The sequence below is a fragment of the Balaenoptera acutorostrata genome, chromosome 3 (genome assembly GCF_949987535.1).
Source record: "Balaenoptera acutorostrata chromosome 3, mBalAcu1.1, whole genome shotgun sequence".
Classification (NCBI taxonomy): Eukaryota; Metazoa; Chordata; class Mammalia; order Artiodactyla; family Balaenopteridae; genus Balaenoptera; species Balaenoptera acutorostrata.
The window spans coordinates 163,686,304-163,758,392 of record NC_080066.1 but is presented as its reverse complement, the minus strand read 5'-3'; the positions used below and the strand labels follow the sequence as shown (position 1 = coordinate 163,758,392).

General features: G+C 35.0%; 1 pseudogene; it reads left to right on the top strand.

Annotated features, from left to right (window-relative positions):
* Nucleotides 1-49,871: 49,871 nt before the first annotated feature.
* LOC102998847 (fascin-like) lies at nt 49,872-53,834 on the top strand (annotated as a pseudogene).
* Nucleotides 53,835-72,089: the final 18,255 nt, after the last annotated feature.

Sequence of the window (72,089 nt, the reverse complement as noted above, 5' to 3'; positions counted from 1 at the left end):
AGCTCCAGGCATGCTTAGCTGTTCACTTATTATATATGTTGGGGTGTAGCATTATATGAAATGTTCTATTCATCTTCTTTGGCACTTGGTTTCTTCATTATTATATTATATATAATAATAATCCATATTTATATCATTATAGCCCATAAAGTTCTCTTTTAATTCTAACATACTATAATTATGAGTAAGGCATTTGATATGACTGGCATCTGACAACTGTCAATGGTCAAAAGTCACTGAGACACCTTCCAAAACATGACAACAGTGCAAGAAGGAGGGTCCATCCAGTCTTTGCTGAGTCGTTGCAGCTGTCTTCCTTTCGTGCTAATTAACTTTCAAAACCAGAAAGCAGCAGGCCCAAGCGAATGGCTGCTGGAAAGATTTGCCAGACCAGTTGAATTTTTTCTTTCTGAATCCCAGTTTAGAATTCTTTCTTCTTGATTTTTCTGTTTCTGAAAGGTAAATGAGATGTCATGTTTTATTGTGTACGGGGGGAAAAAAATCAGTGATTCTGCATCTTGCTGAACTGGTAATCTTTCATAATTTGCTACATGCTAACTTCCTATTGTTTCTCACGTTTGAAATGTTTTTGGATATTGGATTGTAGGAAATGCCATGTAATTATAATGCAGAGAAAATACCGTGCCTTTGCAGTTACCAGTAATGCAAATAAATGTCATCTTGTGAGATGGTCTTGGATAGTCTCTGTCAGCACTTTCGTTAAAAATCCCAATTTTTAGTCATTTATAATACCAGCAAACAGGACTTCAGAGGAAGTAATACCATCTGTTGTTATTAGGAGTGACATTGCCCAAGGTTAGGCTAGACATGTAAAACCCTTTCATCTTCAGTATTTCTTTGCTTCTTTCTGTTTACTAGGAACTTGTCTAGTTGAGTTGATGAAAATTATGCAAAGATCAATTTGGATTAAATCCAAACCCTAGTGAAAAAGCTGTGAATCAACTGAGAGAAGTACTGATTTATCTACTCTTGCTCTCTTTTGTCTGTGGTGTGATAACATCATGTATATACATAAGAATTTATCATTATAATTCCAAACCCTGTAAGTCTTATCTGTCCTCAGAAAAACTTAGATAGTTGGAGTCTCTTTATTCATGTTCTGAAATATGTAACCCCTAAGAAGACAGTAAGCAATTCAGAATCTAGGACAAAGTTTCAAAGAAACTGAAGGTAGAAAAAACACCCATGCTACGGGAGTAGCATGATATATCAGCAACCACAACATTGGATCAATGCATTAAGAAGAAAAAAAAATAAAATAATAAGGCACAGATATCATGCTAGCTTGAAATATCATTTTATAATCTTGGAAGACAGGGCTATTGGAAAAAAGTAGCTAAATCTACTAATCAGCATAAAAATGTAAACTATGGTATTTATAAACATAAAAACATCAGTATTATTTTTTTTTACTATTTTTTATTGGAGTATGGTTGCTTTACAATGTTGTGTTAGCCTCCACTGCACAACAAAATGAATCAGCCATACACATACAGACATCCCTCCCTTTTGGACTTCCCTCCCATTTAGGTTACCACAGTGCATCAGGTAGAGTTCCCTGTGCTATACAGTATGTTCCCATCAGTTGTCTATCTTATACATAGTATCAATAATGTGTTCCATCTAAGTATCTAAGAACAAGTTTTAAAGTTCATTAATTTTCATATTTCTCTTCCAAATTTGGGAAAGTTACTAACTATGATGATTTTTGTAACTACAATAAACAAATATTTAAATGACTTTTAAAAATAGTTTCCTCAGTTGGAAATTTACAGGGGTAAACTATGTCTGAAACAGTGACAATGTAGATTCTTTTCATCATGTGCCTTCTTTCCTTCTCCCTTGACTTTTCATTTTTATTTCCTCTTTTGTGGTCCTGGCTTCAACTCTCATTAATCCTCCCACACATTTTGTCATCTTTTTATGTGACTATTCTTCAAGCATGTCAGCAGCATCTAGAGAAAACAACTAACATCCAGTCTAAAGGTGTTACTAATTCCTGTTCTGATAAACAAAAGGTGACTTCTTTTTAGAAAGTCCAGAATTGTTTTTAGAACCATAGCATACAATTTAGCAAATGAGCTGTGTTATAATAATATCATAGACATCTTGTGCCTTAAAATTTACAAAGTACTCTTTTACACATAAAAATCATCTGATTTTTGTCACATCCCATTAAAAAAGGTTGAAATAAAAATTACTTGCTGAAGTCATACAATTAGGACATTGGGGAAGTTTTAAGTAAAATCTCAAATTTAAAAATTGGTATTTAAATCCAGTATAATTTTGACCAAAGGATACTAAACTCATTATTTGCAAACATTACCTTGTCTATCCTGTGAAAATTTTCCTTAACCATAAAAAATAGTTCATTTAGTACTAGCAAGGGTTTCTCAGGCTGGGGGAAGAAGTAAAGACTCATTCTAAACTAATAAAAAATGTACCCCAAATTAAAATGCCAGATATTTATTTAATAGGAGATCAGTAAGGCTATTTTATGATACTACACTTTTCCCTCAAGAACAACAACTCGACCTTAACTATGATTCTATGGTGCGTTCCACTGGAAAATCCTATATATTAAAGAAGAAAATTGCCTTTCCCAAATATATCATCTAGCTTTGTTATATTGTTAATATTGGTGATTTCACTATTAATTCATTATGTTTTCTTTTGACAATGATAAGATATAGATTGTGCTTAAATACATAACTGTTTCAATCCTTTTGATGATGGAATCAGTAAAAATACAAAAACAAGTCAAATAATTGTACTTCTTTTAAATAGACATACACTTACATTGTTCAATATTTACATATATATATATATACATATATATATATATGTATATATATATATATTTAAGTTTCCATCTTTCCTCATTAATTCTTCCCTTAGGTGACCACCACTCTTATTCCTTCTTTATATCCTGCAGAGTTTATTTACATCTATATATGAAAATATGACTATATACTCTTAACATTACAAAATTCTTCTTTTGTATTCTCCTTTGTCACTTATCAATCAAGATACCTCTACTCATTTCATATTATTATGGAGAGAGCTACTTATTCTTTACATCTGTGTAATATTCCATTACATAAATGCATCAAAATCTGTTTGTTTTGCAATTAGTGGATATTTTTTTCAAAAATATTTTGCTCTTACAAACAAGATTACGATGAATACCTCTGTAAAAACATTTCCCATCTGGGTGAATAAATCTTATGACAAATTCTCAGAAGTGGAGTTGGCTGGGTCAATAAAGTATATGCATTTGTAAATGTGATAGATATTGATAATTTGCACTATATGCAATCTGAAGAAATTTACTTTCCCCACAGCAATGCAAAAGAATGGTTATTTCTCCATAATTTCACTAACAAAATCGATTGTTAAACTCTTAGGTTTTTATCAATCTGATGTGGAAAGTGTTCTCAGTATTGTTTTAATTTGCATTTCTCTTTTTTTTAGGGAAAGAGTCTGATGACATTTAAATATGGTTAAAAGTCATTTGTGTTCGCTGTTTTGTGAACTCTACTTTTTTCCAATTTTTCTATTAAGTAGTCCTTTTCTTATCAATTTCTAAATACCTTTTATATATTAAAAAGTTTTAAAGTAAATTGCAAATATTATTAACCTTTTTTGTTGTTTTCTGACAATATACAGGTTGGTTTTAATTATCCTGTATATGTAGCCTTCTGATTCTTTTAATTAACTCTTGGGTTTTTTCATCCTCGTTTTTTATTATGCTGCAATTTTTTAAAATTTATTGAAGTAATAGTTGATATACATAGTTGTGTTAATTTCTGCTGTACAGCAAAGTGACTCAGCTATAGATATATATATTCTTTTTCATATTCTTTTCATTATGGTTCATCACTAGATATTGAATATAGTTCCCTGTGCTATAGAGTAGGACCTTGTTGTTTATTCATCCTCTATGTAATAGTTTGCATCTGCTAACCCCAAACTCCCAATCCATCCTTCCTCAACCCCACCACTCCTTGGCAACCACAAGTCTGTTCTCTATGTCTGTGCAATTTTTTGATTTTATATTTTTTCTCATATAGGTTAGATTTGATGTTTCTGTAATGCTTTTATTTTAAGAGCAAGTGTTTGTATCTATTTATAATTCTATTGATTCTTTTAAACTAATTTCTCTTATATTTATTAATTCTTTCTTCATAAACTCTTCAGGTTTTTAGTTATTTTTATTATAATTTTTTTGTATGGAAATTTTCATTAATTTGTATATTTTAATTAACGTAATTATTCGAGATTATACATTTTCCTTAGAGCACTAATTTTGCTGGGTCCCCTTGGTTCTGAATAATTGTATTTTTATACATTATTTTGGTGTTCCTGAAATTTTGCTCTTTATATATATTTTTCTTCTTTTATTCAAAAGTAGTTAAAACAGAGTATATTAGTATATTAATTTCTTTGTGAGAGGATCATTTTGTTGCTGGTTTTGTTATTAATTTATGGAATTTCATTTGGCATGATTAGTTTGTTGCAAACTGATATATGGTTAATGTTTGTGAGTGTTGCATGGACATCTGAAAGGAAATTATATTTTCTATTTTTATGATTTTCAGAATTAGTCATGTATCAACCAGTTCTCAATTATTTTATTTTTATATTTTGTTCTCTTACATATGCAATCTCTCATGGACTAAGAGAGAATTAAAATATCCTGTTACTGGTGGGTTTCTTTGTTAAAAAATAAAAGTTTACCTTTAATATTTGCTTCATGACTGTTGATGTTATGTTATCCAGTATATAGTTATGCAAAGGTCTGGAATAATACTGTAACTTGCACACTTCCTTTTTTTTTTCATTTGCTTAAAATATCTTTGCTTCTCCTTTTACTTTCAAACTTCCTAAATCACTGTCTTATCTGTGTCTCTTCACTATATCTTAGATTTATAGCCTCAATTTGGAGTTTACTTTGTGTCCCACTTCATATATCTTTTCTTTTAATGTGTGTCATTAAGTAGTTTATATTTATTGTATGAAAGATGTGTTTCATTTTAGTTCTGTCAGACAATTTTAGGTTATAATTTCTGTTTTTATAGTTTTAACATACAAATATTGCTATGTGGCTTTCATTACTGTGTCAGTATCTGTGTGTGTATGTATGTATGTATGTAAGCCCTCTAATATATAGTATTGTTTGTATTTATTCTATACTTTAAAAGTTGCAGCTTATACAATAATATTTTCTATAAACCTAGCTATCTATTTCTTTAGCTGTATTATTTACCTAATCCAAGCACTGATAAATTAACATTATTCCACCTTCTCCCTCAATGCTCTGTCCTCCTCTATGCAATTTCCTCAATATTCATCTTTCTAAGTACTTTTAAATGTTTATGAATCTATCACTTGACTCGTCAGCCATTAGAGAAGAGGCCAACACTGAACTTACTCTATATTTTAACTTCTTTATCCCTTTTCCTCTTAAGTTTTGTTGTGTTATTTTCACATTGTCATGTCATCTACATGTACATTGTGTTTTGCAACCTAATCTCACATTTGTTTTAGTAATAGTTTTACACTTAAACATTTTTCAGTCATCCAATACCAGTCCTGTATGGAGTTTCCCCAGACATCCTTTGATTGGCTATAATTTATCTTCAAGTGGAGTTCTCAAGAAGAGACCATGGAGAAATATTCCTTGATTTTTATCTGGTACAGAACTCTCTATAGGCTTGGTACTTGTAGGAAAGCTTGACTCACTATGCACTCCATGGCTGACATAATTTTCCCCTGAATATCTGATTGCTGTTTCTCCATTCTCTTATGACATTAAATGTTACCAGGAGAAATTTGATCAGCCTGATACAGCTCCTCTGTAAATGATACGCATATAACACTTCACATATTTGCATTCTTTGCCTGCCCTGGGGCCATGATATACTTTCCTATATCATTCAAATTTTAACATGTATCAACAGAAATAAGCACTCTGTCTTTGAGTATTAGAATGGGCAAATTAGTTGAGCTCCTAAATAAATGTTTTGAGGATTTCAATTCAGTTACATGAAATAAGACTTTTCAAATAAAAAACAAACACCCCAATTTCCTACACAATGAATTAGGTTACTTGTTTAAAATATATTTTCTGATTGGTATGTAAATTGAGGTCTCTTAAAATGCTTTTATTTGAAGCAGGCTAGTATAAACTGGCATATCTATTTCCAAAGTTACCAGAGTCACAGACATTTATTGAGATTTATAAAATTCCAAATGGTCTCACCTATACTGTCTTCTTTTCCCACTTAATAATGAAAGTTCTTTGGATATAGTATTAGCATTTTCCAAAGTATTTCTCATCATCTACTGAAAGTTTGTTGGGACAATCATCACTAATCTGTTTCTGACAATTATTCTGTTTTATATTAAACATAATGTTGTATCTATGTTTTATTTTAATAGAACACTGAGACAGTTTTTCTTCCTTCTCAGTCTGTACTGTAATTCATAGATTATTTTGTCAGAATTTTATAGATCAAATAAGCTATAAGTTACAAGATTTTGATAAATAATTTATTTTCTTTCAGCAGTTATTCATTGAGCACATGCTGTCTTCTGGGCACTGTTCTAAGCTTTGGGGATATAGGAAGAAGGAATACAGATAAAACCAAAGCCCCTTGTAGTGAAAACTGGTGCCATGTCAGGTATGACCTGAAGCTGTACTTCAGTCCTGAGGAACATCAGATGCTACGGGCTCATAGCTGCATCCATCCTTGAGAATTGCTCTTGGCCATAGGAACTTCTTGACCCAAGGTTACCATTCCTTCTCCTCTTTCCCGGTCCACCCACTAGGTGCGACCACTCTGGTAGGTAATGGCAGCTCCAGAGATCCTTATAGGACAACTAACGCTCAATTGCAACTACTTTCCCATCCAGCTTTCCCTGTGCTCAGTCTTGTCTTCCTAACTTCTTTAGTGGTAAATCTCTCAAAATCACTGCCAAATAAACCTACAAGTCACCCTTCATCTCCGAATCTCTTTCTAAGAAACCCATTCTAAGACCCTACCCATGACATTCGTAGTCCACTTGAGGAACAAGATAATAAATGAAAAGGAAAATCGTGCTGGTGGGGATGTAAATTGGTACAGCCACTATGGAGAACAGTATGGAGGTTCCTTAAAAAACTAAAAATAGAGCTGCCGTATGATCCAGCAATCCCATTCCTGGGCATATTTCTGGAGAAAACCATACTTTGAAAAGATACGTGCACCCCAACGTTCATTGCAGTGTTCTTTACAATAGCCAAGATGTGGAAGCAACCTAAATGTCCACTGACATGAATGGATAAAGAAGATGTGGTACATATATATGATGGTATATTACTCAGCCATAAAAAAGGAATAAAATAATGCCATTTGCAGCAAAACGGACGGACCTAGATTAGCATAATAAGTGAAGTAAATCAGACACAGAAAGACAAATATCACATGATATCACTCATATGTGGATTCTAAAAAAAAAAAAAAAAAAAGATAAAAATGAACTTATTTACAAAACAGAAACAGACTCGCAGACTTAAAAAACAAACTTATGGGGCTTCCCTGATGGTGCAGTGGTTGAGAATCTGCCTGCCAATGCAGGGTTCGAGCCCTGGTCTGGGAAAATCCCACATGCCACGGAGCAACTAGACCCGTGAGCCACAACTACTGAGCCTGCGCGTCTGGAGCCTGTGCTCCCAACAAGAGAGGCCGCGATAGTGAGAGGCCGGCGCACCGCGATGAAGAGTGGTCCCCGCTTGCCGCAACTAGAGAAAGCCCTCGCACAGAAACGAAGACCCAACACAGCCAAAAATTAATTAATTAATTAATTATTTTTTAAAAAAAACCCCAAAACAAACAAACTTATGGTTACCACAGTGGAAAGGTGGGGGGAAGGGATAAATTAGGAGTTTGGGATTGACATATACATACTACTATATATAGAATAGATAGTCAGCAAGGACCTACTGTATAGCACAGGGAACTCTACTCGAAAAATCTCTAATAACCTATATGGGAAAAGAAGCTGAGAAAGAATATATATACGTGTGTGTGTGTGTGTGTGTGTGTGTACATGAAACACTTTGCTGTATACCTGAAACTAGCACAACATGGTAAATCAACTACACTCAAATATAAAATAAAAATTAAAGAAAAAAGAATAATTGTTAAGCATTTGCATGGACTAGACGTAAAGGTATGCTTGTGTGCATTTGTATTTATGTGTCTGTGTGTTCTGAATGTGTGTATTTTAGATTTTGAAGCATATGTAAATAAAAATCCTGAGGCTCCTACTACCAGCAAAATCTTAATAGCTTCTTTGAAGATCTGAGCTAAGCAGATGTTATACATGCAAATAAAATTAGAAGACCCAAATGAGAAAAATGGAGATCACAGATTTCTGGTTTGGAAGTGCTTAACTAGTGATAACAATGAACTTTGAATAATAAAATATGCTGTCAATATGGTAGGCCCCATAGCAGTACTCTAATAAAGTAGTGATAATATAATTTATGTTTTCACAAAACTAAGAAGATTTATGGGACTGTGAGGGCTATGACACTATGAGGATCAGTGTTCCCTAGATCTCTTTAAACATTGATAGTAGTTACTGGCGACGAGCACATGCTGGATAGCCTCTGCATCTCAGCTCATTCTACGTAAGTTCACACACAGGACTCCCAGTTAGCAGAGCCGCCTTGTATTACACCTAAGGAGAGAACTGACCTGAAATCTATCTATAAATATATAGAGCCTTGTCTATCTCCTTGATTTTAGCTTTGTTTGGAGCAGTTGCCCCCATCACACAAGTTGGGGATCAGTGAACACATAGTAAACAGTAACTATGAGGCCTTAAAAACCAGATGGTTCCTACAGAAATGCATCCAGTCATTCCTTTCCTGACATTTCAAGAGGTGCTTTTCCAGCAATTCTACATGCCAGTACTATCTCAAAGGTTGATTAAACGTGTTAATAGTCTGTATTCACTCTCCAATCATTACTGCTCTATGAAATTGTTGGATAAGTTTGATATTGATAAAGTTGAATTTGTACTGTTTTTAAGTACTTTTTTTCTTGAGAGAAAGTGCACACCTCACGGCTCCACTAATTGAAATCTAATGCCTGTGAACACTGGCTTGCTTAGAATGTATTAGTTTTCTTTTTATATGAGAAAAATATTAGCAATAAAATTAGTAGTTTAAGGATATTTTCAGTTGACATGTTTAATGTGCTTAAGGAAAAAGTCAGTGTTAAACACACTAAGAGGCATAATTAAAGATGTGATACTTACAAGTTGCTCATTTTTATTAAAGTAACTCTCCAAAATATTTGCTTTATAATGCCAATTTTGAGTTATTGCTCATGTTATAATGTAATAAAAAAAGTTTTTAACTTATTAATTACAGAATCTTTGTAGGTAGCTAAATCACACTGGTCTACTCCCCCAGTTCATTAAAATCTGTTGGACATTACTTCCTGTGTCTTCAATAGCAGTGTTTCAGCTGTGTATTAACTGAGCTCTGAAATAACTATGCTGAAAACACATGTGTTCATCAGTTTTCATTCAGCGTTTCAGATAATATTGAAAATTTTCCTGGTTCAGTCTTATTTAATTGAGGTGTATGAGCCTATCATTTAACTGGCCCATAAATCTATATACTCTTCTGACACCTCTTCAGCCTATAATAGAAATCTTCATGGTACCATCCTTTAAGAAAATATAATAGCAAATAATATAAAACTATAATATTTTAAACTAAGACATAAAACCAGTGATTATTTTTATACATCATAAAATCTCCCATAATTGGTACTCAACACAAAACCGGCAACTTCCTGTATCTCTACTATTTTAATATCGCTAAGCCGAGAGGCACAAACCCCTGTTGAATTTCTCCAAGTCTCCACACTGTTAGAGCCTTGGTAGAAACAGAAAAGTTCCTTTGGGGACACACGTCAGTAGAAGCTTGAGAAACATTTCCTAGAGGAGTACAATCCTGTATCTTTCCCCGTGGGCCTCCTGTGGAGATTCCTTAAGTGTGCAATTAACAAAAGTGCATTAACAAAAGGAAACCTCTTCTACTCCGATAGAAAAATTCAATGACCTTCTGCCAGGGGATAGTTTAAAAGGAAGCCATAGATTAGTGCATTTTTTTAAATATGCAGAAAATTGTTTTATCAATTAATTTTTTAAATATTGCAAATTTCCTAGACACAGCTGAAACCCAGCTACTGTTGTAAACACAGGACTATAGTATTTGATGCCTACTTTTAAAAAGTGCAATAAATATTTTTTTATATTCTTCAGGGTTATCATTATGAATGTCAAAATTATTCTGGGCTATGGTGGAGATGTCTTCCGGAGATCATATTTGCTGTTAACTGGATGACTTCATTTTATTTCTTGTATTTCCTTTTGATATATTTTTCTCTCTTCCAGCACTGTCAGATTCACTGTTACTTTCCACTGCCTCTGGTGTACCTGCTTCTACTTACCTTCTATTTCCAATTTTTTGCTTTAAATATGCTATATCTTGTAGTGATCTGCATTCATCTACTCATCTATCTAATCCATCAATTTTATGTGTATATATACACACATGTATGCATGCATATGTATCTATTTTGTGTAACATCAAAATATTGATGTTTTATTTTTATATTTACTTAGTGTTTTTATGTCTTTATATTTATAGAATATAAATGTAAAATGTTTTATATTTATAATTCATAAAACAAATTCATGAAGCAAATTGCATGAGACAAAATAAATGCATTTCTAATATAAAATGCATATCTCAAAACTACAATAAAATACCAGTTTACTATTTCATAAATGTTAAACAAGCATAATCATTTCAATAGAAAGTATTAGCCCTAGTGCTTTCCTACTTTGTTCCACTTCTATTTCTACCAGTTCCACTTGCTTTGCTCTCAGTATTAACTGCTTCAATGCCCCTAGTCCAATGGGCTCCAGTAGGGTTGCCTTTTCCTGATTCAGTCATTCAGAACCACTACTCTGGGAAGTTCCTCTGTCCAGCACTTTTAATTTCCCTTCCCAGCAAGTTGGGAGAAAGGAACCTAAATATGCCTTTTTTCTACAACTGGTTCAGAGGGTCCTCCCACAAAGCTCATCGTTTTATTTGGCATGGGACAAATTGAGATAGAAGGATGGGAGGAATTTGTTGTTGGAACCAAGTGATAGTGTAAAAAAGGTTGTGTTCTCAGGGACAGGGAAGAAGGACAGAAGTTACAGAAGAACCAAAGTCTTTCACATCAAATAGAATGACTGAGGCCATTAATTATTATCTGAGATAACATTATTACATAAACAAAAATACTGGTATTCTGGAACATCAGAATCCTCAATCTTGGTGTTGAAATGTCATGGAAAGCAGATAATTGAAAGTATTAAGAATCAAAGGACATGAGTTAGGTACTGAGGTACTTTCCTGGGAGCAAATTAATGAATTTTATTGCTGCCCTTTGTTTTGCTTGTTTAAGACCTTTTGTTATTCATTTTTTGGTTCTCAACTATACTTCAGTGTGTGAATATGTCAGAAAATTGATGAATGGATAAGTAAAATATGACTATTACATAGCATGAACTGAAAATACTCATGTAAGAGTGAGGCTGTGTATATTTCCTATTTTTCTGTGTAGGTTTATGTTCAAATAAAGTCAGGGCCAACAGCTATGAAGCACAGTTTTTGGTTAAAATATATAAATAAGTATGATTTATTACCTCCTATTCTATCTTCACACCAGGAGGTAAGAAGGAATATAGCTTCAATTTGATTACAGAACATCTTAATGGCAATGCAATTTCTTTTACCTACTGTTTACTTCCACCTCTTTTTCCATCTAGATGTTCTCAGTCTCCTTGAACTGATTATATAACCAGTCCTAAAATGGCTGAATATCTTATTTAAAATGTTGGCAAAACCATTTGACCTTAGGGAAAACCTCCCTAAGGCTGAATCTCTATAGCCAAACTACTGTAATATTTCAGAACATTGGTTCAATTCCAATCCTCTAGTTATCCACAAATTCTCTAAGAAACTCAACTAGATAATTTTTCATCTTCTAATTGGTCACTTGGGATGAGCAGTACCTGATCCCACTGCTTGTCAAGCGTATGGAGAACAATTCTGATCACTCTTCGTAGCATGAACTCTTTGCTCCAGGAAGAATATTTATCATTTTATTTTATTTTTGAAGTACAGCCTATAGAGAGAAAGGTACCCAAATCATAGTACTGCTTGATAATTATTGAAAAGTAAACACTTCTGTGTCACTACAACCAGATTGAGAAATAGAACACTACCAGCTTTCCAGAAGACTGCCTCAGGCCCATCCCAAGTGTTACTCTCCTGAAAGATAAACATTATTCTGACTTCTGTAGCCATCAATTAGTTCTTTCCCGTTTTCATTTTTACATGACATAAATCAGAGAGCATGTACTCCCTCATGCTTATTTTTTTTCACTCAAATTTATGTTTAATTTGATCTTATTCAAATATATAATGACTATACCACAAATTATATCTTCCACTCTACTCTTGATGGGCATTTGCATTATTTCCCATTTGGGCTATAAAAATAAAGCTGCTCTATACATACCCATGAAGCGTATATTTATGAACTTATGTCAAATTTATACATATGTGTGTGCTTGTTGGTGTGCATATATTGAAATCTAGAAAATGAAACAAAAACAATTTATCAAAATGGGTGTACCAGTTGAAATTCCCACTAACATTTTATGGGAGTTCCAGTTGCACCACATCCTCACCAATACATGGCATTTTTAAATATTTTATTTTATTTTGTTATTTTCGCTATTTTATTATTTAAGTGAGTATATGTGATAATATTTCATGGCTCTTTTCATTTGCATTTGCCAAATAATGAACGAGGCTGATCACATTCAAATATTTATTTGCCATTTGAACATACTTGTTTGTGGAGCAACTTTTCAATCCATTATTCAGTTTTTTTGAGTGTTTTTTTTTCTTAATGACTTTAATGAGATCTTTATAAGTGTACATTCTTTGATACATACAGGTATTGCAAATATCTTCTCCCACTCTGTGGCTTGCCTTCTGAGATTCTTAATGTTGTTCTTTGATAAACAGAAGTTCTTAATTTTAGTATAGTCATATTTTCCAATCTTATTCTTTACAGTCAATCCTTTTCATGTCCAGTTAAAGAAAGTCATGAATACATTTTCCTATGTTATCTTCCAGAAGTTGAAAGTTATTTTCTATTTTTGTTTTTTACCATTGTTGTTTTATGTTTCACATTTAAGTTAAAGATCCAATTGACTTTTGTGAACAGTAGAAGGTAGGAATCAAGTGGGTTTTTATTATTATTATGGGATATCCAGGTGTCCCAGCACCATTTATTAAATAGATCATCCTCTCTTCATTGCAATGCAGTGACACCTCTGTCACATATCAACTTACTCTATGTGTGTGCTCATTTCTCTAAACTCTATATTCTGATCCATTGGTCTAGTGCTATCCTTGTGTCTTACCATATCATTTTAATTTCTGTTACTTTATAAGTCTTGATACCTGGTATTGTAAATTTTTCAACTTTTCTTTGCTAGAGTGGCTCTTTAAATTTCTGTATAATTCTTGGAATCTGTTTGTCAAGGGAAATGATTGGAATGTTGATTGTAATTGCATGCATTATTTAAGAACTGACATGTTTACAATACTGAACCTTCCCATCTAGCTTAGCAAATCTTGTCCTTTTATTTGGATCTTTTTAATTAGTCTCAAGAATGTTTTGTAGTTCTCTGTGTACCAGATTCACACAACTTTCATTAGATTTATTATTGAGTATTTTGTTTTGATTCTATTGTAAATGGCATGGTTTTTCAAACATTTTCTCATATTTCTTTACTAGTTTATAGAACTAGGATTTATTTTTGTCATGATCTTGTACTCAACAACCTTGCTCAATTCACAGATTACTTCTAAAGATCTTTTTTTAATATTATTAACTTTTCTACATAAACTACCATGTGTATGTAGAAAAATACATATACAAATAATGATAACTGTATTACTTTCTCTCCACTCTTTATGTTTGCCATTACTAAAATGGCTGGGGTCTCTAGTACCATGTTGTATAGAAGGTGATTATTCTGTTTTTAATCTCAAAGGAGAGTTTTCAATATTTACCATTTAACATAAAGCTAACTGCATGTTCTTAGAGGCACAAGTATTTTTGAAAAGGTAGATTTTTTTTCTGAAACCACCCAGGGTTATTGAATTTAACAAACAAATGCCTTTATTTCATGTACTGAGATAATCATCATGATTTTTCTTCTTTTGCTCTTAACCTAGTGAATTACATTGGTTGCGTTTGAAGTGTTAGAGTAACATAACCTGTCTGGAATAAACAAAAACAATCACACTGTATTATCCTTTATGTAAACTGCTGGGCTTTCTTTATTATTGTTTTGTTAGGAGTTTTGCATCTGCGTTTGTGGGAAAGATTGGCTTTGACATCTTTTTCTTTTTACTAGGTGTTTCGTTATGAAGATTTTCTTGACCTTACAAAACACTTTGGGAAGTATATCCCACATTTTTTATGCTCTGAAATATTTTTTGTAATACTGATTTTGTTCTTTCTTACATGTTTAGAAGAATTCACTGATGAACTCTGCAGGCTCTGGAGTTTCTTTGTGAAAAGTATTTTACTGAAGGAGCTGATTTTTTTAGAAGACATGGTATTTCATGGAATTTGTTCATTTTAGGTGGATTTCCAAACATATAGTATTCAAATGTTCATATCTTAATATTTTAATGTATAAAGTTTGATGGAATGCCCATTTAAATTTTTTGAATGTTGTTACTTTGTACGTTCACAATTTACTGATCACTTATTCTAGCAAATTTATTATGATTTTCAGAGAAACAAACTTTGGCTTAATTTATGATCTCTATTGTACATTGATATATATCTTGTTGTTTCCTTCTTCCTATATACATTGAGTTTTCTTTGCTAATCTTGTCCTAACTTCTTTTTGAATAAAACTTTACCTATATCCCACAAGTTCTGATATTTTCTGTTCTCTTTTGGTTCTTTCTTGGACCATGACTTATTTAGAAATTTATTGTTTTATTTCCAAATATTTGCATGCGTTATAATTATTTTCATGTTAATGGTTTCCTGTTTGGAAGGTTAGTTAACAGTTGATCTGTATTCTTTCCTCTAGCCTCAGAAACACCTGAGGGTGATGCTTAGAATCCTTTTACAAAAGCAAGTCAAGAAATTCATAGGAGCAAACTGGATCCATAATGAATGCTATGTTTTGACTGATCACCTGTACTTTATCCTTGAGATTGTTTTTTGAGTAACCTGCAATTGATGAGATTGAGCTACTCTGAACAATGGGAGTGAGGCACATATTCAAGAAGGGGATATGTGACCAATATATTAATAAAAGCTAAAACAGCCCCAAAGAGGCTAGTTTCTCTGGGCTGAAGTGGTTTCACACACACTCAGCCATCTTTCATTACCAGGCACATTCCAAGAGAATATTGGAGAGATGGGGCACTGTGCCTGAGATTCCTACTGCGTTCTTGCTATTCATGCTGTATTGTGTGTCTTATGTCTTTTCTTAAAGCTAAATAAGCTTGGTGGTGGATAAAGCCTATTATACCTTGTAATTTTGATTTACGTTCAAACCCAAATCTTGTCAAAAGGAATGGGCAATTTTTTAAAGTCTCTTGAGACTTGCTTTACAGCCCAGCGTATTGTTAATTTTGTAAGTGTTCCATGTACACTGGAAAAAAAATGAGTTGTGCAGTTGGGTGATTCAGGGTCCTATACATGTCAATTAAGTCAACTTGGTTTATTATGTATATCCCTGCAGAATAATTGTCTGCTTGGTCTATTATTATTTAAGGAAGGTTTTTAAAATCTCTCATTGTATTTGCAAATATATCTATTTCCCCATTAATTTCAGTTTCTTTTGTGTTTTCTTTCATTTTTTGAGACTATGTTATTAGACATCTAAACTTTTTTGAGTTACTTATTCCAGTAGACTGACCATTTTATCTTTATAAAATTTATCTTTTATAATATATGTTATATCTCAGACTACTTAATCTGTGTTAATGTAGCCATATAAAGGTTACATGGCATGTCTCTATTTTCCTATACATTTCAACGTGTGTTATTGTAGAAAGTGTATAATTTAGGGGGGGTTATTTGTTGTTTGTTTGTTTTAATCTGGTCAAGTAATTAAGGTTAAAGACTTAACTTGACTTTCTTTATTTCTATTGAAAAGCCAGACATCAGTCTTATTATTGCTCATTTGAAGGCACTGTGTCTTGCTTTTAACATTTTCTTATCATCATTGGCTTTCAGCAATTTTGGTATGGTGTACCTCAGCGTGGTTTTATTGTAAATATTCTTCTTTGGGTTAATAGGTCTTTGAGAATCTGTCGCTTGATATCTTTCAACAATTTTGAAAAAATCTTCCCAAATAACTTTCAAATATTGTTGTTGTCTCATTCTATTTCTCCTCTCCTATACTTTAAACTCATGAATATTAAAACTTTTCACTCTGTCTCATATCACCATTTAAGATCTTTTCCATGTTTATATTTTTTTTCCCCTTTGTCAATTTGGATATTTCTTTACTTAGGTTCACAAATCCTCGCTTCTGTTTTTTCTAATTTGTTATTAGCTCATAAAACAATATATTTTAGTTATTACAGTTTTTATTCTTTTAATTTCATGTCTTTACATAGATTTCAGTATTCTGGGGAAACTATTCATATTGTGTTCTATTTTCTGATCATTTTTTTCACAGTTATTTAAAAGTTTGTAAGTAACTCCAACATGTGGAAAAATGCCACTTTCTATTGTCTGAATTTTTTTTTTTTAAACCGTTTCTTCCTGTCTTCAGGCATGCTTGTGATTTTTTTTTTAAACTCTAGACTGAGTGTATGAAATATTGCAAAGTCTCTAGATATTGTTTTTCTTTTTCCCAAGGAGGATATAATTTTCTTCTAGAAGATCACCTTAATTCAATATCTAGTAATATGATTTTAGTCTGAATGAGGCTTGGTCCACTTCTGGTGCTTTTGATCTAGGAAGAAGCCTTTCAGGAATCTGAATTGAAACCCAGGGATGTTTTTCAGCATTCCTTTTCATCAAGGGGCACGATGTTTCTCATTTTTTCTCCCTGAAAATGTAGCACTATCAAAATATTTGCTTAGATTTTTAACCCATCACTTGCTGTTTCTTATGCTTTAAGAAGAAAAGCATTGGGGAATATCAGATTCCTCACAATTCATCTCTCACATCTGTGGTACCTTGTTTCTTCGAGTCCTGGCTCCTTATTCACTGATGCCTTCAGAAAGCTATATTATACATATTTATTATCCCTGATTGGATAATGATAATGAAAATACATAGCTTGATGATTAGATAATCCATACCTATTATCCTATAATGGCCAGATGAATGGCTTAATGATTGGCTAATCCATAGCTATGCTTCTAGTTATCATAGCCAGATGCAGGTTCCAAACAATTGTTTCTAATTGTGTAGTTCATGTTAAGAATTTTTAAAACATTTTACTTTTGTACCTCACTGTGCTGAACTTATATCTGAAAAGGAGAGGAAGAAAGAAGGAAATATGTAAGAGAACCAATACTTGAAGGGCATCTATTTGAAGGACATCTATTGTATAACAAGTATTTCAAGCACGTTAAAGTACTTAAATTCAAGGGATTCTAGGAATTATATGTTTCCCTTCTATAAAGCTATTATGTTGAGTATGCTGAGTGATTTTTCAGAAAAGTGGGATGATATTTCAAAGAAAAAATATTACTGAATTACAGAGGAGAAAATAGACCTCTAGAGATCATTTAATTCTCATATTAATGAAGAGTAATCTCACACACAGAGCAGAAAATACCTAGCTGGGTAATCTCAACGGTCAGCTAGAAACCATGCCTATGGACTCTTTGTCCTGCTGTCTTCTCATGGTTACCCTGTCCCTTCTGATAGCAACAATGATCAGGAGATGAAGAAACCCTTAACAGTAAATGCATTTTTTACAATTTAAAAATTAAAGAAAAAAGTGAAAAAAAAGAAAGTCCTAGCATTAGATTTTGGATAATTATTTCTTACATGGCAAAAGGTTTATTTAGCCCTTAGTCATGTGATTCTCAAGTTGATTATGCCCTTATGTGTCTTAGTGCTCCAAATGAGGCCTTTAGGAACTATTATACATTAGAAAAACTGAAGTAAGTGTAGAATAAATAGATCCAAACACTGGCTACATATCAATATTACAAGAAAGTATGTCTGTCTGAGCAACAAAACAGAAGTCAACCCACTGCATAAAGCAGAGGCGAGCACCCAGTCAAGTGTTAACCGAGCTGTATTTCCTTGCAGTCTCCTACAGATCATCTCTCAATGGTCACTGTCACGTGAAAACGTGTGTGTTTATCTGATTGCTGAGACAGCACTGGGACTTGACACGCTGCCTCTTGAGGTCTCAAAAGAGTTAGCCTCACTGAAACCTCTGGGTGAGTTCTCTATTGCAGATTTTATTTTCTTTGCTAGCTCTGACATTTCCAAATATCACTCACCAATGGGTGGCTGAATACTAGCCATCATGACATACCTCAGAGATGCCTGGCTAAGGAAGGAATCATGTGGTATCTATATTCACATTTTACAAAGTCTTCAGGAGTGGCTTTATGTATACATGTGAATTAATGCCATTATAGAAACAAACACAGTTTATTATACAGACTTGATATCCAAAATAATAAATACAATTTTCAAATGAGTATTGGCTTATGAAGCAATAAACAATGTGCTTCTTTAGAAACAGAGGCCTTAACACTGCAGTTGTGTGTCTGAAATAGCTACCTTTCTACTTTAGGATAAAATTATTACAGAAATTTAAGTTAACTTACTTTGTTTTCAATCATTAACTCAACGATCAAATGCGTATTTAGAATATACTAAATGAGAGGCCTTATACAAACTTTTGGGATACAACTTACAATAAGGCAGATATGGTTTCAGCAACAGTAATTCAGAGTTTACAGAAGTAGTAAAAATACCACTAGATTAGCTGTTATGTGACCTGGATCCTTCTCATGGATATTACACTAGTGATCAGCATGGCACGGGTCATTTCTCTTACCTTCGTTAGGAATAAATACCCTACATGGGGGTAATAAGTGGGCCTCATTTCTTAGCAGAAAAACTGATGAGAATGAGATCTTATTTTAAACCGTAGTTTTCCTTCTTACTAGCTGTGTAATCTTGGGCATATTATCTTGCCCTAAATGCATCATTGGGAAAATGAGAATGATAATGATTAAAGTATTTGTTTGGTAGGATTATTGTGGAGGTTAGTTGGAGTTTTATATATAAAGCACCTAGACCAGTGCTTGGCACACGATAAGTGTTTAGTAAATGTTAGTTATTATAGTTCTATAGTTAGAGCACTTGTTACATCTTCAACAACTTAATTCAGCAAACATTTATTGAGACCTGACAATGTTTCTGGTATATATAAAATAAGACACACTTCTTTCTCTCCCTGGAATGCTTACTATCCCTGGTGAAGGGCAAAACTCTTAGCCCCCAAAATAATGCATTATATTGTGATAAAAAGAAATTGAGATATATGCATTGTTATATATGTGCAAAGATATGTAAGGAACCAAGTTTAACTGTTAGACTGTACTAAATATATTATGAAGGGTGTAAATTTGAGCTGGTTTTCTTAGATGGATGAATCACTATAATTCTAACAGATGGGATCATCCATGAGAAAATAATCCAAAGACATATTCCAATTCATTCCCCAAATTCGCTTTCTCTATCTCACGCACACACACATGTAGTCATACTATGAACGTTGGATAACATACGGAATTTACATCTAAACTCCATCTCATTTTTCACATATCAGGGAGTGTAGATTAAAAGAAAACATATGGCTATAATTAGAGTTGATTTTGACTTCTGGCTCCTATTATATAATCTCCTATTCCCCTAGTCCTAATTAACCTATATTATCTGCTATATGTTCATTTGCTCAATAAGTATAAGTAATTGGGGCAAAATACTCATACAAATTCCAGTACATTTATAAGACTAGATCAAATGAAGGTGATTTTCCAGGAACATCATTCAGCAGATCCAAATAGCAGACTTGTCTCATGTATCTCCTATACATTTGGAAAAATATAAAACCTATTTGACTTTCTGTTTCCAAATAGTAAAATTAGGATAAAATTTAATAATATCTTTATCACTGCATTGTTTGGAGAACTTGAGATTTATTCAACAACAATATTTAGTAAATATTCACTGAGTGCCTACAGGCACTATTCTAGATAGTGAGATGACAGCAGTGAACAGGACCTTCACTGTTCTGAGCTGACATTCCAACGGTAATGTATGTAAAATGCAATGGCAAACTAGTCAGCCTGAAATAGTGTAAGCTTGTATCACTTTCAGGATCATTGTCACCATTATTTCCAGAGAACTTCTGATGTTCTCTGTAACATGATTTCACCTTTATAAAAATGTCGAGTAAATTGGTGTTGAAAATACAAAATGTGTTTTGTGTGCAAAATACAGAAGGAAAGGGAAAAAAGATATAGAAGAGAACTGTGAAAAAAGAGAATAAAAGCAAGGCAAAGTTAATTCAGTTAATTGATTTGCAGTTGACAATGCATTTTCTCCTGGTAAATACAAGATTACAGAAAAGATTATTTACAAATTATATTCTTTTGTGAAGTTGCTTTTTCCTTGAAACAAGACTGGAGAATGTAAGAAAATGAATATAAAAAGCTACTACCCTTAAAACTAGTCCTAAAATGATTTTTAGGCTCCAAGTTAGTAGAAGGAAGTAAATAACAAAGATTAGAGCAGAAATAAATGAAATCAAATTAAAAAAACAACTAAAAGAACAATAAAACTAAGAGCTGGTTCTTTGAAAAGGTAAATAAAAATGACAAAACTTTACCTAGACTCACCAAGAAAAAAAGAAAGAGGACTCAAATAAATAAAATCAGAAATGAAAGAGGAGATATTACAATTGATACCACAGAAATACAAAGGATTATCAGAGATTACACTCAACAATTATAGGCTAAAAATTGAACAATCTAGAAGAGATGAATAAATGCCTAGAAACATACAACCTATCCAGACTGAATCATGATGAAACAGAAAATCTGAACGAACCATTTACTAGTCAGGAGATTGAATCAGTAATAAAAAAAAAATCCTCCCAACAAGTCCAGGACCAAATGGCTTCACTAGTGAATTCTACCAAACATTCAAAGATGGATTAATTCCAATCCTTCTCAAACATTTCAAAAAAATAGAAGAAAAAGAAACTCTTTCAAACTCATTTTGAAAAGCCAGAATTACCCCAATACTGAAATCAAACAAGGATGCCACAGAAATGAAAATTATGGGCCAATATCCCTGACGAACACAGATGCAAAAATCTTTAACAAAATATTAGCAAACCAAATTCAACAAAACATTAAAAGGATCATAAACCATGATCTGGTAGAATTTATTCCAGGGATGCTAGTATGGTTCAATATCCACAAATCAGTCAATGTGATACACCACACCTACAAAATATAGGGTAAAAACCATATGATCATATGATTCAATAGATGCAGAAAAAAAGCATTTGACAAAATTCAACATCCATTTATTAAAAAAAAAAACTCTCAAGAAAGCAGATATAGAGGGAACATATCTCAACATAATTAAGGACATATATGATAAGCCCATAGCTAATATCATACTCAAGGGTGAAAAGTTGAAAGCTATTCCTCTAAGATCAGGAAAAAGACAAGGATGACCACTCTCACCACTTTTATTCAACATAGTATTTCTTTTTTAAACATCTTTATTGGAGTATAATTGCTTTACAATGGTGTGTTAGTTTCTGCTTTATAACAAAGTGAATCAGCTATACTTATACATATATCCCCATATCTCCTCCCTCTTGCCTCTCCCTCCCACCATCCCTATCCCACCCCTCCAGGTGGTCACAAAGCACTGAGCTGATTAGAAGTCCTGGCTGGAGCAATTAAGAAAAAAAAAAAACAAGAAATAAAAGGCATCCAAATTGGAAAGGAAGAAGTAAAACTGTCTCTATTTGCAAATGACATAAAATTACATGTAGAAACCCCCCTAAATAATCCATCAAAAAACTTGACTGAATTGTGGGTGATATCTTTTTCAAAATTTCTCTATTTCTAATTTCCAATGATTAAGCATAAAATCTTCTCATCAAAATAAGTATTTAAAAGATCAGTAACTACAGCAATCAAGAAGTTATCCTTTACAAATATAATAGATATTGATGTGGTATGTATGTGATGTGTGTGTGTGTGTGTGTGTGTGTGTGTGTGTGTGTGTGTGACTGTGTGTGTGTATTCATGGAAATAATCATGAAGCATTGTTATTTGCCATATTCTATTCTTGATCCTGGAGATTCTGTTTACCTGGATGGAAGCAAGCATCCTACATTCCTCATGTTAATTACTCCAGTGTATGCTGGGTTTATTTTAAATTTTTGTTAACTCTGTCACTTTTCAGGTTTTTGAATTTCCATGTTTCTCCTCAAGTACTTAGGACAGTGGCTAGTTAGCAAATTTGCCTTGCAACTAAACATTTGAGTAAAGAAACAATTTCTAGTCAACCTTTTTAACCCTACAAGGGTATCTATAGATACACATTCTGGGCTTAAAGAAACTTACTCACTTAAAGACAATTTGATGATGACATTTATAGAACCATATAGCTCCAAAGCCATTCAAGTAGAAGTGTTATGTCCACTCACAGGGAAAGGGACTTGGTGGGAAGAGTTTTGTCAGTCTAGCACTCCCTTGTAAAAATACAAAATAATATTCAAGTCATTTCCCTAAAGGATCTTGATTCTTAAAAGGGAAAAATACTCTTTGAATCAAATTTTTATAACAATTATTCTCTCACACCTCATAAGATGTTTCAGACTCAAATGAGGGAAACAATAAAATTTTTTCTAAGTGAAAAATATTATTATCAAGGTTTTCTTTCTGTTGTTGTTGCTTTTTTTTTTTTTTCTAAACAACTCACAGTTTGTATTGGTTCTCAGAATTACCTAGTTTAATTGTAGAATAAGTTCTGTTCATACAATTTACTGATTCATGTTAATCATATGATTTATAAATTATAAAATATAACCATAGTACTAGCATTAGGAAAAATAATTTAGAAAGTGCTGTTAGAACTTCTAATCCTTAAATAGTACCCTTGAGAAATAGATTAGAAGATAAATGAATTGTCCGATGCCATATGGCAATGACTGCTTGGACCAAGTATTCAAATCCAGGGCATCCTTTTGGAAGTCCTGTGTTCTTGATGTCTATCCTATGATGCCTTAGTAAACCTCAACTTTAGTCATATTGCTCATATTAATAAACAAAATATTTGACCGTCAGCATGTTAACATTCAAAAGAAAAACTGTGGCTTTTGACTGAATATTTTACTGTTACTTGGGAATAGTTTATGGCTTCTCACTCAAAGCAGGTGATAAGTTCAGCTGTCTTTGCAAAAAGAATCAGAGAATCATTAGGGGATTAGTGTTTCTTCTAGCCCTTCTTACCACTAACCCAAGCATAGCTATGAATAAACACGAGCATAAAAAATGATGAGGAAAGAACTCTTTTGGCATGTCATTCCCCTTAATTATTCTGCCAGCAAATATAAATGCCTGTTCTCCAAGCCTGAGTAGCAGTTAACCCACAGAAGCACAAAGTCCTAATGCAAGATTTTGACCTTGCCCACACTGCTCACATTCTAAAAGGTGAAGACAATGTGCTGAGTCTTTTGGTGACATAGATTGTTTACTTACAGTTTTTCTACCAACAGCTTAACAACGTTATACAGAGTTGCATAAAGTGGTTTGCAACCCTGTTGTCAAAAAAAATAAAATACACTGTCCACAGTGTCCTGGAAAACTGTTAACACATTGTTAGTAGTTTCCAAGCAAGGACATTGTTAAACATATTTCATATTAATGTAGTCTAGCTCAGTGGCAATTTTCTCCTAGTAGAGAAATATGGGGTTCCTGAAAGGCTTAATCAAATAACACAGAGGGCACTTGAAACATTCACAAGTCATGCATTGAACTTTCTCTCCTTGTATCTTAATAACCAAATAATACAGTCTATGCCTAATTACAGAGTACATTTTTAATGTTGGCTTCCAATGGGTTCTATTTTTTTAGAAGTATTATATTAAGAAACCCATAATGTAGAGAGATACAGCTATTTTATGTACATTTGACTGGAAGTTTTTAAGCAAAGTTAAAAGGTGGAATGTGATTACTTGTTCACTCTACAGTGAGTTATTAATCAGAAGAGGTTAATGAGATTCAACTAAAGATTAGATGCTTATGAGAAATCTAATAGTGTGTTCTTAGGGAAAATAAGAGTTTCTCAGTAACTGTAGTATAGAGATGAATAGTTATCAGGACTCAGGCACCATGAAATAAGCTAACCAGCTACCAGAGTTAAGAAGAAATTTCTTTGGCAATGCAATATTTCTCAATTAGGTGCGTCACGGTGAGTTTATGGCATTTTCCTAAACCATCCATCATTAGACGCGGTAGGAAGCAGAATCCTCCACCGGATGGACCATTGGCCAATTGTGGTGCGTAAATTACTGTTTGGAATTTACAGAACCCTTCAGATTCTAAAATTCAACAGGATTTCCTCTGGGCTCTGGAGACTAAATCCTCCCTTTAACCAGAGCAGACAGATTTATGCTGAAGGAATGTATGCTCTGGAGCAGAGGAGAGAAAAGCTATATATATGGCCTGGAGAGTGTGGTCTCACTTTATCTATCAGTGATTTTAACCCACTATATTATTTTTTCCCAGAATTGTTTTGTTTATATTGCTGTTAGTTTGTTTCATATCACATTTATTTTAAGACTGATTTGGATTTGGGGGGTCAACTATATAAAATTGAGTATTTAGCTCAACTCCTGAAACTTCAGAGAGAATATATCCTTCCCAATATAACTATAAACTAAGCCACACCACTGATTTATTGTCTACTAAACATCAGAGAATGTGTAGTATTTGTTAGGGAAACCAGGCAATGAGGTAAAATGGAAATGTTGACATTAGGATGTTCATATTAAAATCTAGTGTTCTCTATCAAGCAGCCATGCATTTTTCTGGCGATTAAGACTGAAAATTAGACGTAGGAACTTGCATCCTGATTCACTACAGATATTACATAAGTGATATAGCCTCAAGGGCGTTATTAGAAGTAAAAAAATAAAAAGTGCACAATAGTGATGACAAGTACATGAGAAAATTGGGTATTTAAGAAGACAGGCAGTAAATATTGTTCCAAAGGATTGTTTTCCTATGAAATAGGAATAAAATGTAAGTGTTCAGAGGATCTGAACAACTACCAATACCAAAATCCTCATCTGGATTTTGAATTACTCTGCAACATTCATTCATGTAATAGCCATCTGACTTACTCTGATTTGTTTTCTGGAATTACTAGCTATTGCTGAGTAGCAGTTTTCTGGAGCGAATTACCTACATGCACAAGTATCTCATTTCTTGTTGAGATGTTTCTATTGTAATAAAATTATTATTTATATTAAGGCAACTTTTATTTCCCTATGGCTCCGAAACATACATGCTTGTCCCCTTCAGGCCCAGTGGAACAACTCTAATCCCTCTATGACCTACATCCATTTTGGGTGTTCACTGTGTGCCAAGCATTGTTCTAGTTGCTGTGATTAAAAATAACTAAATAAAAAGGCACCAGAATGAGTAAGACAAGTCCTTTCCTCTGCGATAGCTTTGCAGTGTCCCTCTAGCACCTACTATTGGCAAAGCCTAACATTGTGACTGTAGATAAAGGAGAGATGTTTATAGGTCCAGGTATCTCATCACAAAGCTGGCCAAACAAGGATGGATTTGGAGTGAAAGGGCAATAAACTGACAACTGGCACAGATGCAAAACAAGAGTAAGAAAATTCAAACTGGAAACCATTGCAATAACAGACAAAAAAATCAGTCCAGGCAAAGGCAAGGACAGAAAAAGTATATGAATGGGGTGATTGGATGATAAAATATATAAGGCTGGATTTGTTTTTACTCAGTGAGTTTGATGTATATAATGAAAAGAATACATTGAACTTTGGAACCCACGAAGTAAAATTGAACTTGCGTTTGAATCTCAGCTCCATCACTTATTGTCTGTGTAAATGCTTCTCCCAACATCAGATTCTTCCCTACAAAATGTGGTAAATAATATTGTATCTCCCAATGTTGAGGTGCCTAACACAAAACCTAATACATAATAGCTATTAAATAGATGATATACACCACTGTTAAGTATTTTGCTTTGCCTTTTAGACTTTATTTGTGGTAAGAACATCTAAATCTTGTGTATTCCTTATCCTTCTCTATTACCCTGATAAAAACCCATTTTTTCTATCCCCTCCTGCTATCCTATACATATATACTATAGCCATCACACATAAAGGATCAAAATTATAAGGCAAATCAGTAAAAATTAAATATTAATTACTACAGAGTATTGATTGGTACAGTTTTATTGTATTACAACCCAAAACATAGGAAGAATGTGCAATAATTTTCCACTTAATATGAAAGCTAATTATAAAATTATGTTTCTTAGATAAATATTTTAATACTTATCACAGATATATGTGAAGTCTAATTGTATTATTATTCCATGTTCAGTACTTCAGAGAATAACATTAATTCCATACAGTACACAGGACATTTTCTGTAGAGAAATCGTTGATACTTACATTTCAAGACTCCTCTCAGACTTCCATTCCTTCCTTGGTCAATGGCATTCTGTGAGCACCACACTTTCTGAATGACCATATCTTTATGGTTGGAGCTGAGTGGGAGGATGAGAAATACCCTAACTATGGATCACTTGTTCAGGGAAGTCCTTGAGTGTTCCATCAAAATAGTTTAGTCTCCAAAAATGTCTCAGTACAAATCCTATGAGAGGATTAATGGTTCCTTTCTGCCTTTTGCCACAATTCACATTTACTCATCCAGGGAATTTTTTGGGCTTCAGACACAAATTTATTTCAAAGTGGATTAGTTATTATACTATAAAATCAATCATTTTTAGACCTGGTTTTCATCCTTCGTCCAGGCAATTCAGACCCTACCTTAATGTATTCCTTGATTCAAGAGAAGTAATTTCTTCCTTCTTTTGTCTTCTTTGGAAGTAGTTTATACCTATCTTATGTCACATTATATTTTGCCTTTCACTGCAGTTAGGGAACATTTATCTCCCAATATCAGATTATAAACTTTTAATGCTTGTGCCTTGGTTTTCTCATACAGTTTAGCATCCTATCTTGTAAATGCAGGGGCAGAAGAAATGTGTGGTGAATTTAACTGACCTGAGACAAATCACTTTCCATAGCAATGTGCATGGATCTTCAATGGAGACAAGATCCAGAAAAAAACTAATTTAAACCAACCATTTTAAGAGGACTTAACAATGACCATAGCTATCCACCCCGCCCCGTCATTTTTAATTTTGTGTGTCAACTTGACTGAGTCATGGGGTGCACAAATATTTGGTTAAACATATACTGGGTGTGTCTGTGAGGGTTTTTATAGATTAGATTAATATTTGAATTGATAAGCTAAATAAATCATATTTTCCTCCCCAAGGTGGGTGGGCATCATCCATCCATTTGCTACAGACAGTGTTTGTGCCCTCCCCAACTGATATGTTGAAACTTATGTGATGATACTTGGAGGTGGGTCTTTAATAGGTGAGTAGATGATGAGAGCTGAGCCCAAATGAATGGAAATAGTGCCCTTATAAAGACCCCCAAGAGCTCCCTTGCCCTTCTGCCATTTGAGGACACAACTGAAAGGCAGCCATTTATGAACCAGGAAAGCTCTCATCAGACACCAAATCTACTGGAGCTTTGCAACCTCAGAACAGAAATAAATGTCTTTGCTTACAAGCCACCGAGACTATAGTATTTTATAATAGCAGCCTGAATGGACTAAGACACCACTGAAGACCTGAGTAGAACAAAGACAGAGGAAGTGGGAATTAGCATGTCCCGCTGAGGAGGGACAGGGGAACCATTAGCTCTATTTGAAAGGTGACCAGTATTTTGAAGGGAGCGGGATTTTGCCTTAGCACCTATAATACCAACCTGTAGACTGGAAGCTGTACCTAGACCCCACAGTTCAGAAAAGTACAAGCCATTCCAGTATAATATGATGAAATAGAATCCAAGGAAACAGATGTAGATTGACTAGTGTTTGCTGTGTATGATTCAAACACTCTCTAGAATGACACTAGCTCAACATGTAAATCACATATATCCATGTAACTAAGGAAAAACAGACTCTTTGTGAAGCACTAAAAAACCATCAATAGGTCTTTATTGTTTCTCACCAAAACCACACGGTTTGTGTAAGGATCAATTGAAAGCATAGAGTGCAAAGTGTCGTGAAAAGATCGGAATTATTATAATCATGAATTATTCCTCTGATTTTTGTTACTCTGGCTGTGGTTTTCTCTACATGGCACCATAATGAAGCAGAATGCCATTACTGCCAAGTTTCCTGATCAATAAAGAATAATAAACGAAGGTAATTCACATCTCGTCATAAAATGGAGCTCTTCCAGGCCCACAACGTTGCTCATTTCAGTGTGAATGCAGATTTGTTGGGCTTTTTACAATGTCAGGATAACCAGTTAATTCCCCAAACTCGTTTTTCATTGGAAACTTTCAAACACCATGAGTCAATATTCAGTCTCTTGACCTATGTCCAACAAGGAGAACACAGAACTCCTCTCCTCTCAAAGCAAATTTGACTTGTTTAATAAAATAATCACAGATATCAAGCTATGTTATAAATTGCTTTTTATAATTCAATGTTCTTTCATTTGCTTTTTCTTCTAAATAAATTCCATCCCCACACAGAGGCCTTGATATAATCCACAAATTCATCCAGTGGTATATGATGAAGCATAGGTTTGCTTACAGTATGCACTGGCAAACACGAATGATGAGAGTGAAAAAAATTTTTTTTCAAATTTAAGATAAGAAGGGATTTCTTTTAAAGTTGCTTATCCTACTCCTCTTTTCTTTGGAGTCATTTCCAGTCATTGCTGGGTGGGGCAATTAGAAGAATTGATTATTTAAATAGGACTTTATCTTTAGAGGTTGCACTTAGGGCAAGATAAATGTTGGATATCTTGGTAATGGAAGCTCTCCCCAGGGGTATTGGAGTTTTCTTTCAAAGTGAGTTAAGTGCCATGATAAATACTCTGAATACATACCATCCACTATGTTTTCAAAAGATGTGAACAACTTGACATAGAAAGAAAATAATATGCATTTGCCACAAACGAATGCATTTTCAACCCCTTTCTGAGGCCCGGGTGTATCAAATCCTGCTTGAAGATGGTCTCAGTGATCCAAACTGTCCCTTTCTTCTCTTCCTTCCTGCACAGATTGTTATCTGGGAGAGAATCACATACATTTACAAAGAGAATAACTTATCAGAAATGGGAAACTGCTCAGAGATCCAGACTCAACTGTTCCCATATGTGCTCAGCTTCTGAGTCATTCTGGTTCTCAGGCGAGATGGGCAAATATCTTTTTCACAGCAATTTTCAGAGCCATTTGGGCGTGTCTGAGAGGCAAAAAGCTGTTATGAACATGCATGGGGAAGTCACCTTGCAGAGAAGTAGAAATGGTAACTTTGAATCAAACTAAAGAACTATTTAAAGAAGGAACTGTTTTGTGCTGTTTATGTCATTTATCCCCTTCCTTAGGTTGGCAGATAATTTTCTTTCAAGTATGGAGAAATAATATATTTCAATATTGTCAAGCATATTTGTCAACATAGTTATATGAAATCTGAGTCATTCACAACCATTTCCCTTTTTCCAGGCACTGGCAAATCAATGGTACCCAGTGACTACAAATAGTTTTCTCAAAAGACTGTCTCCCTTTTCAACAGACAGATTGTCAAACTACCAACAGGATTGTTCAATGTTCTAGAAATAATGCTTACTTGACTATTGCAGATTAACACTTTTTAGGCATCAGTGATATTAGAAAGTTACAAGGGCTGTAGTATTTTTTTTCCTTAAAGAGAAAGCAGTACAGCAGTCCAGGGCCCATCAGAGCTGCCACCTGAATGCATAAAAGCACTTAGCAGCTACTTTTTCTTTCTTCAGGCAAACCCAGGATTCTCAGTGTTAAGCAGATGTCTTGGGGATAAAGGGAGTAATTTGAAATACTATTAAGTCTCTTTAAAACAAAACAGAAGGAATTTTGAGCAGTAAGAATATATACATATATGATAACATAATTCAAAGATGATTAGAAGAGTGATGATTTATAAAAGTATAAAAGAAGTACTGAGAAAACAGTAATTTACAAATAATGAAGGCAATATAGGGACCCTGGCTAGAGTACAGAACATTTAAAAGCTTCTGCTTTCTTTCTCAAACTGAGTAATTTCTCTTCTCAGAAATCACTATGTGGTTCTGATATTTTTCCCCCATATCGTGATACACCCACCACTCCATTAACTACAGAGGCCTAGGTTGTATGATTTGAGATGCCTTTGTCTCCCAGAGTCTAAAACTTCTAGGGATGATTGATCAGTTCCAACACTTCTAATACTTTTCAAAAACATCTGCCCAGGATTAGTTTGATCCAAAACTTACGAAAGATGTTCTTTTGTAAGAAGGATGGAGCCTGAAAGATGGAGAAAGCTTAATTTTCAACCTATGGGAAAACTTTATAATTCAAGGTGAAGTCAAACTATGGTGACCTGAGAAAACCTGAGGAGAAATGTAAGTTATCAGAGATTTTATTTTTATGGCACAGAATTCCTTAGTGCTGAAGAGCATGAGTGTTATGATCAGAAAGTCTGGGCTTTAGGTCATGGCTCTGCCATTTACCAGCTATGTGACCTCAAGCAAGTTATTCACGCTTAAATTCCTTTTCTATAAAACTAGGATAACAATTCACAAAGGGTTTGGTGAAAATTATGTAAAGTGATTAAGACAGTCATATATAAAGTGAAGAACAATGATAATTATTACAATAATAATTACTTTTATAATATTATTAATAATTATGATAATTCTCAGGGACTTTGAGGTATTATGTGGGAATGTTCTACACATATGACTGGCTCAGTATGAAGCCTGAGGCAGTAATTAGAAGATCATTTGAGCTAGAAATTACATGATCTCCTGCTTCTGATAAAATACTTCTCCTTACCACCTCACTCTACAGACCTGACTCTGCCCTGAGTAGGTGCTTGCTGCTTTCTGAGGATGCTGTCTCTCAAATAATCCCAAAGACTGATAATGGACTGTACTTAATTTACCCAGTTTTCTTCTGAATTTTTTTTCCTCCCAGACTCATGGCCCTGGTTTCCCTACGACACGTGTTTGAAAACATCTCTATCCCCTGCTGGGCAGCATGATCACAATCCAATAGATAGGAAATGAATTCAATCAATCAAATTGTATTTATTGAGTTCCTGTTGGGTCTCAGATACTATTGTAGGTGGTGACAATGCATCAATGACAAAAGATAAGCATCCCTCCCCTTATGTACCTTACAGAGAATGATTGTGATTTCCATAGGGAACTTCTTTATCTTTGCCAACTAAGATCAATCCTGCTCTGAATAGGAAGATTTCTGATTTCTGATTCATCTCTCATTATTTCTTCTCTGGTACAACATGTGTTCACCTTCGGTATCTCTCTGAGGATAACCTTTGCCCACGCTTCTCCAAGGTTGAAGTTAACAGACAGAACTAAGTGCCTAGACCAATGTACAAATAAGTAAAGACAAAAAAAAAAAAGAGAGAGAGAAAAAGAATAGAAAAGAAAACTATACAGAATAATAAGTCATAACCATTATAATTTTCACCTAATCCAAGACCCAACTGAAAAGGTGTACTTCCTATCATGTGAATGATTGAGTTTTGCACAGGATTAAATGCTGAGGAGTAAGAGTGAAGATAAAGAATCAGAAGATATAAATTCTTGTCTCAATAAACTTGGAGGAAGTATTTCAGAATCAGTGATGAAAGAAAACCCCACATCAACACATTCAAAAGTATATAAAGAGGTTATGTGAAATAATAAAAGGAAGAGGATCTATGTCAAGTATGTGTCTGTTTATGTTGTACCTGTTTGATAAATTTCTCTCCATTGAGAAATTTAATATATTTAAAGGCAGGCCCTCCAACTACCTTAACTTTCTTAACATTACTTTAGTTTGATCAAAGAATTAAGTCAAAAGAAGTTGGGAGAATTAACAACTAGAGAATAAGATTTTTAAATTGACCACAAAATAGCAAATGCTGGCTTTGCAGACGGCATGTTGACAGATTGTGGTGACGGGTAGCCATGGATTGAGTCACAGCAGAATTTGGGCATCCAGAGGGCAGTGTGACACTATTGGACACCAAAATAATTAGATAAAGGAGGCAGAAAATAAGAAAGTGGTCCAGAAAGGAAAGTAAAAGATAATAGAGAAAATATTGCATTTGTTGAGAACCTGTTAGCATTGTATTTGCAACAAAAATCATCACTCATGGAGTAAGTTTTAGTACAGTTAGGATGCTAAGGTTGAAATTAAGTTATCAGGGTTAGTTAATACAAACTTTAAAAAAAATTACTTTCACTTTTGCCTGGTATCACCAGTCAAGTAGAAAATTGGGAAAAGGGGAGAAATTTTTAAAAAGAGAAATATATGTCCTACATCATTTTCATCTACCCTCTTTTTTTAATTAAAATAAAATCCCAGTCACAGGATCTCTTAGAAGTAAATGAATTTAAGTACTGTAGTTATATTATCTTGAAGGGAAAATCTAAAATGATATATTGCATTGGGTTATTATCATCTATAAACAACAGTAGAAAGTGTTAAACTGATACTGAGAACCTTCAGCTGTGCTTTAGATCCAAAGGCAAATATTATTTAATTATGTATATATTGTTTACTCTGTTCATTGTTCAGTTTTGTGTCCAATGTTCTGAAATGAAAGATTGCACAGAAGACCTGGGGAAGACACTAGCTTTCATCAAGTTTTGTACTAAGTATTTGATCTAATCTGTATTATTTGATGCAAACTGACTCTGCCTGGTCTGTGCTTTTTTTTGTTTGTTTTGGTTTGGTTTTTGTGGTCTTTTTTTTAGCTCTCTAAGCCTTAGTTTCCTCATTAGTAAAATGACAATAGCATAGTACTGACATTACAGAGATGTTTTAAAAGTTAGTGAATGAAAAGAACTTAGCAAAAAAGCTCAGCTGATGTTAACTTTCGTTAATCAATTTGATCCCAGTAAAAATCCAACACACCTGTGTGTGTGTGTTGTGTATAAACTAACAAGGTGATATAAAGGAATTCAAAAGACCTAGAATAGCCAAAATTATTTTGCAAGGAAAAATTGCAAATTTTGTACAGGGAAAAAGAAGTCTTAAGGTGTTATTCTACAAGAAAAAGAAATTGTTTATTTATTGATCCCCAGATGTGTTTTATCATTTTGTGACAAATTTTACAAGTGCAAAGGTGACACTTGCAAGTTTTGTTATGACTATAATTCATGTGACATTCACTCTTTTATCTTGCAAGTTATTTTACTAAGCACCACATATTAAAAAAAATCGAGGGTGGAGGTGGAAGTTTTCAGTGAATTTCTCCTAACACCATTAAAATAAATGAAAATAGGATAAGAGAAAAACATAGCAACAATAAAGGTAGATTGAGTTTGAAATTTTCTAAATAAGATACTTTAGCACATGTAGATGAAGAAAACAGTGGTTTTTAAAAAATCAGGCGAGAAAAACAAACAAAAATAACAAAATGTCAAATGTTAACTAATTATAGAAGAGAAAATCAGTCTGGTGTTTGCAACTGTTAAATGGGAAAAAAATTCAGCTATTTTTTGGCTTTTAATTATTATAAAGTCATTATTTTTATTAGGTTTTATTTGTCTCAGTGGAAATTGGAAAGCAGCTGACTGTTGGCAGGAAAAAAAACTGTAATACCCCAGAACTGTTAGGAAAAAAAGATATAAAGATATGAATTGCTGCATTTGACTCTACATTCGTGTGTGAAGATGTATTATTATTCTCATTAAGTAGCTCTGACCATAACTGTGAGGGAAACTCGGAGTACTAAAAGGCAGATGAATCATAAACTAAGGTTCAGAGAATAAAATTAAAAGATATCAAAGAACAGCAAATTTAAACCAAAGGTTTTATTGGGTAATGTGGGAGCAGGAAATGGAAGTGAAAGGAGTCCTTTATTAGGAGCTAAAATATTGAATTATTTAGAGTAGTGCAAATGGATATGACTAGGACCAATGGAATCAAACCAGGAAAATGAAAATTGTGTCTATCAGAGAAATGTTGCTAACTTTGGGGATATAATGAAACTGTCTCCCAGGAGACCTTCTTCCTCTAACATATAGAACTTTTCAATCTTAAAAGCCAAAATCTCATCTAACCCTGTAGCATCCTAGCCTCCCTTACCCATGCATCACCATGGCAGAATGAATTATGTTTTCAAGCCATAAAGACACTTATGTTCAATGAGTTATTTTGCCTGTCACAAATTAATCATTCCAATAACCCACTTAATAACAATACCCAATAGCCATCACCACCAACAACAAAGACCAGTCCTACCAAAATTATTACCATTATCGGAAGACCTCCTGACCTACCATGTGAGCATGTGGGAAACCTCTTCTAAGTTAATTACAATGCTGTAAATTCTCTTGTAGGAAAAATAATTTCAGTCTTTCAAAATGCATCTGTCTCTCTACCCTCAAAATGGGTCATGAGAATGTCATCTTCATACCTACAGACAGACAAACAAACATAAACAAAATCACACTGTGCTGAATACCTTTGTGACATTTACAAAGCTCCTCTAGGAAAGAAGAGAGGAGACATGGGTCCACAGTTTCTCCTTGAAAATCCTTGAGGCCAGATTTGTTTAGGAATTCAGAATTTTGGAGAGTTTGGGAAGGCAGTACAGTGCATCCACCTTAAACCTTTCCAACAGACCAGTCATCAAGTCATTAACATTTCTGCCATGAAACTTCTGACTGTTCACACTAAGTGGCAGTGACCTCAGATGTTACAACCAGACTGAGATCGCATGAGATCAGATTTTGCCATCAAGGAGTTTATGGAAAAAAATTCTAGTTTTCCTAGTTTTGGAATTTGAGAACTGCAGGTATGAGCTTGTGAGCCCACACCAGGTATGTTTAGTACTTAAAGAAATCTGAATACCAAGTGAAAATAAATGTTCCAATGCCTCTAGACATAATGATTGTAATTGCATTTGCATACATAACTTACTAAAATATCTTCCATTTTGCACTTGGGCCAAAAGTAATCATATTTTAACAAAGAAAAATGAATGATGAATAAGTGAGTAAATCACCATGATTCAGAATCTTATAATATTTAAATGTGCCCAATAAAAAGTAAAACTCATATATATATTTTTTAAGTTGCAGTCCAATGAATAGGTCACATATCTTATTTGAAAAGTTTGTGTTTAATTTTCAATTTTCTCATCTACTTCTGTTTTCCTAATTATACATAATCAATGAATAAGATTTATTTTATTTTGTTTTTAAAGATCTGGAGGTGGCTGTCTGACTTTACAGGATACTCAGAAATGAGCTTGAGGTAAAGATAACAACTTATTCACAAAAGTAAGTTGAAGCAAATATTGTGGCTGCACAAAAAAATATTTTCTAATGACTTTTTCACAGGACCTAATCACAAAAACAAAACTCCAGGCAGAACTATTCAAAGGAAATATGCCCATTTTTATTGTGCAAAGACACTGACCAACCCATTAAGGAAATAACTGCATTAAAACTCAATTAACACATGTAAAATGTAAAATAAAGAGAATCTTATTTTAGACAAAAGATGAACACTCCCATATTACAAAGGAAATACTTTGAAACAAACTTTTTCTAGAAATGTCTAAATTTATTTCTCATTCTCCCCCATGTTATAGATTTGAGTTAAAATATAATCATTAGAGTCTTAAGATGCAAAGCTAAATAATCTCAACAGGGGTTAGTGACCGGGTATGCAATTAATTTTTTGCACTCCTGCTTACTGATGCAGAGCTTAAGAAGTTTTTTGTTTTAAATTTTCTTTAAAACGTTAAAGACATTCTCTTGCTACTCGTATTGTCATGAAGGAGCAGGGATATTTGTATTTTTTACTGCCACCAAGTTTGATTAACAGATATTTTTAGAAATGATTTTACTAGAATAAGTAGGTAAATCCAAAAAAGAAATAAAAGCGTTAGGAGTTTTAGGGTTTTAAGAAGGTGTGAGGTCTGGTCAATGGAAGCAGATATTAAGTAGGTAAGTGTGTTGAAAATTTTCTAGATTTGATATGCAAGATTTGTTTTCTTTGCACATGATTTTACAACAAATGTATATACTGGGTGCTATTAGAGAATCAATCTGAGAAATTATTAATGAATTATTAATGTTATTTACTGAATCTTGTATAGCCCATGTTGAGTGCATTTGCATATTTTCTTCAGCAAATGCGCCTTTACAAGTAACTTCCACACCTTCCTCAAAACCAGTGTGTGCTGGGGTCCTGGCCAATCATATTCCTGGTGAGTACAGTGGGGGTAAAATTCGAAGGGAAGAAAACAAAAGAATGGTTCTAATATCTCCTGAGCAAAATCTCTGTATTGTCACACTACCATTATGAGTTAACTTGTTTTCCCACTATATATGTGAGAATGCTATTTGTGTAGTTTATAGATTCAAAGGTAAAGTTGAAAGCCCCAAGTCACATAGAGAGTAAACAGCATAATCATACATTCTCCAGCTCTATGCTGCCCATAGAAAATTCCTGTGACACAAAAACAAGCTAAGCAACCTATTGATATATATTAGAAGATAAATCTGTTACCATTCTATTAAAAATGACATTTTATTTGTTATTTTAAATTTTCTGCACCACTTTTCCCTTCATTTACATACCTGATTGAAATCTAACGCTGTAATCTTTCTTAAAAAACAAGCAAACAAAAAAACACTTCTTTATTTCCTTTGCATGGATCATGCAGGGATTAAAGTTATAATCACAAAACAGGCACTCTCTTGTATCTGAGAATTCAAAATCACTGTACAGAAAAGCTTAATTCTGACATTCGTCCAATTAATTGTATAGTATGCAGCTATATTTCTTTGGGATTTTGCTTATAATTATCACTATATTTGGACTCCTTTACCATCTATTTGAGTTTTCGAAGATCCCCATGGTTCATGGATTAGGGTTTTTTTTTTCCTAAGCATTGGACATATTACTTGCATACCTGTTATGGGTTGAACTGTGTCCTCAAAAAATTCATATGTTGAAGTCCTAACCCCTTCAGCCCCTCAAAATGTAACTTTATTTAGAAATAGTGTTTATGCAGATGTAGTTAGTTAAGTTGAGGTCATACTGCAGTAGGGGGGGCTCTTAAGCCAATGTGTCCTTAAAAAAAGGGGAAATTTGGGCACAGATACACACACAGGGAAAACAGTATGTGAATATAAAGACAGAGATCTTGCTGATTCATTTACAAGCCAAAGAATGGCAAAGATGCCAAAGGTGTCAGCCCACCACCAGAAGCTAGAAGAGAGGCTTGGAACAGATTCTCAGTCACAGCCCTCAGAAGGAACTAACCCTGCCACCACTTTGACCTTGGACTTTTAGCCTTAAGATCTATGAGACAATAAATTTCTATTGTTTAAGCCACCCAGTTTGTAGTATTTTGTTATGGCATCCCTGGAAAACTAACATGATATCCAAATAATTATTTTCCTTAGGAATTCACATTCTAAAAAAATGAATTAATGTCTTCAAATCATAAAGGCACACCCAGAAATATCCTCTAAATAAAATGTCCTCAGTTTGGCACTATGTAAAAATTTGATAATAAGTATAAGAGTTTACACAGAGGAAATAGACTCACTCTTATTAAGTTCAGTTTTCTCCTCCCTACCATCCTGACCAAGAAATAAACACCAACTGTAGATATAGAATGATCGCCATGAAAATGTCTCATGAACCTTCCTCATACCTTATACTGAAGTGCCTTCCCAAAATCTATTGAGAACCTCACTACCTGATTTTTTCCCTCTGCATGGGGAGAGGTGGGTAAAAATAATTCTTGTCCTGTGTTCAAAATAATGGTCCTAATATTCAGAGGTTATCGTGACAATAACCCTGTCTTAGATAAATTCACCTAGAACTTATTCTGAGTTGTATCTCAGGAAAAGAAAGGACTCTATAATATTTAGAGCTACCTAATAATGGATCTTTCTTCCTGGAAAAGCACAAGAACTGTTTCAGTAAAGGGATGTTGTACAGGAACTCAAACCCACTGGGGGACTTTGGACTAGCTGACAATTAACTTTCCACCAAGTCTAAGTTTTATAGTTTCATGAAGCAAATTTACGTAGTACTGTGCTTTTTAGGGGGAGGGGTTTATCATGTTTCTAAAGGACAGAAGTTTCCTGTGAAAGTATGTCAGTTGTCAATATCCTACTTAATTTACTGCAAAAAGGGCATTTAATTAGTGTTTACTACCACTAACAGTAATAACATTAACAGCATAAACAACAACACAAGCCTCAGTTGCTACCTAGCCTGTCTCTCACTGAAAATAACGAAAATTTCATCCATGACTAAAGAGCTATGGAAGAAAGGATGTTTGGGTCATAAACCTGAGGAAAGTCTAGGAAACCACAGAGGTATAATGAAACTGCACTACAGGAGCTGAGCTATCAAGGTAATGGTCATTAAACTGTAAGTTCCTATAAAGCAAACACAATGAATTAGATGGCCAAAGTCAATTGTAAATAGAAAACCAGTGCTTATTTTATTTTAAAGTGTAGACTACAACTTCTCAAAATTAAGATATTCAGTTTGGGATGAAAAGAACCTCATACATAGATGGTGAAATGATCTTTAACAATTAATCTCTCAGTATATTTTCTTTTTTTGTGGTTGTGGTTATAAAAAAAACAACACATAACACGAGATTTACCCTCTGATCAAAATTTTTAGTGTGCAGACCAGTATTGCTAACTATAAGCACAATATTGTACATCAGATCTCTAGACCTTTTTCATCTTGCATACGTGAGATTTCATACCCATTGATAGCAACTACTTATTTCTCCTCCCACCCCTGGTCCCAGGCAACCACAATTCTACTTTCTGCTTCTATGAGCATGACTACTTTAGAGACCTCATAAGAGGAGTCAGACAGTATTGTTCTTCTGTGACAAGCTTACTTCACTTTGCATAATTTCCTCATGCTTCACCCATGTTGTTGCATATGATAGGATTTCATTATTTTTTAAGGCTGAAAAATATTCCATTGTATGTATCTATCACATTTCCTTTATCTCATTATCCACTGATGGACATTTAGATTGTTTCCACATCTTGGCTACTGTGAATAATGCAGCAATGAATATGACAGTAAAAATATCTTTTTGAGATTTTGATTTCAATTTGTTTAGATAGATACCCAGAAGAAGGATTGCTGGATTACGTGATAACTTTATTTTTTTTTTTTTGAGGAAGTTCCATATTATTTTCCAAAATGGCTGCATTATTTTATTTTCCCACCAACAGTGCACAAGGGCTTCAATTTTTCCACATGCTTGTCAACACTTGTTATTTTTTGTTTGTTTGTTTTTCTGATAATGACCATCCTACCAGGTGTGAGATGATATCACATTGTAGTTTTGATTTGAATTTCCCTGATGTTGAGCAAACTTTCAAAAACCTGTGGGCCATTCATATGTCTCCTATGGAAAAAATGTCTATTCAGTTCCTTTCTCCATATTTTAATCAGGTTATTATTATTATTATTATTATTATTATTATTATTGCTATTGATTGTAGAAGTTCCTTATATATATTAGGTATTAAGCCTTTATCAGATACATGGTTTGCAACTATTTTCTCCCCATTCTGTAGGTTGCTTTTTCACTCTGTTGATTGTTTATATGGATGTAGTTCCACTTGTTTATTATTGCTTTTGAGTCTGTTTTATACAGCATATGTTTTTCTTTTTAATTCATTCAGCTTTGTCTTTTGAATGAGAATTTAATCCATTTACATTTAAAGTAATTATTGATAGAGAAAGATTATAGTCACCTTGTTAATTATTCTCTGTCTTGTGGCATTTATGTTTCTTTTGCTTTCTTCCTTTGTAGTGAAAATGATTTGATTTCTTCCTCATTTTTTTGTGTATCTTCTACAGTATTTTCTTTATGGTTACCATGAGGCTTACATAAAACACCTTATAGTTGTAAAAATTTATTTTCAGCTGGTAATACCTGAATTTCAATCACATACAAAATTTGACACTTCTCTCTTTGATACACACATTATTGATATCACAAATTATATCCTTTTATATTGTATACCCTTTACCATATTTTTATAGTTATAATTATTCATATACTTTTGTCTTTTAACTTCTAGACCAAAGTTGACAGTGATTTACATGCTACTGGTACAACATTACAGTATTCTGTATTTTCTATGCTTACCTTTACCAGCATTTATACTTTCATATGCATTCATGTTGCTGATGCTTTCATTCAGCATCCTTTTATTTCATTTCATTTCAACTTGAAGGACTCCCTTTAGAATTTCTTACAAGTCTGGCCTCGTGGTGATGGATTGCCTTAGCTCTTATTTATCTGAGAAAGTTTTAATTTCTCTTTCATTTCTGAAGGATAGTTTTGTCAGATACACTATTCTTGATTGGCAGATTCTTTTCAGCACATTGAATACATCCTCTCATTCCCTTCTGGCCTGAAAAGTTTCTTCTGAGAAATCACTGATAGTCCTATGATGATTCCATTGTCTATAGCAAGGCACTTTTTATTTGTTGCATTCAAAATTCTCTCTGTTTTTTATTTTGACACTTTGATTACAATGGATCTTCATGTGAACATCTTCATGTGGACATCTTTAGTTTTCTCTTATTTGGAAATGTTGGGCTTCTTGAATCTGGATAGCTATTTCCTTCCCCAGATTTAAGAAATCTCAACCATTATTTTTAAAAATAACCTTTTTGCCTTCTAGAATTACTATAATGCATATATTGCTCTGTTTGATGGTTTCCCATAAGTCGTTTAAACTCAGTCTTTTATTTATTTATTTCTGTTTTGTTAGTCTGATTGGTAATTTCAAATGACCCATCTTTGAATTCAAAAGTTCTTTTCTGCTTAATCAAGTCTGTTTTTGAACCCCTCTAGTGAATTTTTCAGTTCAGTTATTGTATTCTTCAGCCCAAATTTTCTGTTTATTTTTAATATATTTTCTCTCTTTGTCAAAATGTTGATTTTGTTCCTTCTTCATTTTCTGAACCATCTTCAAGATGGTTATTTTGAATTCTTTGTCAAGTAGTTCATATCTCTATTTCTTTAGCATTGATTTCTGGAGATTTATTTTGTTCCTTGTTTGGACAATGCTTTTCTGTTTCTTTGTGTTCCTTGAATCTTTATGTGGGTGTCTGTGCATTTGATAAAAGAACCACCTTTTCTTGTCTTTACAGACTGGCTTCATACAGGAAAGAACCTTCACCAATCACCCTGGCAAGAGATTCTGGGGGCCCCTCCAACATTTTCTGTGGATGTGTCTTCTCTGGACTTGTGCATATAAATTCCTAGAGGGATGTTCCAGTTTTGCTTTTCAGACATTTGTAATCTCTTGTTCCCTCTGGTGCCTGTCTGCTGTCAGTGCTTCAAGATAGGCAATACAGAGACCAGTCCCTCAGGAAGACCCTCAAAAAGCTAGAAAATTGGATGGGTGCTCCATTTCTTTCTTTTCTCAGGGAGAAACTTGAATTTGGTAGTTTTCAACTGTTTATTTTGCACTGAGCTTGGGGTAGAGGCTACAGCCATTAGTAAATACTAGTTAATATTGTCACCTTTCTTCTTAGCAGGAGGTTCCTCTAAAAATTGAAAGTAGAGCTACCATACAATACAGCAATCCCACTTCTGGGTATACCCAAAGGAAATGAAAACAGGATATCAAAGGGATATCTGCATCTCCATGTTCTTTGTAGCATTATTTGCAAAAACCAAGATAAAGAAATACTCTAAGTGTCCATCAAAAGATGGAGTAAAGAAAATGTAATATGTATATATAATATATGAGATATAATATATCATGTACATTATATTACATATATGGAATACTATTCAGCCTTTACAAAAGAAGGAAATCCTGCCATTTGTGACAGCATGGATGGGCCTTGAGGGCTTTAGACTAAGTGAGATAAACCAGACAAAGAAAAGCAAATTCTGAATGGAACTGCTTATAAGTGGTATCTTGAAAAAAAAAAGTCAAACTCAAAAACAGAGAATAAAAGAGTGGTTTCCAGGAGTTGGGAGTGAGGGAAACTTTCAGCTATAAAATTAATAAGATCTGAGAACCTAATATAAAATGGTGACTATAGTTGATAACACTGTATTGTATATTGAAATTTGCTGAGAGAGTAGAACTTAAATGTTCTCAACAAAAATATTAAAAATAAATTAATAAACATATGTGAGGTTATGGCTTCTGTACTAAAAATAACTATATGGGGGAATCATTTCATAATGTACACATATATTAAATCACCCCAATATACAGTTTAAATACCTTTCAATTTTACATATCAATTATAACACAGTGAAGCTGAATTATTTTTAAAAGTCAGAGATCATAGAATCAGATAAAACTTTTTAAAAAGAAAGATCCAACTATATGCTGTCTACCAGATACCCATTTTGTATATAACGACAAAGACAGATTAAAGCCAAAAGAATGGAAAATTATATACCATGCAAACACTTACCAAAAGAAAGTTTGAGTGTCTATATTTTTATCACAAAATATAGGCATTAGAAAAAGAGCTATTAACAGTGATAAAGAGGGTTGTTACATGGTGATTAAGGGAATCATTTATCAAGAAAAAATAGTAATCCTAAATATTTGTAGACCTTCCAAATAAATGAAACAACAGCAAATAGAACTGAGAGGTGAAACAGACAAATGGAACAATTATTTTCGGAGGCTTCAAAACTCTTCTATCACTAATTGATAGAGCACTAAATCAGTAAGGACACAGATGACCTGAAAGTACTATCGATCAGCTGAACCCATTGATATTTATAGACTATTTCATTCATGTTCAACAGAATACATTCTTTTCAAATGTCCATAAGGTGGACACACAGACCATATTCTGCTTAACGAAACATACATTGTAGGGCTAAAAGTTTAAAATAATTGAAATTATTCAAATGCATTTTCTACCATAATGGAATTAAATGAGAAATATGTGAAACAGAGAAAGAGAGAGAGAGAGAGACTGCTATTACCTACTGATAAATAATATGATAGAGACAATAGATGGATTGGAGTTCACAGAAACGTGTGAATAATGAGGGTTGAAGTTGTTGAAAAAGGATTTTGAGGAAATAAGACTTAATCTGATCTTGTTAAATTTGCATATTTTACATGAAATGCTTTCTTTCTACTTCCTATTCTAATCCAGGACCCTTTTTCATGATACTATTATGTAATCTCAAATTGCATCATGTGGATTTCGTGTCTATAAAGTGCTCGATAGTGCCCTACTTTCAGTCTGTATATTCCTAGTTCATTAGCAAGTTAGAAAAAACATTTCCTGAGTCAAATTTGTTTGCATATCCTCTCTCCCATGTTGGGACAATATTTTCTCACCAGGGTCTTGACCAACCACACAGAATTTGAGTTCTGAGGGAATGATTATGAAATACAAGCCACATTGGTATAGTCTGAACTCAGAAGAAACAGAAGGAAAGAATAAATGTTGGCCAATGAGACAAAGAAAGATTCTTCAAGAGACCCAGTAAAAATATCCAAGAAAAAATTTAGGCAGGAGATAAATCTAAAATTAGGAGCTAGAAAGAGACAAAGCTAAGAATTAATCTCGGGAAAGAATAATAAAATGGTGGTAGGGGGTGATTACCAAGAAAGGTGATGGAACACTTTTAGAGTTGGGCAAGAGAATGGTGCTCAATTGGCCTATTACTTTCAAGCTAAGAGCAACAAATTTAACCCAGTATGAATATCTTACAGTACATCTCCCCAACACTTATATTTTAACCTTCAAGTTCCTTCAAGTTGTAAACTGATGACCCAAAGAAGAACTAATGCCTAAATGGTGTTAACCTTCAGCTTTCAGAGACAAAAAATTAAATAAAACTTATTTAAAGAAAATTAAATAAAACTTTAATAAATTAAATAAAATGCAATTAGTTGCCAATATTTTAAACCTGGAATATTTTACATTAAAAATCCATATCTTTTCAGTTTTTCTATTAAAATTTTAAAAATCTGTTTTTGCCAACCCATCATTCTAATATGGCAACGATTATGTGGAGTTGAACATCAGAAGCTACTTTCTCAGACTGATTACACAAGTCCTTTGCATATATTCTTTATGAATAGTCCTTTTCTATATTCCAACATCTAACTGGTTTGCCTTTAGAAATTTCCTTAGCCATAAAGATATTTGAGATTTTAACCTCTGTTCTCAACAGGTCAGAACATTCTGTTCTGAATACGAATATTAATGACTTACCCCTTTGCTCATGCAATTTGGTTCTTGGAGTTTCTTTCCCTCATCTGTCTCGGGTGAACTTGTTCTAGTCATCAAAGATCCAGTTAAAAGGCTTTGTCTTCTGTGACTAACTTTAATGCTCATGCAAAATAAAATATCTCTTTCTTTGTGTTTTATAAAACTTTCTACATTTTTTCATTAGAGCCATGGCCACAATAGCTGTTCACACACCTCTCTCCCATGTTGTATAATATAAAATCTATCAGATTAGGATTTACTTCTATGATCTTTCTATTCCAAAATCAACACCCTGCTTGGTACATGGTAGGCACTTTGAATCCCAGTCTATGCCAAGAGAGGCCATGTGTGATCCTGGATTTTAGAGGTTAAAAAGTCAGGGGATGAGAATTCTCATTTCTGGGGCCAACCCAGGGTATAATTTGGTATGTACTGATAATGGCTGTGGCTTGTGCAGAGTTGGAGAACGGCACCAACACGTGTAGCATAATGGGATTTGATACTACTGCAAGGTTATCAGAATCCTGTCTCAGATATCAGGAAGTGTCTCCACTAGAAGCTACAGAGACTACAGGGCCTACAAATCAACTGTTATGACTGGCTCACTGCTGAAGTCAGGGCCCTGTTTCTGGTAACATCTTCCCCTAGGACAAATAAGAGAAGAAAAAAGTGGTAGATGCTACACAAAAGGAGAGAGAACGTTTTCCTATGCACACATGGGGACAAACCCTGGGGACATCCACAAATAAAGGCTTATTTAAGAAAAACAGCTGCTTCTACAACAGCAGGTGAGAGGGGAGCCACATAAAGACTATATGCATTGTTACTGTGCCATAAATACATGTGTAGATATATACAAACAATATGCAAATATGCACATGAATATTTATATATATGCATATGTACACACAAATGTATGTATGTGTGTATGTGTATAGTTATTTGGTTAGTTAGTTAAAATTTTTCCAGTGTGGAAAGAAAAGATATACAGCATGAGCAGGGCACTTCTGCAGGAAAAGTGCCGAAGTTTGAGTGTTATTTCCTACTGTGGAAGACAAGATGCCATCATGAATAGAAGAGACAGTTTCACATATATTCACTAGAGAAAGGGTTGTTGTTTTAACAGTAGTTTTTCAGTCATATATAACACATATCTTAATTTATATCAAGATGTCATATAAACGGAAGAATCTGTCTCTAGAAGTTTGTAAAGAAACTTCTTGTCTGTAAACCAACAATTGCGATTTTTCAAAGTACAGAAAAAAGCTTAATTCTCAGGTTAAAAAAGAAACTTTTAGGCATTTTAATTTATTTAATATTCAATAAGCTAAATAACAGCAGGTGAGAGGGGAGCCACATAATTTTATATTTAAATATAAATTTTATATTTATATTAGGAGAAATCAAAGTAAAAAATCTATGAAATTAAAAAGCAAAATTAAAGTGCAACAATTTTATATATATATAATTCATATGTATATGTTTGTATAGATATATATGCATTATATTTATGAAGATGCACATGAGAGTATCTGATTGTGAGGGTATTGTTAAATATATAAAAGATAATGGGGAACTCTATAAGAAAAGGTTTCTGAGGATGTATGAGGGAATAGCCTCCAAGTACATGTGCTTCAGCAGAGGAAGGCAGGACAAAATAGAGGCAGGTGTAAGTAGTTTTGTATGCATGGAAGTGGGAAATTGAGGAAGAGATCATCATGTTTTCTCTGTGAAGTAAGAGATAAAATGGTTTGTCTGTGGAAGTCTGGGAAGCATTGTTGAGTTCCAGTTTTGAAAAAAGTGGGAAAGAACCCACACTTTCAATACAGTAAAGAAATCATCAAGAAGGAACTTGGAGTAAGATTTACTGCAAGTGTTTATGACTGGAAAGGGATGCTGATAACAGAACTGAGATTTCTAAAGGATCATATGAATCTAGAAAGGCGATGAATTGCAACTTTCCCTGAGGCCCAGAAACAACCATAGGTAGGAAAGCAGGTTGTAATCCAAGAGAGTGATACCTGAATTTGTGATTACATAGCAGAAATAATCTACATTTATAATAAAATTCAGAATGTGAGAAATAGGGGGCTAAGGATAAAGTCTTAGAGATGAGGATATTAAGGATAGAGTCCATGTTTACACTGGTATTACCAAGGACGATAAAGGCAGGATTTGGGTGGAGAAAGGTTAATGAGACAGTCACCAAAAGCTTTGATAGATGTTTCTGTTATATACTAGATGTTTCTGTTGATGATGGCGATAAGAAAGTGGTGAGAAATGTATAGTGAAGTGTCATGGATCTCAAATGGGTTGAAGGGTGTAGGTGTGTGTGTGTGTGTGTGTGTGTGCTAGTTTTACAAGAGAGTAGAGGACTTATTACTAGCATTACTATAGGAGAGTATAGAGTGCAGTAATACTACTTCACCATCCAGGGGTACAGGTGTTGGAAAATAAGCAGCTAGCGTTTAAGAGGGCAGGTTAAAGTGGTGTCTTCTGCTGAGAGTCAAGTTTCACTTATGGCGAAGAAGTGAAGAAGCTAACGATAGGGCTTTTTTGATGATTCCAGATTGATAGTTTTAGAGATTATGGTGGGAAAGTTTTGGAGGTAAAGATGTGATAGAGAGCTGAGTCCAGGAAACACTGGGGAAAACAATGTACAGTACAGGATAAAAAACCACTAAGCCTTACACATGAGACATTGACCAATTTAAACAGAAAAGAGACCAATGATGAATGGAGAACCCCTTTTTTTTTTTTTTTTTTTTATTTTATTTATTTATTTATTTATGGCTGTGTTGGGTCTTCGTTTCTGTGCGAGGGCTTTCTCTAGTTACGGCGAGTGGGGGCCACTCTTCATCGTGGTGCACGGGCCTCTCACCATCGCGGCCTCCCTTGTTGCGGAGCACAGGCTCCAGATGCGCAGACTCAGTAGTTGTGGCTCACGGGCCCAGTTGCTCCGCGGCATGTGGGATCTTCCCAGACCAGGGCTCGAACCCGCGTCCCCTGCACTGGCAGGCAGATTCTCAACCACTGCGCCACCAGGGAAGCCCTGGAGAACCCCTTTGAGCATGATGTTGAGTGTAGGGACCTGATAGTTTGACTTTTTCAAAAGGAATGACCATAGTCCCAATAGGTTCCAACTCTGTCTATATGATATACATCTGGGATGAAGGTGGTTAGAGAAGCCACCACCATAATAAATTAATACATTTCCATTTTATTTATATATTAGTCCTCCCTAAGTCTTTTTAGTGTGAATCATTGTAAGAGCATAATAAGTTTTAGTATATTAATACCATTGATTTTCTGCATCTGCAAATCTAATGTCCGGTCTTTAAATCAGTATCTTTTCATCAAGGTCATTACATTTATAGGAGGCAGAGACTTGCAGCCAGAGAATGTACTTTGGGAAAAAATTATATTATCATACCTTTTCAAGCACAACACATACGAACACAGATTTTTATCATATATGAAGAAAAAATCAACCCATTAATCAGTATCACAATAACACAGGCTATCCCACTCTTGACCAAGAGCTTATATCTTAATTTTCTGAACTGTTAAAAAACATTCAAACAATTGCCTATCTTTCACACAACTATATAACCTGCCAACTATCATTAATCTTTCTAAAGTAGAACTCAATTATACAAGACCTTTAGAAAATGGGGAAAAAAAGTGACTACTTGATTTCTTTGACTGCTCCTTTTGTTCACTATGCCAACATGCATTTTTCTAGACCAGTTTCTATATACTAGAAATTGTGTTAGGTCAAACCTCTGACCTTGAAGAGTTCATGAGTTGATGGTGTTCAATTCCCTCAACCTTCTGGCGATCCTACAGTTGACACACTTCAGTTTCTGATTTCACGTTGAATATTGATTTTCCAACATTTTCAACAAAGAAAGGTCATCCTAGCAAAAGATCCTTTACTTTAGTAACAATTTAAATTTTTTTTCAAGTGCAAATGCTAAAACCCATGGCCTTCATTCAAATAAGCTTTCATTTAAACAGATTTTCTTCTTATCTCAGACTTGAATTTAGCTTGTGACTTGACAGTTGAACAGCTGTTGACTTAAATTTCCATAAGACTGTATGTTTTGAAAAAGAAGATTAAAATACCTCACTTTTCTATTCAGGTCCAACAAACACAAGGGCAGTTAAACCTAAACTATTTGGCTAAGAGAAAGGAGATAGAATTCTTTTCTTTTGCATTGTATCCTTTCATACCACTCCCCCAGCTCCCCCCAACCAGGACACACACACACACACACACACACACACACACACACAGATACCTCCTGTCCTTAAAAGGAGCCCAAACTTGATTTTTCATGGAGATTTGTAGAAACACATGTAATGAAAATAGCACTGTTTATTTGACATCAAAGACCTTCTATTTCTGTCTATCTTTGTCAGCAGCTTATAAAGCAATCTTGATAGCTGGCTTTATTGGATAAAATATTAAAACCTCCACAAAAGAAAGAAAAAAATAGAAATACTCAGGCACTTTAATTAAAGCTTTGGAATAGAGATCCAGGATATTTTAGGTTAAATTCAGACACTCTAGCAGAACTTGTATGTACACATTCTTATTTGAACCACTCATTCGGTGCTCCTTCGTTTAAGCCTGGTGTTAATTCAAGTGGAAGAGTCGGAAGACATTGCCTTCAGTATTTTTAAATAAAATAACCCTCTTGAAATGTATGTAACATTATAAAATCAGTGAATGCTACTTTTTTGGTAATCTGTTGAAAGGGAAATAATAAAAGTAGGTAAGACCCTTTTCTCTTATTTCATTGTATATGTAACCACGGTCCCCTCCATTCTGTTTTCATGTAGATGCAAAACAGAAAACAAGTGTACAGTTATCTTGGATCTTAAACTAGAGAAGAATTCATGTAATTATTTAAGGATAATGAGCTACATCAACAGTATTCAGTCTGGCCAACTATGTAGCAGGCTTAATCCAGCAAAGCTGAGTCAGGTGCGATATTGAGTTCGGTAGGCCACACATGAAGGTTCAGGTAAGTTAACTGAACCATAGGGAGCTGCCATTTAAAAAATAGATCTTCAAAGTTCTGTACATATTTTATTAGATTTCACATTGTAAAAACATCCTGTATGTAAAATAATCAGTGTTACATGTTCTCCAGAAAAGAAGCATTTAATGAATGTGAATTTTTATTAAACAATTTGGAATATAATTCTGATCATCAATATGACTGAAATTCTATGAGAATCCATCCACTTACTCAGCCAGTGTTTATTGAGCACTTGCTGGCTTCATTCAGCAAGCATTCTTTGAACACCTTCCCTGTGACAAACCTATTTGTAGACATTGAGGACACAAGAATGAAATGTCATGTCTCAGGTCTCAACAATATAGAGATGAATGACAGATTGCTTCTTCCTTTAAAGAGGTGTTGACAACTCCGAGAGAAGCAGGAATAACTAATTTTATGTTACAATAACATATAAAATAAGAATTAATAAAAAGGTTGTTAGTGCTAAGATAGAAATCAATTAATTGAATAGGGGAAGGATCAGGGAAGATTTCCCAGCAGACAAGTTATTGATAATGGTCCACTAAGGAAGAGGAGACATTCCCTAGGTAATGCAAAAGAAGGAGGAGTTCTCAAATCTATGAACGCTAAGGAAGATTGTATTTAGTTTCGACATATTTTTATTTGATCTGCTTTTTCACTTATTGTATACATACGTTTCTATATAAGTTTATTGCCCTAAACCTCATCATTTCAATAGCCATATTGCATTTTAATGCATGAATAAAGCACAGCTTAATAAACTGTTCACTTACTATTAGGTATCTGGTTGTTTCTAGTGTTTCATTAAATTGCCAGATATTTCAGAAAAAAATAAATTTTGAAAAATGGAAGTACATTCACAGGATTGACCCTATAGTTTTACAGACGTTAAGAGTTTCAAGATTTATCTCTGAGGAAACTGCAACAATTTATTTTAAATGCTACCAATGATATTATGTACATTCGGTTACCCAGAGTTTAAACAGTTTTTACTAGATCAACCATTAAATTTCAGCTTTACCAGGGCAAAGATGATTTCACTCATTAATATATACCTAGGACTTAGCATAGTGCCTGATATAAACAATCAGTAATGAGCTGCTAAATGGATGAATAAATGAATGCATGAGTGGACACCACCATCTTAACTTACCTCTGTTGATTTAATAGGTGTATTTCAGCATCATAGAGTTTGCTTATATTCGCATTAATTTATTATTTTATCATCATATACTATCCACCAAGTGCTACATTAATGTTATAGGTTTATGTTGCACACAGTCTGGTTCTTAACCAGTAGACATACTACCTATTCTTCCCAGATAAAGCATGCCAGTCTGTTATTTGCACAACTCCAGGGATTGGTAATGACTATCTAAACCTACTTTCTTCTTTGCCAGATATCCATTTTTTCATCCAGCAGTGGCCATATCACCCATTTCTTACTACTGAGACTAAGATAAAGTTTTCTGAAAAAAACTTCTTGGAATTATTTTTCTTCTTTTGTTGGAAAAAAAAAAAAAAGAAAGAAAACCACCTGAGGAAAAACCCATTTTTATCAGCATCTCCCATGATTATTTACTTTGAATACAGTCATGATATCTGGAGGTGTTGCAGCCATCTGGAAACCACATTTCAATATGCCTGTAGTCAAAAAAAGTAACCAGCTTCAGACAACGGAGTAGAAGAATGTCCTTGGTAAAATTATTGAGCTGTATCAGCTCTAGATTGCCCATCTCCAGACTTCATTTTATTTAAGATAATTAAACACCGCTATTGCTTAAGTCATTCTGGGTGGGGTTTTCTATTATTTGCGTCTGAAAATATTCCTGGCACAATTTTACTATGGAACTTTATGAAGGATACACTTAAACTACCCATCACAGCTTTAACGTTCTCATTTCTCTCATCACTGATCAAACTTCTTTTGATTTGGAATAAATATTACACTGTGTTTTTCTTTAATTTGACAAGTTGATTCTATTTAGGTATATCCCTTGCAGTTTATATCAGCTTGTGGAATGAAGGAAGAGATTAATTAATTAATATTTAAACTCAGATTTAAAGCCTATGAAAACATACTGACTCATATTTCTGTATTCCTTTTTGATCATCGTTGGAATTTATGCAGTCAATTTTTAGCTTTCTTTCCACTGGACATTTTTATTCTTTTTAATATTATGTCAAAAAATTGTGGTGATTGTAGAGCGCTGCTGAGGGTGCGCGCACGGCCGAGGTAGCTGAACAAAGGAGCAGGGGGCCACCGCGGGAACCTGCCACCGACCTCCCTGGCTGCACGGGCCTCCAGTTCGCCGCCACCTTGACCGCCAACTGCACTGCCGAGGCCCCGCCGATCCAGTTCGGTCTCATTAACTGCAGCAACAAGTACCTGACGGCCGAGACGTTCGGGTTCAAGGTGAACCCGTGGGCCAGCAGCCTGAAGAAGGTGCAGATGCGGATGCTGGTGCAGACGCCCGATGAGTTGGGCAGCGGGCAGCTACCTGGCGGCGGAGAAGGATGGCAACGTAACCTGCGAACACGAGGTGCCCAGCACTTTCCCATCGTGGCGCATGACGACGACGGCTGCAGGTCTCTGCAGTCCGAAGGACACCGGCGGCTCTGCTTTGGCGGCACGGAGGACCGCCTGTCGCACTTCGCTCGGACCGCTTCACCGGCCGACAAGGGGAGCGTGCACATCGCCACGCGCCCGCAGGTCAACATCTGCAGCGTGGCCCGCAAGAGCCACGCGCACCTGAGCGCGCGGCTGGCGGACAAGATCGCAGTGGACCGCGACGTGCCCTGGGGCGTCAACTAGCCTATCACGCTGGCCTTCCAGGACCAGCGCTACACCTGGGACCCCGAGCCCGCCACCGGCTACGCGCTCGAGCTCTGCTCCGGCAAGGTGGCTTTCCGCGACTGCGAGGGCCACTACCTGGCGCCATCAGGGCAAGGCCACCAAGGTGGGGAAGGACGAGCTCTCCGCCCTGGAGCAGAGCTGAGCCCAGGTCGTGCTGCAGGCGGCCGACGAGAGGAACATGTCCACGAGCCAGGCTGTGGACCTGCCGGCCAGTCAGGATGAAGAGACCAACCAACAGATTTTCCAGCTGGAGATGGACCGCTCTGCCAAAAAGCGCGCCTTCCGCACCCACTCGGGCGAGTACTGGATGCTGACAGCCACCGGGGGTGTGCCGTCCACCTCCTCCGCCAAGGACACCGGCTGCTACTTTGACATCGAGTGGCATGATCAGAGGATTATACTGCGTGCGTCCAATGGCAAGTTTGTGACGGCCAGGAAGAATGGCCACCTGGCTGCCTTGGTGGAGACAGCAGGGGACTCGGAGCTCTTCTTCATGAAACTGATCAACAGCCTCATGATCGTGTTCCGCGGGGACCACGGCTTCATTGGCTGCCGCAAGGTCACGGGTATCCTGGATGCCAACCGCTCCAGCTAAGACGTCTTCCCGCTGGAGTTCAGAGACGGCGCCTACAACATCAAAGACTCCACGGGCAAGTACTTGATGGTGGGCACCGCCTCCTCGGTCACCAGGAGCAGCGACACCCCTGTGGACTTCCTCTTCGAGTTCTGCGGCAACAAGTTGGTCATCAAGGTGGGCAGGCACTCCCTGAAGGAGAGTCACGCGGGGGGTCCTGAGGGCCTGCGCTGACGCCGTGGACCACACCACACACACTGCGGGAGTACTAGGCCCCGCCTCCTGCCTCCCCTTCTCCTCTCTGCCCAGACCCCTCCTGTTCACTCTTCTCCAGGTGGGCTCCGCTGCGGGCGAAGCCCCTTACCTTTCAAACTGGAAACCCAGAGAAAACAGTGCCCTCACCTGTTGTCCCATGTGGCCTCCCACCGGGCCGCTCAGCGGCTCTGACCCGGTCCTTGGAGGGGTTTCGGATCCCTCTGCCCTCTCTTCTCTGCCCTGAGAGAGGCTAGAACTTCTTTCTTCTGACCTCAGACGACTCTCAGACTTATTTCCCCGGAGAGGCCAAGGAGAAGTGGAGGGCTGGGAGGCCTTCCCGAGCCCCTGGGAGTGGCGGGTGTGTAACTGGAATCCCCTGTCCCCTCCTGAGCCTGCCCTTCCCCCAATTCCCAGGAGCCAAGCTCTTGCCCCAAGCCTGTGGGTGGCGCCCCTGGTGCACCATCCCTGCGGGACCGGAGGGGGCTGGCGCCTGCCCCTTGTGCGTGGACCAGACCTGGTTTGGTGGCCGCTGGGGCCTGGCCTCTGCCCATCCTGCTGTGGTGCAGGGGCTACAGTCTCGTTTCTTTCACTCTGGCCTGACTGGAAGCAGAAAAATGACCAAATCCGTGTTTTTTGGTTTTTGGGTTTTTTAATGAAATGTTATTGCTGCAGCAGCCCCAGGCAAGCTTGGTTGTAGCCATGAGTGGTCTTCAAGGGGTCCTGTGGGGAGCTCTTGAGACAGCATCTCCGAGCCTCAGTGCCCTGTCTGCTCACTAGTGGTAGGGCAGGTGAGGCACCTCCCCAAATTCAGAGTCTGTCCCCACCTTACCAGGGGGCTCTCATTGGTCGCCTCTCTCCAGTGTGCCCCAGCCCCAGGCCTGTGTCCTCACCTGGTGGTGTTGGGCCCCTCACGGCCTCAGCCAGAGCCCCTGGTGTGATCAGTTCTCCCCTCCTGAGTGGACTCCTGGGTCTCAGGAGGAGGAAGCTGGGCGTCATGCTCAGTCAGGAGCCCTGTGGAAGCCACCTGGCCCCTGACTTGAGGCCCGCCCCTGCCAGCTCCCCTCGCCTCTGGTTAGTGTCTACCATGCATCTCACTCTGCGTGTCTTGGTCTTTTATTTTTTGAAAGTGTCATTTGTAGAACTCTAAATGCCCATGATACATAGTAGCTTCAGACTGGAAAGAGCGAAATAAAATAACGCAAGTCTGCAAAAAAAAAAAAAAAAAAAAACTGTGGTAATTAAAATTTTACATGTATTTTAAAAGCTGGCATGGTAAATTTGTCATCATTAATTTTAAAAATGATGTGTTAATTATTGACTAAATTAATATACTTTTCTAATTTTACTAACAATTTGTCAATTTCTATGCAATATTCCACAAGGACTTAAATTATCAGGAGATTTTACTACATAGACAGAAGAGGAGCAAGTAATGTGACCACAGAGGCACTTGGAGTGATTTGGCTACAAGCAAAGGAATGCCAGCAGCCATCAGAAGCTGCAAGAGGCAAGGAAGGAGTAGATTCTCCCCAGAGCCTTTGTATGGAATATGGCCCTGCTGACACCTTGATTTAGGATCAGTGATACTGATTTCCTGTATCTGGCTTCCAGAAATATAAAGGAAAAAAACTTCTGTTGCTTTAAGTCATCTACTTTTTTATAATTTGTTATAGGAGCCACAGGAAATGAATACAAATTTCTTTGATATCATTGTCATTATTCTTCTATATAAACATTATTTGTACACTGCAGTTTAATTAAAAATTTTTCCTCTAGTAATTTTTGTTGATTTTCCTGGATATTCTCATATACAGTGATCATCTGCAAAAAAAGTTTTTTTTTAAATTCTTTGTTTCTTATTACTGTATTTTTGTACTTTATTATTATTATTATTATTGCTATTATAGCTTTTGCATGAATTCCCAATACAATACCAAAAGAATGACAGGGTTGTTTTCTAAATAACCTACATCTTGTTTTTAAGACGAATTACTGGCACTTGCTCACTGAATAGAATGATTTCTTATTCTCTTAATGTATATTTTTGTTTTATACATCTTTAGAAATATCAGGGGCTTTTACAGTATTTTACCGTATAACAGATGTAGAATGATATCAAATGACAATCAAATTATAGTGTAATACCTGTGAAATACATACATCTTATGTGACATATTAAGTTAATCATTTCTTGATGGTTATCATCATGCGGTTGAATTTTTATATTGAGCTCTTATTTATACAGATACATATATTTAAAGATCACTTTGCTAATAGATAGTTTACCCACTACTCACCTAAGAAGTTTGCCAAATCAAGTCTTTGGGCTTTTTCTCTAAGATCTTGAAAGTAGAGTTACCTGTTGATAAAAACTATAGAGTTGCAGATTCTGAAGGAAAAATTTCCAAGTACTGAGAAGGCAAATGTCACAAAGTATTTTTCTTTATTTGAAAAATAGGGTCATAGAATGATGATGCCAAATTGCCAAGAACAGAGGATTTTAAAGCTAGAAAGTGGTATATTTAGGCCAATATTGGAAGGACTGAAGGAATGTCTCAGTTTTTCCTAAGAGGAAAATAACTGGATTTAGAGGAATGTCATTAAATGGGACAGATCCATTGTCTGCTTCAACACGTGGTATCTAAGAGCAATGGCAATTTGTTAGGGAAGAACATACAGTTCAGATAATTAAAACTGAGATCTTGGGAACCATTGAAAAATCCTTGCAAAAGCCTCGCAAGGAAGCGGTGAAACCACGGACCTTAAAGGAAATGTGGATGTTTGGGCAATGAGCCCATGAGCCATGATCAGGAGAAACTACAACCCAGAAGACACGTCTCGAAATGTTCTTCACAACTTATGTCTCTGTTCCTCCACCAACTCTCTAAGGAGAGAAACCCCCAAAACATTGCTGAGATGAATTTCTTCCAGCCAGGTCAATGGAGATCAGAGCAGAATTATATAAATATATATATGTATATATATAAAACATTTATTTTACTTGTTTGTGGTGCAGAAAATTTATACATACTAAACATGTCTTTCTTCACTAAAAGTACTTAACCACTGAGTTATACTTTAATGTAATGTATAAATTATGTTTAGTCTGTATTTAAATTCATGAATGGTGTGCCACTCATTTTTCTGAGTTAGTTTGGCTATTTTTTTACTAATTTATATACACACATATGTTTGGAACAGCTATGGAATACAGAGATTATTCTTTTAATATTTGTAAACATTCTTCAGGGAATCCATTGGCCTTTGTCTTTTCAAATTTATTTTAGTAACTTTTACAGTATTTTATTATGTTTCTTGATTATTCTTGGACTTTACTTATATATAAGCCCATAAAATTGATCTCTTTGCCACTTCAATCTACTCTGGCTCTTAAGTGCAGCCTATGCTTACATTAGATTTCCTGGTTCCTGTAGACACTGTTGGCTGATACTGAGTTTACTGTCAACCACAACGCTTAACATTTCTTTCAGATAACCTTTTAAGTCATTTTTACAAGCCTCATAGTTATACATTTGACCTTTTGGTCCCAAGTGTAATAACATATTAGGAATTTTATTAAAATCCATCTTGCATGAGTGATTCTATCAAATATAATTTTTAAATAATGTTGAGCAAATGCATGTTTTTTGGAGTCTGATTCTGTCATCCAACTGCTACTGCCCTTCAAATTTGATAAGCATGCCATTTTTAAACTTATTTGAACTGTTGCATCAAACAGGGAAGAGAAAAGTGTTCTGGGGATGTCCCTTGAAACTTCCCTTAATTTTGATTTCAATCCATTAATTAAAGCCTTTTGGGTTCAGTTGTTCAATCATTTATGAACTCAACTTATTTTATTACATCCAGCACGTTTCTCCCAATATAATGTTATTATGAGTTAACAGGTCAATACCCTGTTATAGTTCAGTCTCACCCTCTCTACTGCATTTCCTTAATATATTGATCTAATAATACAGGTAAATAAGTTAATTTGAAGTTGCAATTTCAAATGGCTTTTCTTACCATTTTCCTTAAGGTTTCTCAATGCTATATTGTTTGGAATAGATACATTAACTATTGTTAATTCTGTTATCCACACAAGCCTGGTAAAGTCTAGATTATCCTTTTGCTTCTAGTCTATTGATGTTTTCTACTTATAGACAGAGTACTTTTGAATTTTTAAAAATCTAGTCAATGACCCATATATTTCTATAAGGAAGTTAAGGTTATTTACATGTTACCTTATATATGCATACATGTTATATGTGTGTATATAATTTGCATGTATGCATATATATGTGTGTATACATATATATATACATACACATGCATATGTGTGTGCTTATGTGTGTTGTGTATGTGTATATAAAATCCTAAACAATGCTAGACATTTACCTTTAGTTGTTCTTATTTCTTTTTATAAATTTATTTGGCAGTTAATGACATTAAACATTTATTTCCTTGAACTAGAATAATTACATAGGTCCAGAAGCAGATGGGACATGCAGAACATGAAGAACATGAAAATAGTTATTTAATTTGCAGTATGCAAATTTGTTTTTAGTTTTCAAATTTTTATTTTGCTGTATAGTTCTTAAAATACGCTACAGTACATCATCTAGTCATTCTCAATATTTTAACAAATATTTTAAAATAACTTGTGATAGTTATAGTGTTTTATTTATTCACTAATATTTTTCTAGGTAAATCTTTTAATTCACATTATGGAAGACTGAAGAAGTAGCTTAACACTATTTCCTAAACCTTATATATCTTCCTCTATTATCTCTTGCTTAAAAATGTTTTGAAGGATAAGCTTGTATGTTGTCACACTAAATAGATTTATTTGTATTAATACATTTTGCTTAACAAACCTAAGTCTATGCTAACATTTAAAGCTAATTATCTTTGCATAACTTATATTGTTAAGTTCTTAATTATCTCTTGCTTGGAGCTTTGCCATAGAGATTATTGGCTGGCAGATTATTCTTGTTCCTAGATTTGAAATATATTCACTTACTTCTTTTAAAGTAAAAAATCATTTTGGCCAAATTATATTGATTTAAATTCAACTATATTTATTTAGCTTCCCCTACATTCTTCTTTCACATGGGCTTGGCATTGAGATAAAATATTATTTATCTTTTTATTTCTTATTCTTTTATTTCTGGCAGCTCACTTGTCTTTAAAGTTTCAAAACTTTTACATCAACGTCTAGATAATTGTCTTTTGTTGATTGTGCCTGTCAACACTTTTGAATTCCAAGCTGAATTTATTTTTTAATATAAGAAATATATCCATAATGTTGTTCTGAATATGTCTGAGGATACTGTGGGTTCTAAGTTCTGAGTCGTTGAAATAAAAAAAAAAATTATGTCCTATTTGTACTTTTACTATAGCAACAAGCATAGTATCTTCAGTTATTTATCTGCATCAAAATTTATATTTATTTATAAGTAAGCCATATCTAATCTATCAACTGATTGATCCAGCTAGCTCTCAAAATATTTATCTAATCAACCAGTATTCTTGGCTGTATGGAATTTATCCCCCATCTTCAATAATGTACACGTCTTATGAAAGCATCTATGCTATTTGTTTTTTTCTTTCTCTATATACCCTGTAAGTATGAGGTCACAAATGTGGTGAAGTTTGGAGTGATGATCAAGATCTCTGTGGGCTAAAATATGGTGCAAATTGGGAGAATTTATCTAAGAGGTATAGCAAAGAGAAGGTGCCTTACAGAGATAAAAACCTTCTGACCTTTATTTCTATTTATTGAATTAGAGATAAAAGAAAAAATTAATTTTTCTATTAAAATATCAATACTAAGCACTAGAGATTGTATATTCATTTGTGCCAACATCTAAAATCACCACATTTGGAATTACTACCTGGTTAAGCTTATGCTAACCCACTGCCATTTTTCAAAGTCTTCTGCATTGGCCAAATTGTAGCATTAAATAGTATTTTGTTGGTAGTCACAACTTCTGCATCTTTCAAGTTTTGATCATAGCCAAAAAATGTGTGACATGCCACTGCTGAAATGTGATTTTTCTTTTGATTCATTGGTTTTGGAACAGGGATTACTTTGCAGACTCTTCCATTCAGCCCTTCCTGTCATACCAGTTCTTATTCCATGGGTGAATCCAATATAGAGATTTTTGCCACTTGCTAATACCTCTTCCACTTATATACACAGGAACTAAAGAAAAGGGAAAAAAAGGAAGTTTAATTTGAAATAGTCTAGGTCCAAGTATTTTTTGGGCCTCTTGTCTTTGCTAGTCACACTCACTCCCTTTATAATTTCACACAGATTTTTGGCTTTGAATATAGCGCATATGAAATTCTTCCTTCTGGATTTCTCTCCTGAATTACAGATTTATATATCCAACCACTGAAAATCATAATTTGTATAATTCAATAACATTTCAAATTTAACTTGTCTAACCAGTTTCAAGCACAGCATTTCCCATCTTGGATGATAGCAGCTCCCTCCTACAATTTGATTAGATCAGAAACTTTGGTATCATCTTTGATGACTCTCTTTTGAGAAATCCTATTAACTTTACCTTCAAGATAAATAGAAACTATTCCAACACTTGTACTGCCACCACCATAGTCCAAACCACAATCATCTCTTGCCTGGTTAACTGCAATAAACTCTTCAGTGATTTCCCTGATTCTATACTTTAACCCCACAAAGTCTGTGCATAACAGAGCAGCCAGAGGTATCCAATGGCAACATTGGTCAGATTATGTCTTTACCCAAATCAACTCATTCCTAAGCTTCTCTATCTTACTGAGAAATTCAAGTGTCATCAGACCTAATCTTCTACTATTCTTTCCTTAACTGTATTGACGCAGCCATATTGGCTTTTATACTCTTCTTAGTACACATTAGGGAAGGTCTCATCTTACAGTCTTTGCATTGGCTCAACTCTACCTGTAATTCATTCTCCGCAGATAACCACAAGAATACGGCCTACACATACTTCAGGTTTTTGCTTGATGTTTTAACCCTGATCACCCTTGTTAAATTTGTATCCCCCTTCCTGACTCACAGCATCGCCAGTATCTCTATGTTTCTATACTATTTTAATTCACTCATAGATTTTTAAAATACAATTTAGTTGTTGTGTCTACATCTGGTGTTTCTTTTTTTCTTTTCTCCAGGCTACCAGGGAATACTTTTTCCTGTTGTTTTTTTTTTTTTTTTTTCACCTCTGTATCCTAGACACAAAACACAGCTAGAGAGATATTAGGCATTCAATGTTTACTTGTCAAATTAAAGACCAAAATAATGAATGAATGAAATTACACTTTCACCAGTTATTCATTAGTTCCATTTCTCACCAGTAAACTACAAGAAAGTGCTGGGTCTCTATGTTTTGGTGTTAGCTCAGAACCAATGTCTAATAAATGAAGAACTAATAACAATGTGGGTGATTCTATTTTCTCTGTGTACAGTTAACTGTGGCAAATGGCTACAAATCCCTTCAGAGAAAGTTGAGAGTAATATTATTGACATATACTTATGGTGGATATTCTTCACAAGGTCTTTCTTCAACTGTACTCAGACTTATTTCATTCAAATGGCTTGAGATCTGTGAAGTTACTCAAGTTTGACCATTTGGTGAGGAGTTGCAACTCACTATCATGATGTCTTAGAGCAGGCTAGCAATTATATAAATCTTGAGACTTTGTTACAGCTATGATAATTAAATATATTACACTGCCTATATATCTGAGCTCTAGTATTCCAAAGATCAGTTAAACTGCTAAATATTCCAGCATGTCGGACCCTTCTGATTTCCATGGCAACTCCTTTTCCTCTCGTAGTAACTTCTGTTTATGTACTTCCATTTCTGCGCAGCCATTCCAGGATTCTTCCAGTCCCCCTAAAAACAATGGACTCATTTCACCCATAACATTTTGCATCAGTATCTCAGATGACAAATACAACCACTAATCACTATTTAAATGTGCTGCTGCTCCCTTCACTGATGTATTTCTCACAACCTTGGGTCTGCTGGGATTTCGTGAAGGATAGAGAGGGTCATGAATGACATATTCACTCCAGCATTTCACTCTCTCCTGATTATGTGGAGTACTTCACCAGCATTATTTTTAAAATGCTCACATCTCAACTACATTTAGTATGAGACAATTATACTAAATGAGTGAACAATTATAACCAAACAATTGTTACTATCCCCAGCTGCTCAAGCTAACACATTGAATCCAAAACCTCTGAGAATTTTATCCATTTTGGTGGATTCAGACTGATATGAAATTATGTACTTTTTCAGTCAAACAGCATCAGTCTATTCCCAAATCTAACAGCAGTTTTGTAGCTGATAAGGTTTAGCAAAGTCCACAAATTCTCCTAATGTCAGTTTATTTTCTAGTATTTGTCTAGTGAATTGACATTTAGACATTAACCCTCCTCCACATACTGGAGGACTTGGTCATGAGTCCTTACAAGACTTATGTCAGTGTGCATTTACAGGGTAACTTCCTTAGGAAAAGAAGTTATAGCACTGTACGGAAGATGGACTAATAGTTCATTAAATCTATTCTCTGTTTTCTAACTACAAAGTTAAATAAATCTCTCTTGTACACAGGTATGACAGGGGACTAATTTTCCCCAGTAGAATGTGAGTAGAATGGATGTGTCCCTTCTAGTGTGCCTTCTCTCTCGCTCATTTCTGTTTCCCACTGCCATCTGGGTGTCAATGCCTAGGATAAACTCAAGAGACATGCTTTGTAATAAAAAATCTAAAACATGTGGCAAAGGCTTAGCATACAGGAAACAAGAAGTAATAAAGCTGTTATCAGAGGCTGAAGAGATGATGATCCATATTACATAATGGCAAACATTTGGTAAAACTCTTGCCTGCAGTTTCCTGGGGGAAAATCGCGTGTCTACTGTACTGGCAGCTGTGGGGAAAAGATTGAGAAGAATCAGGGTATTAGTGTCTGCTGGCTACTATTGAACCTTTTTGTATGACAAGAAAAAAATAAACACATATAGGAAAGAACTAACTATTTTGCAAGTGTCTGGAAATTCAGACACTCTCTCTGTGGGAATGCTAACTGCTTCTGACCCCTAAACAGGGGGATAATATGATGAAAAAAACTTTAAGTAACAAAAATCATATTAAAACAGCTATGTACAAGAAAAAAAATCCTTTCCAGCAAAGGTGAAGTAATAAGAGAGCAATTTATTATTTTTCCTTAAACAACTGGACAACTGAAGAAAGTATAGGAGGGAAGGAAGGAAGGGAGGGAAGGAGGGAGGGAGGGAGGGAGGAAGGAAAGAAGGAAGGGAGAAAGAGAGTGAGAAAGGAATTAAGGAACAAAGACTATATAATCCTCTCAATAAATTTCTTACAAAATTCAACACGTACTCATAAAAAAACAATCTAAAAATAAAGGTATAAAAAAACAATCTAAAAATAAAGGTAAGGGGCAGGTCTCCAAATTGACAAAGGACATTTACAAAAATACCTATAGCTAACATTACACTTCATGGTAAAAGACTGAATGCTTTCCTTCCTCTTATGATCAGGAAAAAGACAAAGATGCCTGTCTTTATCACTTCTATTCAACGTTATACTAAAGGTAAGAAAAGGAAGCTGAAAACAAAACAAAACAAAAACCTTACACATTGAAATTTAATTAAACATAAGCAAGACATGTGAACTGAAAACTACAAAACATTGCTCAGGTAACTTAAGACCAAAAGAAGTGGAAATATATACCATATTCATGGATTGAAAGACAAAATAGTATTAGGATGTTCATTCTCACAAAATTGATCTATAGACTCAGGGCAATCCTGATCAAAATCTAAGGTGGATTTTTTTGTTTTTGTTTTTGCTTTTGGTAGAATTTTTAGACAAGATTATTGAAAAGTTTATGTGGAAATGAAAATGAACCCTATGTCAGAAATAATTTTTTAAAATAAAAACCAATTTGGAGTACTTACTATACATCATATCAAGACTTAATATAACATAAGTAAACAAAACAAGGTGGTGTTGGCATATAGATGGACACATGAGACAGAATGAAGATTCTAAAAATAGACATATAAATAGAAAATCTCAATATGTATTATTGATATTTCAACATTATTCCAAGATTATTCAATGGAAGAAGGATATTCATATTTTTGTTAAAATAGTGAAGTAACCATTGACATCCGTATGCAAAATAATGAATTTCTACCTTTAGTCTTCAGAATACACAAAAAGTTGATTCACAATGGATCATTGACTTAAATGTTAGAGCTAAAACAATTAAATTTTTAGAAGAAATCACATGAGAAAATTTTTGTAACCTTGGGAAAGGCAATGATATCTTTGATAGGACACAAACAACACAGACCACAAAAGACAAAACTGATATACTGGACTTAACTAAATCAAAACTTCTGCTCGACAAAGAACTCTTTTATGGGTATTTAAAGGCAAGTCACCAACTGGGAGAAAATATTTACAATATAAAATTTGACAAAGGACATTTTTTTCCCCCCAAAACTGTATATGCAGAACTCTATAACTCAATAAGAACAACCAGGGGGGAAAATATTTGAAGAAACATTTTATAGAAGAAGATAAAAGAAGATATATAAAACACATAAAAAGACGTATAGCCTAATCACTAACAGGAAATAAACATCGCAATAAAATCACTGCACACTTTCCAGAATAGCTAAAATTAAAAAGACTGACAAAATCACATGTTGGAAAGAATAACTGAAACTCATAAATTGCTGGTGGGAATGTAAAATCATACAATCACTTTGACAGTTTCTTGTAAAGTCAAACATGTAGGTGCCGTATTTATCAAAAAGAAATGAAAACATGTTCCCCTAAAACTTTGCACACAAATGGTCATAGGTCATACAGCATGACAACCCAAAACTGGAAAAAACCCAAATAGCCATCAAGAGGATAATAAACACATTTTGATGTATCCATATAATGAGATGCTACTTAGCAAAAAATAGAATGAATTACTGATACACATGGTATCAAGGAAGAATCTCAAAATCACTAGGCTGATTAAAAGAAGCCAGATACAAAAGAGCACATACTGTATGATTCATTTTATAAGAAATTATAGACAAAATAAAATAATCTCTAGTAACAGAAAGCATATCAGCAGTTGCCTGGGGCCGGGCATGAAGCAGAGGTTGACTACAAAGGTACATGAGGAAACTTTTTGGTGTGCCAGAAATCTTTTATGTCATAACTGTGGCATTAGTTACACAATTGCATATTTTGTAAATATCATCACATTGTACGTATACTATTGGTAAACTTATTATATGTGAATTTTAGCTCAAGAGATGGAAAATGCAGTTTGCAGCAAAGATGACTAATTGTGTAGCCTTAGCCTTTCCACTGAATCTTGGTAGCTTCAATTTAGAAACAATTAAAAGTTAGGGCATAGAGGTGAGGAAACAAAGAAATAAATTACATTTGAGACTATGTGTAACAATTTAAGTATGATTATTAACATATATAACTGAAATTAAATATATTAGAAGCCTACAAAATTTCTGAAGGAGTAATTTTGCCAAATAAACCATGGGGCAAACTGAAAATTATGTGGCTTTTTGTGATTTATGACAAACTTTGGTCCTCTGAACTTCCAGGTACAGAAAGCTGGTTTTTAAAGATATTCAGTGTCTTCGAAGAGCATTATTCCTGCTTCAGACATTGCCATGGAGCATGATAGATAAGACAGAACTTCCAGAGAATAGAGTCAGGACCACGAAGATTATTTCTACTCTTCTGGGGTCAAAGGCTTTCATAGTATTCCCCCAGTGGGATTTCAGAACTGCTGCAAAAGAACAACTAGTAAGTCTCCCATTCTTTCTCTTTATAATGCCTCTTCTATATTGTATATATAATTCTGTATGTGGTTGGGGAAACTTGGTCTTTTCAGTTTGCGGGCAGCCAGAGCACAGGGAATCCGGGTGAGACCACATGGAGAGGACTGTTCAAGTTCAGGAGATCCTGGATTTTGAGTAGATACAGTGACTAGATTGGACCTTACGTTTCCTCCCTTGGGGAAGGAATTAGCATGTGCTATGTGTGGGCAAAGACTAAACAATGTTTAAATTTTCCAAAGCATTTGATTCAGAGATGAACAAATGGAACTCTCAGTCATTCCCTGGTTTTCCTCCTTCATTCCATTCATTCTATTATCCACTGTCCATTGCATTCCTACTTGAGCCAGGTTCTGTGCTGGGCATTGGGATGATAGTAATGAAGTTGACACAATCCCGCTTTCCAGAAACTCCCATTCTAGATAGTCTTGTGGGCTAGTATTTGCATTACAGTGCATCTGCTATGGAGAGAAACACACATGCTGATGGGCAGAGAAGTGAGCTTTTAAGAGTTAGATATCCTCCCCAAAAGGAGAAACTTGAGTGTGGATTCACAGGATTCATAAAGACTATGAAATTGAAAGGCCCTTGGTCCATTTAACCAGATTCTTCAGGAAGCACTATATGGGTGTTTATCATAGTAATCCATTCATTCATTACTCATTCATTTATTCACCCAGGATATCTAAACCTTCCTTCATTTATAGAGAAGATTTTGTGTGTTGCTTATCATGTTAAGTGCTGTATTAATTTTCTATTATTACTATAGCAAATTGCCTCAAACTTAGTGGCTTAAAACAACCCTAATTTATTAATTTCAGTTTTGTAGGTCAGAAGTGTGACACTGTCTTACTGGACTAAAATCAAGGTGATAGTTGGTATACCTTCCTTTCTGGAGGATTTAAGGGGAAAATCTATTAATATTTCCTTGCATCTTTGAATTCGGCCTATGTTCCTGCTTGTGTTCTCCTTCCTGCATCTACAAAGCCAGCAGCGACAGGTGGAATCCTATTCATATCACATCACTCTGACTTCTTCTGTCTCCCTTTGCCACTTTTAAGGACGCTTGCAATTGCATTGATCCCTCCTGGATAACCCAAAATAATCTCCTCACCTCAAGGTCCTAGTTTAGCCACAATTGCAAAGTCCCATGTTAAGTAGCATATTTGCAAGTTCTGGGGATTAGGACTTGGACATTTTTTTGTGTGGGGGGTTATTCTGCCTAGCAGAGACTCAAATCTACCTTGTTCATCTCTACTCCTGAGATCTATTAATAATGCCTGACTGTGGCTGTCTTCCCAAATTCCAATTAGCTGCTTCACCACCAAGCCAGCAAATCATCTAAATATTGCACGGTCTTTCATCTACGCTTTGAGCAAGAAATTGTTTTGAGAGTTAATCTCCTTTATAATTCTCATTTTAAAGATGAGGCAACTGATTTTCTGGAAGTTTAATTAACATGCCCAGGGTCACAGGTGATAGGAGCAGAATATTGTTAAAATTCAAAGCTCGTGACCACTGGACCATTTATTTCCCAGAAAAAAATTCTGTCAGATCTCATATATAAATTGAGTTCATTTTAAGTTTGAAAAACTATCTATTATTTAATAAGAAACTAATTTAAGGAAACTTGTACAAAAACCTAATCACTTTTTCTTTTATTTCACTAATAGAGCACCTTTATTCAGTGCAAACATCACATTGAACAAGAAACCTTGCTATTCAACTCAGTGACAGCTGACTATTACTCACTTCCAAATGACTGATACTTAGTGAAGCATCTGTTCACCCCAGGAAATCTCTCCTATGCATGTCTCTAATCTTCTGTATTCTAAATAAATTGTCTTAAGATGAGTTGATTATCATTTTGCAACATTTTCCAAGCAGCATTTAAACAGCTAAGTGAAAGGAGTTATTCTGTCACTGTTAAAGCTTCCCTCCCCCACTATTAATTATTTGTATGTCTGTTGAGTGTCAGTACAGAACGCAATTTGTTTAGGACTGTTAGTTATGGAAGCAACCGAGTAAGACTGATTTCTTGAATTGGTTCCAGAGTAACTATGCTTATAGAGCACCTTCCAAATAGAACATAATATGTGTAACCCCAACTAGAGATTTATGGGCAATAACCCTCAGGAGATGGCATGGTGTAGCTCAAAGGACAAGGAGGCAGGTTCAGTCACACAGCTAATAAGTAGGAGAGCAGAGAACTGAATCTGAAGCTCAAGTTCTTTCAATTATATGATGCTTCCTTCTAACACATCACGAACTTTGTCAACTATTGAGGAAACAAAAACTTGCTGATGCTTTAAACCACTGCAAATGTATCTAATGCATTACTGGTTCAACTTTTTCCAGTTGCAAAGCCTGGCAAAACCAAACCATTCAGCCCAGTACGACAAAGTTAAAGTTGTGATTTATGGAATAGGTATTTCAGAAAGATACAGACATTTTCATGCACATTAAAGATACTCTGAAAAAAGACATATGTTCAGAGTAACCTGGAAATAAATGTTTAATGTTAAAGGCAGTCAGGCAACACAGATGCAAGAAGCTTTAAAAGCTTTTGGAGTCTAAGGTTGTAAACTTTGGGTATGATGGTGAGATTGTCAGTTCACTGAAACCCAGCACTTCCTCTCAAGTGCCTGTCTTGCCCTTCCTTCCACACTAAGTGCCTACTCTGAGCTCCTCTGGCCATTACATAAAGCCTTTTAGGAAACATCACTCCAGACAGATGTTTAACCCCAGGCTCTAAGTGAACTACACAACGAGTTGCTAAGTCTGTTGATTAATTTTACATGTACGTGCATGCTAATGTAGTCTGACACCAAGGCCCTCACAGCCAGTCGGCCATGTTAAGTAAACAAGGTAGATCAGGTAAATGTACACTGAAAGTTGTCTGTGCAAGAGATGCATTTCCATCCCAGTCTTGGAGGAGAAATCGTTCTCCTTTTTCCTCAGCAGCCATCAGAGGCCACCTGGTCAATATTACCCCAAATCTTCCTTGATTCACTTGTGAAATGCCACCTCATTTTTTAACAACCTGTGTGGAGTATGAAATATTTTTTAAAAATTGGAAATGAAGCTCAAGGAGAGCAAAATTATAGAGGAGCTCTTAACACTTCTGTTACAATTGGTGACAATCATCACTCAGGTGGAAATTAAACTGCATAGGGCTTCCCTGGTGGCGCAGTGGTTGAGAGTCTGCCTGCCAATGCAGGGGACACGGGTTCGAGCCCTGGTCTGGGAAGATCCCACATGCCACGGAGCAACTGGGCCCGTGAGCCACAATTACTGAGCCTGCGCGTCTGGAGCCTGTGCTCTGCAACAAGAGAGGCCGCGATAGTGAGAGGCCCGCACACGGCGATGAAGAGTGGCCCCCGCTTGCCACAACTAGAGAAAGCCCTCGCACAGAAACAAAGACCCAACACAGCGATCAATCAATCAATCAATCAATAAGAACGTGAATTTCTAAAAAAAAAAAAAAAAAAAAAAATTAAACTGCATAGTTCATGTCCACTGCTTTCAGCTTATGTTTTGTGAACTTACCAATTTACAAACATTAAGCATGATGTGGTATTATTAAAGAAAATGATGATCTTGAGAAAAAAATAGTGAAAAATATATTATTCATAAATATCAATATTACAGATATTCCTTCTGATATGTGTAGGTAAACTATTTCAGATTAACTCTTCAATGGAAACAATAAGAAGCTAGGGGAAAATTTTTTTTTACAATTTGTTTGAAAGTACTGGTGAAAAACCAAGGCAAACAGGACTTGAGGGTTCAGAGTCTTGAAGAGACAGGATGCTCATATGTAAGCCCAAGGATTAGCACAGCTTTTTCCTTGGAGGCATTTGCTAACACATAACACAAAAGCTCATAGGGAGCTTTCAGCAGTACTAGGAGTTAAGGGGAACAGAACTTAGAAATCAAGCCTCAACATGAAAGAAGAATCTTGGTAAACACCACCAGTTCATTTGGGACCCCTGCCCCTGAAGTCCTACTTGAAGAAGAGAGGAAAACCAGCCCCCACAAAGACTGACACCCTCCATCAAATCAGATTGGATTCCAGTGGTCCATGCCTACCATAGCTGCTTTCCAGAAGCAAAAGAAAACAACCTTACAGAGCCTGACAAAATGCCTTGAACTCTGTAGGCAATTAATGCAAATTAGTGGAATTTTGTTTTATCAAGAGCATTTAAATATTTTTCACTAATAATAAAATGAAATAAGTATCTTTCTCTTTTTGAGCCCCTGACATATGTCCTGGTTCTGTGACCTTGGCTTTATGTATATTATCTCTAATTCTTCTACCATATCTGCAAGCTAAGAATTATTTATGTCTGATTGCAAGGCTGAGGTTCACAGATGTTATGTGACTTACAAGATCTACACAGCTATTATATGACTGAATTAAGATTTAATTCTTAAATTGGACCGTTTGGTTTCAGCAAACACTTTCTGTGGGTCAGGTGGGTGTAGATTTTCATGGAATGTGTGAATAAATGGTTACTTCTTTAGGAAAGAAAGCAGAGAGATCTCTTAGAAACCATGGATGTATTTTTGGAGAAGGTTATCTCTTGTAAAAAGTAATCATTTTCAATGTTTTTTCCTTGGAATTTGGCGGAAATTCTAAATAGCACAAGAATGTCTCTTAAAATACTCATCAGAAAGAAAAATAATGAAGTAATTTATTCAAAATATATTTACTGGGTATTTATTATTTACCAGGTACTCTTCTATATTTTAGAACTACAGCAATAAACAATATAGAAAAAGTCCCTGGCCTGATGTAGATTAGATCCTATTGGAGTGGACAGTTAATAAATAAACAAATAAAAATAGAATTTTGGAAGTCATCAGTACTGAATTGATATTTATAGACCAAGTGAAGTGATGGGATGAAAGTCTGTTTAGATTAGGTTCAAAAAAAAAAAAAAAAAAAAGAAAGCTCTTAGAGGCACAATGTTTAAGCCAGGAAAGCTATGGAATTCTGAAGATACCTGAGAAGTTAATGTGTTAGAAAAAGTAGTGCTGTACCCCTTCTTCCACTTGAAATTCTATGCTCTTTTGGAAGTCTTAATAGTGGGATGCAATGGCTTCTCTATCATGGTAAAAAAAAAATCTGTGATCTTACACCATGGTTTAAATGTGGATGATATCAAAACAATGAGAACTGTTATATATTTCCTAGTCAGCCTGTATAACTACAAGATATTTGAAAATTAATGTGACCAAAGTAACTTTATATTAGAATGACAGGAAATGGTAGAAAAATAATATGAATGAAATAAAGAAGTGCCCAAACAATAGACAGTCACCAACACCAATATTCTTTTATTTTATATAACGTTTTTGTGGAACAAACAAAATTGCAACTTTTGACCAAGTTGTACAGGCGTCTGTGCCAAAAGCATGAGAAGAACAAAGTCCTAACTGAGGTAATTACCTCATTAAATTGGCATCTATCTGCAACAGTACATCCTAGATCACAACTCACATTAAGGGATTAAAAAAAAAACAAAAAGGATGCATATGTGATTGAAATTTAGCACAGTATTATCTGCATTCATAAAAATCTCCATAGTGTGTTTGGTGCTAGAACCAGTCATTGAGGTTGCTTATGAAAAAGATTTATTTATCCTGAATTTTATTTTCTTTAAACAGAGCCCTGTTTTGCTAACCAACAAAATTTTCTGAAGGGCCCGAATAAACATCTGAAATCCAGTTTTATAAATTCAACAGATTTTTCTTCCATTTTCCAGGTTGAAATTTCATAGTGATGACAACTTCATTTTATCTTGAATTTGAGCATCACTAAAAACAATTGAATAGTTAAGCATAACAGAAAAAAATGATTTCACTTAAGAAAGTATAGTTACAAAGTACAAGAATATAGCTGTTATAAAACCATTTATCCAGTTACTAGTACCTCCTATAACAAATTTCCCTTAGCACATAATCAGTATACCACCTAAAACATTTCTCCACATGATATTCAGGAATTTAAATTTTCTGGAAGTTGCTACAGCAAAAACAGTAGTACAATTTGGTTAAAAGACATTAAATGTGGCTCTGTCTGAGCATTGATGGGTGATATTAAAATGGTTTTAATGTAGATTAACTCTGAAGTACTATAAATTACATAGTCGATTTACCTAGAGGAAATTTTCATCAGATGTAACTAGAAGTTACTCAAGAAATATTGAAGAGGTGCTACAATATTTGAATCAGAAAAATCAAAATATCAAGTATCAAAGCATTAGTTATGCAGTTTTCTGTTTATAATAATGACAAAACTGGACTTCGAGCAATTTTCTTACTAGTCAACAGGTTAGAGCCATAGCTTGAAACAGTAAGTAGTTCCAGAGCACTGGTAGTTTTTCCAATTCAGTTTGATATAGAATGTTTGTTTTTCTGGCATGCTGGGAGCATGAATTGTTTTGTAAAATCATTGTTTTTCAGATAGTCAAATAATACCCTTGCCCCTTTTAATTTCTGTTGGAATTTTTTTCTAAAACATATTTCACAAATTTCTAGCTGCTTAAACTGAGGATCCTAAACCATAATTTAATCTTTACTAAT